Below are 72,089 nucleotides of genomic sequence, written 5' to 3'. Positions count from 1 at the left end.
AAGAAAAATGAAACCAAAAATGAATAATAGCGAACGTCAGAAGAGAAACCAAGTAATATGAAGATTAGAAAAATACCTATGGTGTCAAAATCGAACAGCTAACAACGAATTAATAGAAGGAGGAAACGTCGTAGATCTAACAGAGGTGGAAGGAGAACGCCTTAGAAGTAGCGAAAATCGTAGCAGTGAGAACCCTAACGTGAAAAAGAACGAAAATAACAGAGAGTGAAATAACAAAACGCGCAGTATGTTATAATTTTAATGTTTACTAAAGGGGACCTTAGAGGGCGCTTGTGGAAAAAAAGCACCCTCTAAAGGGGGCCTAAGAGGGCGCTTATGAAAGCGCTCTCTAAGGCTTTCCAAAAGCGCTTTATAAATTGGAAATGCACATGGACTTATAGAGCGCTTTTTTAAAAGCGCCCTCTAAGGGTAACCTTAGAGGGCGCTTTCTAAAAAGCGCCCTGTATTGTTGTCCCTCTATCTCCTCCTTATTTTTTCGCTTCACCTTAGAGGGCGCTTTATTACAAAAGCGCCCTCTAAAGTGCGCTGTCTATTCCAGTTGTTCGCTCCTTATTTTTTCGCTTCACTTTAGAGTGCGCTTTTGTAATAAAGCGCCCTCTAAGGTGCGCTGTCTATTCTAGTTTTTGGCGTAGTGGACGATTTCAAGTTGTTTTTATTTAGGAGTCTATTTTAAAAGTGTCTCCAAGAAAATGTGGGAACTTTCAACCAAAATGGAATTATTCCAAACACAATCAATAGGAACTTTTGAATTGACCTCCAAATTCTAGATAAACAAATGATAAACTTCGTTACCATAATACTCACCATCAATTTTAAGTCTCCATATCCATTTATTTGCCTTGATATTTGTAATACCCTTGAATTTTAATTTTCTCATATCCTTAAGATAAGGAATGAACATTGATGTTCTCTTTTAAGATTGGCTAAGGTTCATATCTTTTCAAAAAAAAAATCATGTTTAAGCTTAAATGGGCTGTTAAAGTATCACACTCTCACAAGATGGAGTTTTATCGTCAAGTAATTTTAACTAAAATAAAAAATCAATGTCTTGATTATATCCATAACATCATACATGCCAAGTAATAGAAAGAATGATTCAAAATCAACATACTTAGAATGCATATCTACTCTCATTTATATATGTAAGTTAGGAGGTTTACACTCAACTCACTTGGTTTAGGCTTTGTGTTTTGGGTCGACCATATATCCTCCTCTATCCGGACACACCTTGATAGATCTGACTATCATAAGAAAAGAGCCCCCCGGATTGCTCAAAGTTGGACATGTTCCTTTACTGAGCCACTCACCAGAAGGCGTAACATCCTAGATCCAACTCAAGTATTTACTAAACCTACTGGAATGTTCTCCTGACCATTGAACTTTCAATAATATGGAAGCATGATATTCATTCCTCCAACGCATCCAATGGTCCTCCACATTCCACATCGGGAATGTAGTGACGTAGTTATTTCTCTCCCATATATATATATATTATATATATATATATATATATATATATTATATATATATATATATTATATATATATATTATATATATATATATATATATATATATAGGATGGCACAATATCAAGTAATAAGTTTCAAACGCAATTTAAATATTTTTCTCATCATTCACATACTGACTTGAGCGCTAGAGTGATAACCTTGTTGTCGTACCCTAAATTTTGCCCGCATGTCTTTTATTTTATATTTAGAGCATCGAAAAAATTAAAATTGTAAGTTGGTTCAATAAGTAGTTGTGCATGGACTTCATGTGCAATCTCACGTGTTTGAACCACATTGTATCTCCTTTTATTTGCTATTTTTATTAAGAGGTCAAAAGTCAAATGTTGAATTTGTTCTACTTATTTTTGTTTTTTTAATTATTATTATTTTATTTTTTAATCACAAAAAACATTTTAAAAAATCCAAAACCGGATCAAATCAAGAAAAAACAAGCTTTCATTGCAAGAGATTCCAATTCCAATTCCAATTGATCTTTCCTATTTCATACAAACTTATACCCTAAGTTATAGAACTGAATCAAACTCAACCTAAAGCTTCCTAAAACATAACAAGATATTTAATGGCTAAACATATTTCTAACACTATAAAATCCTAAAAGATTTACATTAAAAGGACAACAATTGCACAAAGAAAAAGTAACTCACAAACCCTTCACCTATCCACGTGTCCACAATTTTTCACCTGTGTTTCCTCCGTTGGCACAGCAACCGCCGCCTCATCCTAGCCAGAAACCTCCACAGTTAGTTTCCTCTTTTTACTTCTTTATTCGATCTTGTTTTAATTTGTTGTTTGGTTCTCGATTTGTGTTTGAAATTGAGTGAGAGGAGAGTTTTATTTTTATTTTTGTTAGAAGAAAGAGAGAGAAAAGTTGAAGTAGATCTGATATCCTTTTCTCTTTCCTTGTTTTTTTTTTCATTTTATTATAATATTTATTTTATTTCATTTTAATAATAATGTGATGTGTCTAAGTGGCATTAATTGATTATAAGTTTAGGAAAAAGAAAATTTTACTAACATGGTGCAACATACGGGACGGTGACCCCCCCTCTCCCCCCCTCTTCTCCTTGTAAGAATAAAATTTGGTTCTGCATCTGACCTTTAGTTTTGATGATAAAAATACATTGTTTCTTAGAGAATAATTTTATATCTTAATGGTTTTATCTAGTGTGTAGCTTTTCCTAACAGGCTTTGATTCTGAAGATTTAACGTGTGAAGTCGTCATACTATGAACTCAACACACTTTGACTATAAAGAGATACAAAAGTGCCTTACAAGATGATATCAAGTTCTGGAATGCTCTTAGACAACGGTGATGATGAACATTTGTGCTAAAACTTCTGGCTGTGACTTTCATTGAAGAGCCTCTGAAGGTCTGTCAAGCCATAAAGATTATGCGCTCTTAAGTTCTAAAGACTCTGAAGACCAGGTTTTAAGGAACTGTGCCAAGACTCTAAAGACTAAGGTTCTATCAACCAGACTTTTGATCCTTCTAAACATGCTTCAATATCATTTATTCATAAGCCTCTGAAGATTAAAAGATAAGATCAAAAGGTTTTGCGTAAGGAAAATAACACACAATACAAGATCAAATAATGCTTTTATACACAGTACAAGTTCTATCAACCAGACTTTTGATCCTTCTAAACAAGGCTAAGGATTATACTATTGTACCATTTTGCCTCCCATTATGCAAGCCTTTATGCAAGGCTATAACTACATTTTGGTATTCCAATTCTACCCTCCAAGGAATCTTTTCATTGTCTATATAAAGGAGACTTGGAAGATTGGACATTACGTGACAATACACAACACTTTTGTTGAACTAAACATACTTGTGTATAGAGAAAAGAAACATACATAGAAGCAATCTTGTAAACACATCTCTTGTAAATCTCATTGATTGAGTTTGTATTTCTTGAGTGAGTAGGGTATATTCATAAGTACTTGAGAAGACACCGACGGGTAATCTTTGTGTGTCTGTAATCAGTTTGGTTATAGTGGATTAAGTCCTTGTTGATAAGGCAAAATCACCTTGGCGGGTGGACTGGAGGTAACTTTGTTAATAGTGAACCAAGATAAAAATAATTGTGTTCATTTATTCTTGTTCTTATTTTATCTTTAAGTATTTTGGGTACGAAAGGTTTTGATCTTGGAGACCCAATTCAAACACTCGTTTCTTGTGTTTCTTGCCACATTTATTTGGCATTAGAGCTTTGGTTCTGGTCATGATAAGATTATCAAACACTTAATCGTGTTAGATAAAGATCCTGTTTGTGAAACATAATGGTTGTTGTCCCACCTCCCATTAATCCTGTAAATCATAAAGATCGCTATAACGTTAAACCTCCTGTTTTTGATGGAGAAATATTTGATTACTGGAAAGGTAGAATAGAAAGCTTCTTTCTAGGTCATGAGATAGATCTATGGGATATGGTAGTTGATGGCTACATACACCCTTTAGATGCTAGTGGTAATAAATTTGAAAGAATAGTGATAACTAAACAAGAAAAGAAAGATTATAAAAACCATCACAAAGCTAGAACTATCTTGCTGAACGCCATTTCATACATAGTATAAAAAATCACTAACAGAGATACTACAAAGTCCATATTTGATTCTCTGAGGATGAATCACGAAGGAAACGTCCAAGTAAAATAAACCAAGGAACTTGCCTTGATTTAGAATAATGAAGTGTTCAAGATGGAAGACGATGAAATTATTGAGAACATGTTCTCTAGGTCTCAAACTCTTGTTGCAGGACTAAAGGTTCTGGACAAAGAGTATTATATTGTTGATCATGTGAAGAAGATCATAAGAAGTCTACCTAAAAGATGGAGACATATGGTAACTGCGTTGAAGTTATAAAAGAATATGAATAATACCTCTCTTGAAGAACTTGTTAGTTCGTTAAGAAGTCATGAAATTGAGCTTGAAGAAGATGAGGCCTAGAGAAAGAGAAAAATTGCTTCTCTGAAGTCTTTGGGAAAGTATGAAAATACTAAAGCTCTTCAAGCAGAATAAGATGAAGATTCTGAAGAGGAATAATAAGAAGAATATGAATTGTCTCTTCTTTCCAAACGTGTCAATCAAATTTGGATGAAAATATATGGCAAGTTTAGAGGCTCCATAGACTTATGAGGGAAGAAGAAAGGTCTGATGGCTACCTGGGATGATTCAGAATCCTCAAATGATTACTTTGAGGAAGAGCAAGCTAATGTGGCAATAATGGCATGCACAAAAGCTCCTGCTGAGAAGATTCAATCAGAATCTCAGTCACATTCTAAAGAGGTATTTGTTGAACTTTCTCGCTATGAACTTGAATCTAGTTTATCAGAAATTCTGGATTATCAGAAGCTTCTGAACAAATAAAAGGGCCTGAAAAAGATTCATGTATCTGAGTAAGAAGCATACTTTAATCTTAAGAAAGATTTCTCAAGTTTAAATAAAGATAACTTTATTTTGAAAAATGATAACTCTGTGCTCTAGAGCAAGAGTTCCAAACTTGAGAAGGAAAACCTTTCAGAAGCCTATACAGACTATGATGATGTTATAAAGAAATATGACAAGTCCTTCAAGAAATTTATTTCTAGAAGCCTAAATAGAAGTGTAATGGATTCAATGATTTATGGCGTAAGCAGAAACAAAACAAAAGGAGTTAGTTATGATTCTGATGAAGAATCTATTTCTGAAAAAGATGATAAACCAAAAACTCTTCATTACCATTTTGTCCTTTCTGGTAAACAAAATGGTGTTGTGCCTAAAGGTAAAACCTTTTCAAAACCTAAGGCTAAAGAAAAAGCTCATTCTCGTTTCAATTATGCATACATGTATGATTATCCTGCACATAAACTCAAGTTTGTTAAAAACTCTAGGAAGACTAACCAAAAAGGACCTAGGAAGTTATGGGTACCTAAGGATAAGATAATCTATGTTGTAGACATTCTTAGCATTGCACTTAAGATACCAATCATGGTACCCGGACTCTAGATGCTCGCGGCACATGACAGGAAGAAGGAATATGTTCCAAAGCTCGGAACTTAAGCCTGAAGGCGTCATTGGTTTCAGAGGTGATCAGAAAGGGAAGATCATTGGCTCATGAATAGTAGGTAACAGTTATATCCCTTACATTACTAATGTTTTATTAGTTGAAGGATTAATGCATAACCTTATATCCATAAGTCAATTAAGTGACAATGTTTATGACATTATTTTGAATCAAAAGTCCTGTAAAGTTGTCAGTCATAAGGATGGCCCAGTTCTTTTCAGTGGAAAGAGGAAGAACAACATTTATAAAATAATACTTTCTGATTTGAAAAACTAAAATGTAAAATGTCTTATGTCTACAAATAAAGAGCAATGGGTCTGGCATAGACGATTGAGCCATGTTAGCATGGGGAGGATTTCTCAGCTAAATAAGCTTAATTTAGTCAGAGGCCTTCCAAATCTGAAGTTCTCTTCAGATTCTCTTTGTGAAGCATGTCAAAAAGGAAAATGTTTTAAAACTTATTTCAAATCAAAAACATGTTGTTTCCACCTCCAAACCATTAGAACTTCTTTAGATTAACTTTTTTGGACCAATGAAAATTGCTTCTGTCAATGGTAAGAAGTATGGATCAATCATTGTTGATGACTATAGAAGATAGACACGGGTTAAGTTTCTAAGACCCAAGGACGGGTCATATTTTGTGTTTTCTACCTTCTGCTCTCAACTACAAAATGAGAAGGATCGCAGAATTGTTAAAGTCTGAAGTGATCATGGTGGAGAATTTGAAAACACAGATTTTGAAAAACTTTTTGATGCAAATGGCCTTTCCCATGATTTCTCATACCCTAGAAATCCACAACAAAATGGAGTTGTAGAGAGGAAGAATATGACTCTGCAAGAAATGGCCAGAACCATGATCAATGATACTAATCTAACCAAGCACTTCTTAGTAGAGGTAGTCAACACAATGTGTTATATTCAGAATAATGTCTCTATAAGACCTATTCTGGGTAAGACTCCCTATGAATTGTGGAAGAATCATAAGCCTAACATTTCATATTTTCATCCTTTTGGATGTTCTTGTTTTATGTTGAACACTAAGGATAATCTGAACAAGTTTGATTCTAAGGCACAAAAGTGCATCATGTTAGGATACTCTGAACATCAAAAGGATATGGAGTATATAACACTAAGACACAGATTGTTGAAGAATAAATCCATGTCAAATTCGATGACAAGTTTGACCCTGAAAATTCAAAGCTTGTTGAGAAGTTTGTAGTTTTAGAGATCACCTATTCGGGCTTTGAAGGTAAAACTTCATAAACAAAAGATGTTGAGGGAAAAACACTCTAAAGCTACTCAACTAGAAGCTGTTGAAGTTCATACTCCTGTGAAAATGCACAGACAAAGATCTTCACACTCTGAAGAATTAATTCTGGGAGATAAATATGAACCAGTCAGAACCAAATCCTCATTCAAATCTTCTAAAGAGACGTTTTTGGGTTTGGTGTCCTTGATAGAGCCTGCATTTGTTGATGAAGAGCTTCTAGACACAAAGTGGATTCTTTATATGCAAGAAGAACTCAATAAATTCTCCAGAAATGACATGTGGGATATTGTGCTAAGACCCAAAGGAACTCACGTTATTGGAACAAAGTGGGTATTCAGAAACAAGTTGAACGAACAAGGAGAGGTAGTAAGAAACAAGAACAAAGTGGTTGCACAAGGCTATAGTCAGCAAGAGGGGATTGACTATATTGAAACCTTTTCACCCGTTTCCAAGTTAGAGTCTATTCCTCTCTTAATTTCCTTTATTGTTAATCATAACATCATCTAGTATCAAATGGATGTTAAAAGTGAATTTTTGAATGGTTACACAACTGAAGAAGTGTATGTACACCAACCTCCTGGTTTTGAAAATCATAAAAACCCAAATTTTGTTTTCAAACTTAAGAAATTATTGTATGGTCTAAAACAAGCTCCTTGAGCATGATATAAAACACTGATGAATTTTCTTTTAGAAAATGATTTCACCAAAGGGAAGGTTGATACAAATTTGTTTTGTAAAACATTCAAAAATGATATCCTTGTTGTTCAAATATATGTAGATTATATCATATTTGATTCTGCTAATGCTACTTTATGCAAGGAATTTGCTAAGTCTATGTAAGCATAATTTGATATGAGCCTGGTGGGAGAACTCAAGTTTTTTCTGGGAGTTCAGATTAATCAAACTATAGAGGGAACATACATCCATCAGAGTAAATACACTAAAGAACTTATGAAGAAGTTTGACATGTCAGGATGCAAGATAGCAAAGACTCATATGCACTACATGTATCCTTGAGAAGGATGAGGTAAGTGCAAAGGTAGAGTAAAAGGTATACAGAGGTATGACTGGTTTTATCGTATACTTAATTTCTTATAGACCTAAGATTTTGTTTAATGTATGTTTATGTACTCACTTCCAATAAGATCCTAGAGAATCCCAGTTAACAATTGTTAAGAGGATCTTCAAGTATCTAACAGGTACTATTAACCTTGACTTGTGTTATAGAAATTCTAATGAGTACAAGCTAGTGGGTTATTATGATGCTGATTAGGCTGGAGGTAGACTTGATAGAAAAAGCACTTCTGGAAGTTATCAGTTTCCGGTAGACAACTTGATCTCATGGTCCAGCAAGAGACAATCAACCATAGCACTATCAACTACTGAAGCTAAATACATTGCAGCTTCTGGATGGAACACTCAGATGCTCTAGATGAAAAGTCAGCTAGAATATTTTTAGATATATGAGAGTAAAATTCGAATTCTCTGTGATAATACTTCTAGTATTTCTTTATCTAAGAATCCCATTTTGCATTCTAGAACTAAACATATTGAGATTAAACATCACTTAATATGTGACTATGTTCATAAGGGAATTTTAAACTTAAAATTTATTGATACAAACCATAAATGGGTTGATATCTTTACAAAACTCCTTGATGAAGATATACTTGTTTTCATTCTAAAGAATTTAAAAATGGATTTATGTCCAAAATGAAAAAGATGATTATCTCGGAATATTTAATTTCTCAAAATGGTTTAATGAGACTCTGAGATATTTTGACTATGGACATTTGAGTCTTCTGAGGTGAGAAGGTTTCATAAGTTCATAAGTATCCAATCATAACTTGTTTGGTTAAACGTTCTATCTTCTGGATACTTAATAGTTTTGTATTAATTAGCTGTCAATAAGTCTTGATTAGTGGAACAATTTTAAAGATAGTTGTCTTAGAAAACTGAACTATTTATGAACTACTTAATGACATATTGAGAGAATAAATTTCTTGGTATAGGTAAAATCTTCACGTTTTACCCTTTGTCATATTTTTTTGCACTATTCAAGATTTTACTCATGATTACAAAAGCCTTATATAAACCCACTTCACACACTTTCGCTACATTCACTTCCTACACTTTCTCTCTTTTAAGCCTAAAATTTCTCTACAACCCAAACCTTTGTTCTTCATCAACAATGGCTTCTTAAAAATGATCTACTAAACAAGAACAAGCAACAACAACTTGCTGCAACTGCTCAAATAATTCCTCGTGGTTCTTCATCTCCACAACAACAACAAACTCCTCATCTCCTTCAAAGCAGTTCTTCAAAATCTACTTCAGGATCATCTCAAGAAGTGTTCTCTAAAGAACCTTATGATAAACCTGAACTCAGATTAACTACTCCTACAAACAAATTAGAAGTACTTTGTGAACTTATGGTTGATTTTGAGAATTTGAAGGATAATGGCTTTGATTTTTTAGATGTTGTTAAGATTCAAGGTTGGGAAAAGTATTTTGATCGTCTTCAAGCTCCAGTTTTCTTTCATCTAGTTAGAGAATTTTGGAGTCATGCCAAGACCTCAGTTTTCTAGGTTACTTCTTTCTTTATGGGAAACAAGATTGTCATAACTGAGAAACTGATTGCCAAACTCATTGGACATGATGGGTCTGGAATAAGATGCAATCAGATGGTGGAACGAAAGTCTGATCTGATTGAAATTTCAAATGTGATTTTTACTTCTGGAGTTAACTCCAACAAGATCAAGGATATTCTACCTCATATGAGGATATGGGCCAAAATTCTTCTCGGATGTGTTCATCACAAAAAGTCAACAAATTCTTCAGACTACATCAATGGTGACCAGCAATATATTCTCTACTATATTGCTATAAAAAAGAAGGTGAACCTCTCTGCTCTTCTCTTTCAGTAATTAAGGGACATGGTGAAGGAAACCAGAGATGGTATCAAGAAGATGAGGAATTGGATTCCCCTTGGAAGGCCGATATCAGATATTATGATGAAGAGTAAGCTGATAGACTCTCTAATAGAAGCTCAGATGACCAAAGAGTTGAAACCCTAGATTGGAAGGATTTTTAATTCCAAAAATCTGAACAACATGGGCCTTATAACTAAACTGACTAGCAACCCTGCTGAAGTCCCCAAGGAATCCATATCCAACAGAAGGATCCCTTTACATGATTTACAATCTTCTCAAAGCCATATCCTATGAATGTTCTGATGGATTACTTTGCTAGCTGTCAACCAGGTTACCTAGACAAAGCTTCTGAAACTCCTTATAATAAGAGGAAGAGTTATATGAAGCATGATGATGGAAGGCATAAGAAGGTTAAGACTTCTAGTTCTACTAGGAGGACTCTGGACACTTCTGCTGAAGAATCCATAACTGTACCTTTGTTGGAACTGTCTCGAGTAAGTCTATTCCTTCTGAAACTCGTCTTCATTCTGTTGATAATAGTTCATCATTTCCATCTATCACTCTCATTTCACCTACCCCTAATCCAAATGTTTATGAACAAGTTCACTCTGTACCCGCACACACTTCTGAACAAGTTCACTCCGAAATAGTTCCTGTTGAACCACCTGTTTCTGCTCCCTAAACTATTAATCCAAATAATGCCTTTTCATTTCCCCCGCCTTATTAACCCCTCACATCCACTATCATACCTACACTAGAAAACCCTTATTCACTAATTCTATCTGAAAGCCAACAACCACAAAACACCATTCACCCTGAACCTCATGACTCTGACTATGACGATGTCATTATAGAATCTTATTATAATGATTTGATTCTGAGTCAGATGTTGAGATGATTTCCATCCCTGATAGAACACCTCAATTCTATTCTGACTAAACCCCTTTTCAAACCAACATCCATCCCACACTATTGAATGAATTGTTATTGCAGTTTGAAAGTGAGATTGTTGCCAGATTAAACATTCTCACTGAAGTTTGTACTTCTAATGCAAACCTCTGTAAAGTGTGTACTCTGCATAGAAACTTCAGAAGACGATGTGACTCCAGCTCTACGGAGTTGGAATTTATATGCTTGAAGGATACTCAAAGGAACTTCCATGCCAGATTCTCTGGTATTGTTGAACCTTTGCTTCGGAAGGTTCCTCCAACACTTCTCCTCCCTGCACCAGAAGTGATTCCTCCTCCTCCTCCTCAGGAAAATTTGTAAGAACAACTGACTCTTGCTGCTTCTGAGAATACTTTTTAGATTGGCAGTGTTTTTAGAGTAGCGAAGACTTTGGTTTCTAAAGAATTCATTCTGAAGACCTTAAAAGAGCTCAAGGCTAAGAATATTATGGTCAAATAAAGGTTGGACAAGCAGGATAAGATGTTCAAGGCTCAAGCTAGAACAAACACCAAGATTGAAGGGATGCTTCAAGCTATCTTATCAAGATTGCCTCCCCCTTCTTAAACCCTTGTTTTTTAAACAATTGTTGCTTTCTTAGTCTCTAAGTGTTTTATCGTTTCTATTTATGTACTTCATGGTTATTTAAATGAAATGAGATTATGTTTGGTTTTACTTTGTCTTTTTTCTTTCTTTTTGATTAATGACAAATGGGGAAAATAATGATTGATTTTGATATACCTATTTCTGACTCTGACACCCAAACATGTCTTTAATATTCCTATTAATTTCTGACTCTCGTAACTTTTCTAGGAACTTTGAATAAGTTCATCATGTTTCAAGTTAACCAAGTTTTTCAGGAGTTAAGACATCAACCAAGTTGAAGGCTTTAACCAAGATGATTTGAGTTCAAGTTAATCAAGCATATACAAGCCGTAAACTCAATTCAAGTTAACCAAGCATATAAAAGTTATGAACTCAATTCAAATCAACCATGTGTATACAAGCTCTGAACCAGACATATACAAGGCTGATAACCAAACTTTGGTATACAAGCTCTGATAATTTCCAGGAGTATATAAGTTATGACAAATCAAGCTCTGATACAAGGTTGATAACCAGTCTTTCTGATACTCAAGGCAAAGTCAAATTCTAAAATACTTATGTAACCAGGCTTCTGCATTTTGGGAAGTTACTTTTGTAACCAGGCTTCTACTATATGGGAAGTTACTTTTGTAACTAGGCTTCTGCATTCAGAGAAGTTATTTTGTCATGCTAATTGAGATATTTTTATATTCTTAAGATTATTTTAAGTCTTCAATTTAGGGGGATCTTGCAAACTTAACTCTGAAATTTTAAGCTGAAAAATAATTTTAATAGTATAAAATTCAGGGGGAGCTTACAAACCTCACTCTGATGTTTTTATGTGATTTAACCAAGTAAAATTTGTTCATCAAAATACATGGTTTTTTCATTATCAAAAAGGGGGAGATTGTAAGAATAAGATTTGGTTCTGCATTTGGCCTTTAGTTTTGATGATAACAATATATTATTTCTTAGATAACAATTTTGTATCCTAATGGTTTTGTCTAGTGTGTAGATTTTTCTAACAAGTTTTGATTCTGAAGATCTGCGTGTGGCGTCATCAGACTCTGGATTCAACACACTTTGACTCTGAAGATATACCAAAATGCCTTACAAGATGATGTCAAGTTCTGGAATGCTCTTAGACAACGGTTTTGATGAAAGTTTGTGCTAAAGCTTCTGACTGTGACTTTGACTGAAAAGCCTCAGAAGGTTTGTCAAGCCTTCAAGATTTTGCACTCTCAAGTTCTGAACACTCTGAAGACCAAGTTCTAAAGACTCTGAAGACCAGGTTCAGAGGAACTGTATCAAGACTCTGAAAACCAAGGTTCTAAAGGTTATCTCAACCAGACTCTTGATCCTTCTAAACATGTTTCAACATCCTTTATTCAGAAGCCTCTGAAGATTAGAAAATAATATCAAAAGGTTTTGCATAAGTAAAATAGTACCTAGTACAAGATCAAATATTCCTTCCACTACGCTGATTTTATGGGCTAAGGACTGTATTATTGTACCATTTTGCCTGCCGTCATGTAAGGTTACAACTGCTTTTTGGTATTCCAATTCTACTCTTCATTAGATCTTTTCGTTGTCTATATAAAGGAGACTTGGAAGATTGGACAAGTTGCTAGATTATGTGACAATACATAATGTTTTTGCTGAACTGAACATAATTGTGTATAGAGAAAATAAACACACATAGAGCTTTTATTCTTTATTGTGTGATAAATTCATTGTACCTAAACTTGTGTTATTGTGCTTTCTTAGAAGCAATCGTGTAAACACGTCTCTTGTAAATCTCATTGATTGAGTTTGTATTCCTTGAGTGACTTGAGTATAGTTAGAAATACTCGAGGAGACATTGACATGTAGTCCTTGTTGTGTCTGTAATCAGTTTGGTTATAGTGGATTAAGTACTTGTTGATAAAGCAAAATCACCTTGGCGGGTGGACTGGAGGTAGCTTTGTTAACAACGAAACAGGATAAAAATAATTGTTTTCATTATTTTGGTTATTGTTTTAGGTACAAATTTTTTTGATCTTGGAAACCCAATTCAAACCTCCATTTATTTTGTTTATTGCTACCTTCAATTGGCATAAGAGCTCTGATTCTAGTCTTGATAAGATTATCAAATACTTAATAGTGTCAGATAAAGATTCAGTTTGTGAAACACAATGACTGTTATCCCACCTCCAGTTTCTCCTGTATATAGAGATCACTATAACGCTAAACCTCCTATTTTTTATGGAGAAATATATGATTACTAATATAAAGCTTCTTTCTAGGTCATGGCTTAGATCTATGGGATATGTTAGTTGATGTCTACATACATCGTATTGATGCTAGTGGTAACAAAATAGAAAAAAGAGTGATAACAGAACAACAAAAGAAAAATTATAAAAATCATCACAAAACTAGAACTATCTTGCTGAACATCATTTCATATTTTGTGACTAAAATGCACATTTTAATATAATTTCCATTTTTTGTGTAATGCACTTGTATTTTAATGGATTTCACTTTTTCAACGAAGTTTAACTTTGAATTCTTTGACTTGTATTTGTAACTTGCAATTCAAGTAACACATGATCTCCTACATTTTCCCTCCATTTTGATTTTGAATTTGAATTTACTTTGAATAGAGTTCTCCTTAACATACGTCATTGGAAAATAACTATGATCAAGTACCAATTAGAGACCAATATGACTAGGACAACACAAAGTCAGCCTCACATGGTTGACTTTGATAAAAAGGTCAACTTTGCATGTAGGTTTTCAATTTTCCTTTTCTCCCAACTGTACCAAAAGCATGTAGTCATTGAACTTAGTAGTGGTCAAATGTGAGAGTCAAAGTGACTTGGCCAAAAAGTTAACCTTTCATGGTTGACCTTGATCAAAAGTCAACTTGCAAGTCAAATGTCTTGTAGCTCTTGTTTCTTCCTTATTCCAAACTTCATGTGATGACTTAATGGAATTATCAAAGCAACTTGTTCCACAAGTATGCAATACAAACCATAATCCATGATTTTTATCTGATCACTAATAATAAGACCTTAATCAAAAGAATTCTCATATCAAACAATTAATAGTCCAAGTATGAGACATCAAGTTAAATAGTCAAATTCATCATCAAGTGAACCTTTAGACCTAATAATGTTACATGTATATGCAAATGGAAAATGGATGATCTTAACTAAAATGGATGATTGAGGTAAATGTACGTAGATGAATCAAAAGTCATAAATCAGTTAAGATATGGAAGAGTGTGATTGACAATATAAGGAAAAGATTGGCTATTTGGAAAGGTAAAAGCATGTATGTGGACAGGAGAGTTGTGATGATTAATTCGGTTATGAATGCAATGCCCATCTATACTTTGTCTTTTTACAGAGCTCCACTTATAGTCATTAGGGAAATTGTTGTAAAAATTCAAAATAACTTTCTGTGGGTGGAAGTGATCTTAAAAAGTCCATTCATTGGGTAAGTTGGAAGTCTGTTTCTTTGCCAAAAGAGAAGGGTGGCTTAGGCATCAAGGATATCAAGACTTTCAATAAGTCCCTCAAATGGAGAATTCTTCAAGAAAGTGATGGTATTTGGATGGAAATTCTTAAGCATAGGTATTCCAATCCAAGACTGTAATAGAGGAAGGAAAACCCATTCAATTTGGTGGAGAGATATACTTTCTTTGGGTTTCAACTCAGTTCAGCTTAAAGATCGGTTTGTAGGAAACATTAAGTGCAAACTTGGAGAAGGGTTTATACTCTTTTTTAATATGATATCTTGCTTATAAAAAAAAAACTTCAATATAACACTTTTCCTTGAATGTCAACGAGGGAGCCACATGCAATTGAATCCCTTGCAATTTTAACATTTAAACATGTTATCTTCTTTTATTACTATGATTCCATATACATATACACAATATGTGAAAGATAAGAATGATAGAATACAACCGGAAGAAAATAGACACAAACAGTGAAAGAGATCAGAATGATAGAATTATAAGAAAAGATACACAAACTGTTTCAATATAAATTCCAAACAGAAGGAATGCAGAAAACAATCAACACAGCATCGAATATGTATAAATCTACATACTGCAGTTCTAAACTTATGACTCTATGTCTAACTAAATGTTAAAACTAAGTATGTAAATGCAATTAAGACATTTTGTGTAATCATTCAAAAGCCCATTTATTTTCCTCACGAAGTTCCTCCTCTTCTTCTTCAGTGAAATCATTGGCAATGTTGAACATCTTGCGAATTTCCTCGGGTGTCTTACCAACCATCATGGCCGCAATAGCCTTGCTTGTAAGATCTAACAGACTCTTGATGTCCAAATAGTTTGCAGCCAATATGAGTTCAAACAGTGTCACTTGATTAACCTTCACGAATTCCGCATCCCAATTCTTGAGATTATCCTCAACAACATGCTTTTCTTGAGAATTTCCAGCCTCAACAGCATGCTTTTCTTGAGAATTTCCAGCCTCAACAGCACGCTTTTCTTGAGAATTTGCAGCCTCAACAACACGCTTTTCTTGAGAATTTGCAGCCTCAACATGCTTCTTGCAGTACTCGATGACCTTTGCTAAAGTCTTGCTGGTTACATTTGGAAGAGGGATTCCGGTAGCATCAGCGCAATTATCTTCAATCATATGCTTTATCGTTTGTGATTCCAACGCCACCGCTTCGTCGATTTCAAAGATATCACCATCACAACTCTTGAGGTTGATCTTCTTTGTTGATGCCATCATTCAATTCAACTTTGATTCTTGAATACTATTCTTCAAAACTATAAACCCTAACCCTGCAACATATAAACTACGCAACTCCTCGACACTATTTATAAGCAATTAGGAATGGACTCAAGCGTAGCCAACACGTTTTATTTATGGATTTTATTTTATTTAAAATATTTAAAAGATTTGTTACCTTTTTCTATTTAAAAGATTTGTTACTTTTTTTATTTAAAAGATTTAAAAGATTTGTCATCCATATAAAAGCGTATATAATGGATATTGGTTTTTGACTTTTTTCTGTTATAAAAAACTATAAGTAGAAAAAAATAGTTTTTATTCTATTTAATTATTTTGTTTTAAAAAATACTTCTCTTTCTAGTAAAATTAAATGCAAATTATATTTAATTTATTATCTCTCATTTGCTTCGTGACTAATTATATTGTTTTTAGATTTTGTCATGAAATTTTTTATAATTAAAACACAACAAAAAAGACATTAAATTAATTATAATATATAGTCTTTTTTTAAGAAGTATAGTTCTTCTTAACTTATATATTGCAACATAGAAAGTTGTAGGGACAATAATGAGTAGTATTTAGACAAAGTGTTATACTAATTCTTTCCATATTCGTGATTTGAAAAAAAAATCTTCATACGAGTTCATAATACTCATTTGGATATCAATGTTTGTACTCATCATCTTATTCGGTGGGTCCTTAAGTACTCATATTCATTTTTATTACCTTTATTTTTAATATAAATAAATTGATCAATTAATGTTAATTTTTTGTATTTATGATTGACAGTAATTTTGATAAAATTAACTTAGCTGCAACATGTTGAACACGATATCCTACCGTGTGGGTTCGACATCTTGTCTGAAACAGATATTACTCTTGGTAACGTTTGATTGATTAACTGATTACAGAATATTCTAGGAATATTAAGTAATCCCATATGGCGTTCAAGAGTGAGGAATCGAAGATTCTAATTAATTTTAAACTTATTTTGTTTTGTAAATATTGAGACATTTTAGGAAACTTTTGATTGTTAACCTAACGTTGTGCAGCTGTTTCCCTGTGTGTATAAGGCCCAAATCCAATTCAATCTATGACCATATATAGAATGGCTCAAACCTAATTGAAGCACGGAAAAATAGAAGGTGTTAGTCTGGTGTTAGGGTTTGAGTGTTCTTTCTATTTGTGAGCCTCTCTAATATCATCTTGATATATGGGTAGGATTGTGTCAATTGATTGTAAGGGTTGCCAAACACTCATAAGCTTTTAAGAATTGAGTGACTGTGTGTCTGTGAAGTGTGACCTCAGAATCTTTGTAATTGTTTGAATTTTCACTGTTGTGATTGAAAAGTAAGTGAGAAGGGTCTCACACCTAGGAGTGTCTTAGGTAGAAGTTAAGTACGGGTAGTGATTAGGGTGTAGACTGTAAATTGGAGATAGTTTATAGAAGGTCTACAAACTGATACTATTTAGTGGATTTTCACCCTGGCTTGGTAGCCCCCAAATGTAGGTATTATTGTACACCGAACTGGACTAACAATTTTGCGTGTTCTATTATTTTATGTTCCCATATATGTAAGTTATCTTGTTATTGCGTGTTGATCAGATATCAGTGTCTCGACATCTCTTAGGACATTTGATATCTGCATATCAGAATTTCAATTGGTATCAGAGCATGCATCCTGCTCTGTGTTTGGGTGAGATTCAGGGAAGATACTTTCTGGTATAATGGACAAGGAAGGAGGATTTGTGAACATACCATCCATTCTTGAAGGAACCAATTATGACTACTAGGAAGCTCGTATGGTGGCTTTTATCAAATCCATGGACAGTAAGGCTTGGAAATTTATGATCAAGGGATGGGATCCACCAATGAATAGAGATAAAGATGGTAAGATTACTAATATGCTGAAGGCTGAGGAAGATTGGGATGATGAATATGATAAATTATCTCAGGGAAAATCTAAAGCATTGAATACCATATTCAATGGAATGGACAAGAACACCTCCAGACTAATAAACAATTGTACTATTGCTAAAGATGCTTGGGAGATCTTGAAGACTGCTCATGAAGGAACCTTTAAGGCGAAGATATCAAGACTTCAACTTCTTACCAAATATGTAAGTTATCTTGTTATTGCGTGTTGATCAGATATCAGTGTCTCGACATCTCTTAGGACATTTGATATCTGCATATCAGAATTTCAATTGGTATCAGAGCATGCATCCTGCTCTGTGTTTGGGTGAGATTCAGGGAAGATACTTTCTGGTATAATGGACAAGGAAGGAGGATTTGTGAACATACCATCCATTCTTGAAGGAACCAACTATGACTACTAGGAAGCTCGTATGGTGGCTTTTATCAAATCCATGGACAGTAAGGCTTGGAAATTTATGATCAAGGGATGGGATCCACCAATGAATAGAGATAAAGATGGTAAGATTACTAATATGCTGAAGGCTGAGGAAGATTGGGATGATGAATATGATAAATTATCTCAGGGAAAATCTAAAGCATTGAATACCATATTCAATGGAATGGACAAGAACACCTCCAGACTAATAAACAATTGTACTATTGCTAAAGATGCTTGGGAGATCTTGAAGACTGCTCATGAAGGAACCTTTAAGGCGAAGATATCAAGACTTCAACTTCTTACCACCAAGTTTTAGAACTTAATAATGAAGGAGGATCGGAGAATTCATGACTTTCACACGAATATTATTGAGATAACCAATGCCTTAAGTGCCCTAGGGGAGAAGATGTCAAAAGCTAAGTTGGTCAGAAAAATCCTCAGGTCTCTTCCAAAGTGATTTAACATGAAGGTAACTGCCATTGAAGAAGCTCAAGATATATACAACAATAAAGTTGATGAACTGATGGGATCTCTTCAGACCTTTGAGATAGGGATCAGTGAAAAATCTGAAAAGAAGAAAAACATAGCCTTTGTTTCCAATATTGAATACTTTGAAGATGAATGTGACCGGGATACTTTTTCCATATTTTATGGCCTTAAAATGAATGTTCCACTACTACGAATAACGCTTTTAACATCGCACGCAAAAGAGATGTAACCTCAGCTACCGAGGCGACGTAACAAAGGATGGCATGAAAATATGTCACTTAACACACCGGTTAATGAAAAACTGAGGGGTAAAGTTATATGATCATGTTCGAACCCCAACATTTGCATTTTTATTATTTACAAAAATAATGCCTCATACCTCTCGGTTTATCCACAAACCGAGGGGTAAGATAGATTATTTTTTAAAATTAAAACTCGTTACATTGTTTACACAGAATATTAATAAAATAATTTATTTACAAACTATAATGTTTATCCAGAATATTACAATGTTTACACAGAATATTAAAATAAAATTAATTAGTCCATGAAAATCATATATTAGAACTTTGAATGATATTTGGGCAAGATCAAATGTTGGGTGTCATTATATTCTTAATGGTTTTATCTTGCATGCATTTGTTTCTGATATAAAACAAAAAAAACATTGATAAAAAAGGTTAGATAAGTAAATGATTTTGGATCAAATAAATAGTTAAGAACACACCTTAAACTCAAATAATATTTTGCTCTTGCATCCATCTTAGCGGTCTTTTCATGGAAAATAATCTTGCAGTGTTTCATGATGCTTCACTTGCTTCTTCATATTCAGAAATATGCCTTTATAATGGAAGTTTTTTATGCTTCACGCGGATCACTAATGGTAGTGTCTCGAGCATTGATCTCTCATTAAATGAACGACATATCTTTGATCAACATAATCACTAATAGTTTTTTATGTTCAATTTAGGTAAAACACTTTAACCCTCATTTTATTAGAAAATCGAGGTAAATAACCTTTGATTTTTTTACATTTCATTGTTTATAAATAAAAAATATAATAAAAAAGAAAGGTTCATGGGTTGTTGGTTCCTGATTTTTCCCATCGGTTATATGAAAAAACTAAGGTAATATGTTATTTTTATATTTAAAACAAATAGCAATGTTATCACACCTTGGAATCATATCATTAGAATAGTAATGATCATCTCTATTCAAAATATAACATATCTTTTGGATTTTCAAGGAGGCGTTTGAGCTTCTTTGATTGTTTCACTTCCTCTTTTCCAATTTATTTATACACTATTCATGTCTCATTTCCATATCTTTGTGTCTTCAAACCTAGTTTAAAAGTCTTATCTTTTTATTCAAAAAATGTCTAAAAAAACCTCCAACTGAGATTAAAATCTTTTCTTCGTTATTAATGATTTTTTTTTTGATTTCGATGAGTTGAAAGATCAAGGCTTTGATCTAATGAAAATTATTTCCAAACATAAGCTGAAAGGTTATTTTAACATGCTTCATGGACCCATCTATACTAATCTCGTCATAGAGTTCTCGTTAAATTCCTCTGTTAGGAAATATGGTGAGGATGTCAAGTCAATACAATCCAATGTATATTGCTTTCCTATCACCATTACTTCTTCACTTATTGCTCAGGCAATAAAGTGTGAAGAGAAAGATAGTTGTGTTAAACAATATAGATTCAACAATGTCTTCTCAAACCACATTCTCCTAATTTATGTCAACTACAATAACCTTACCAGTCATGCTACTCTCATCCCAATTACAAAAGTTTGGCATCAACTTCTAGTGTAAAATTTATGTCCAAGAGAGAAACAATTAGAAATGCTTACTTCATATGAAAAACATCTTTTGTACTTTCTTATCCATACAATCAAAATTAATTTCCTCTTACTATTTTTAACTTCTTAATGGAAATGGTTGTGACCTCTCGTGAAGAAATAATTTTCCTCATATCATATGAAAGAGTTTTTTCTGAATTTTTCTCTCAGTTAGGGATAACTAAAGGGTAAAAGGAGCAAGATTAACGGTTGAAGTTGAGCGGAGTCAGAAGCTTGAATATCTGAAATAGTTATATGTTGTCCTATTTTTTTATTATTTGTTGTCCTGCTTCTCTGATTATCAATGACATTTTTCCTTTCCTTTTCAATCGTATTATTGCGTAACTTTTTTATTGATAACAAAGATTTTGAGCTTTTCTAATTAACTTAGAAAAATAAATAAAATTAACAAATAAAAAATGGAATCTAGAAAGGTAATTAAACCATTGAAAAAAACATAAAAATAAAGTAATTGGGATTCGAAGCGTCCATGATATTTATACTCCTTGGGTTTTTACAAAAGACTGAGGTAATATGTTATATTAAAAATAAAATCACGCTACTTATAGATGTATTCCCTCGGTTTTATGCATAACCGAGGTAAAAGGTTATTACCATGACGCTACCAGGAAACTATACTCTCGATTTTTAGTATTTTGAGGTGAAAGCTTCGTCATAAAAAGTGTTATATATAGTAGTGTTCCTAAGTCAAAGATTTCTTCTCCCCTACCACTAAGAGGAGTAAAATGAATATAATTTTGTCTTGTAGAGGTATCAAACAAACTCTTACTTTAGAGAAGTACTTGGATTTATCTATGTTGCATGGTCATCTTCAATACAAAGACTTTGAGTTTCTAGAGGAGAAAATCAGCCAAAGATTAGCATCATGGCAACATAAATTGTTAAACAGGGCTTATTGTTTGACTCTGGTAAGGTATGTCTTGAACTCCATCCCAAATTATTATATGAAAGTGGCTTGGTTACCTCAGCCAACTTGTGAGTTTATTGATAGGATGACTAGGAATTTTTTTGGAGAAAGGTAATTCTAACCCAGGTGTCCATTTTATTGGCTAGAATAAAACCACTAAGCCTAAAAAGTTGGGTGGTCTTGGGATTTGGAAATCAAGAGAAGTTAATAGGTATATGTTGGGTAAGCTAGTTTGGGGTCTCCTCCAGGATTATGATTCCCTATGGCTTCAAGTTTTGAAGCATAAGTACATCAGCAAGGAAATGTTCCTTAATATGAAAATGAAACTAAGATCAGTTACCTGGAATGCAATTATGAACACTCTCTTTTCTCTTAAATATGGCTTTTAATTTTGATTAGGGGATAGAACTTCTCTTCATGTTTTTCAAATTGGCCCGGGGTCAAGAAATTAGCGGAGTAGGTTCTCTATGTGGATATCCATGACTTGGAAATGCGAGTGAATGATATTTACTTGGATCGGAATTAGAATATCAATTCATTATATACTAATATTTCTAAGTTGTTTGTGACTTCCTAAAAGCATTTTCTATTTGTTTGAATTCTATGGTGCCTGATCAGTTAATATGGAAAGTTAATTTTGATGGTACCTATACTGCTCATGATGGTTATTACTAGCTTAACAAACTTGAATTTGTTCAGAATACAACAAATAATAACTCTTCGAAATGGGTGTTGTATATTTCTGCTCTAGAGAAGGTGAAATTCTTCCTTTGTATGCCTTTACATAAGTCCATTACTACAAGATTGATGTTGTGTCATTGTAGTAAGTTACAAACTATTAGCTATCCTAGATGCAATCAGGACACTCAGGCGACTCTATACTGCCTGAGTGACTGTGAGTTTGCTACTCACATTTGGAAATCTATTGACTTTTTAGATCCCTTATTCTTCTAAAGGGATAATTTATATGATTGGATTAGACATGGCATTGATGGTACTATATCTTTTTAGTTGCTTGTTGGTGGTTGTGGCACACTAGAAACAAACTATATCTTGCGAATTGAGTGGTATCTTTCTATACTTTGAAACTCATCATTCTAAATTATGCTAATCTGTTAGGTAAATGTTTTCTGAAGCATAATTTGTCACATCTAACAAGAAAGATTATGTGGAATGTCCACAAAAGTAGTAATATAATTTTGAATGTTGATGGCAACAACCTCGGCAATCCCGATGTCTCGGGTTTTGGTGGATCGGTTTGAAATGTTGATGGTATTTGGGTTCATAGTTTTTGCAAATAATATTGCTTAGGATGAGGAATACTTGTGTTGACTATCTAATAATACTTGATACTCTTAGGGAGGAAAATATTTGTGCGGACTATCTAGCAAAATATGAGGCTGATAATGATGCAGTATATTGATACTTTGCAGAACCTCCTATTAGAATCATCATTCTTGTGCTAGCTAATGCTATTGAGACTTTATTTTCTATATAATTTTATGTTATTTTTTTCTTTTCCTTTTCCCATTTGTACCAATAAAAAACTTATTTTTTATTTAACTTATTTTTTTTCCATTTTTAAATAATCTTTTATAAATAATCAATAATTTAATTTTTTTTATTACATCTTATTGATTTCTAACCTAATTCAAATTTAAAATATAAATTTTTACTCTTAAAACAAGATATAATTAACTTTAGAATAAATTTATCATATCTTGATGTGTTGTCAAATACTAGATAGAGATAAAATATAATGTAAATATAGTATAATTATATATCATATTTCTTACCCCACCAAACATTCCCAAAAATATCTATTCTTACGATAAAATTATTAATTTAAAAATTAAATTTTTTAAAGTATGAAGCCTTAAGATCTTCTCACCTTAATTCTTTTAAATATTTTTTAAAACAATGATAAAATTTAATTTTCTTCATAAATTATAAAATAGAATTATTTAATTAGTTTTTTTATAAATAAAATCAGACATATAAATACACACTAAAATTAATAGTATATTTTCTAACAAAAATTTACCTCGATTAATTAATCAACCGAGGTAAAATATATTTAGGGATGACAATGGGTAGGGTTTGCATAGGGTACTATAGTACCGTCCCCGTACCCGCAGTTGGAAAAATTCTTGTACCCGAGTTCATACTTGCTTGGGTACCAATATTGGCATCCATGCTCGTACCCTATGGGTGGGTATGTAAGTGCTCATACCCGTACCCGTTACCCATATTTCTAATAAAAATAAATATGTCAAATATAAAATTTCATATTATTTTAAGTTTTTAACAACATTAAAAAGTTTTTAAAAAAATTTACAGTTGAATTATGAAATAAATGATCACTTATATTAAACATGTAGTAATTTAAAATTGATATATTTTTAAAAATTGACACATATTTATTTTTATATAATAATATAAATTAAAATATATAAATGTATATTATGCGGGTATTGGGCGGGTTGGGAACTAAGGTGTCCATCCCCGCACAAATCCCCCCTTATTTAAGTGGATAATTACCCGAGCTCATGCTCATACCCATGTATGCTGGTTTTTACCCTACCTATTATGGGTATTTTTGTGGGTACCCATTGAAGATGGGTCAAATTGTCATCCCTAAACATATTCCATAAAGCGCCTCTTACTTAATTTTAATTTTAATCAAAAAATATATCGCATATTCCTTTGGTTGTCATAAAAATCGAGGGAAAAAAATCTCTCGATGACAAGTTTTGATTTCCAACACCACTAATTTCTTATTTTATTTATAATTTTAATGACACATTTCTTTTTTACTGTTAAATTAAAAATAAGTAATCTTTCCCCCATTTACTTAGTAAAATCGTGGGAAAATGTTACCCCAATTATATATATAAAGTATCACGTTCTTTCACTCTTGTCCTAAACCTACTCATCTTCCAACCTTCAAACTTCATTTTCCATTTATGAATCCATATTTCTCCCCTAAACCAAACTTTATTTAGTGTTGTTCTTGATGCTGTTGATTTTTCTTAGGGATGGCAATTATGTCATTATAAAATTATATTGTGCATTTTGATATAAGTATTCGATTGTTTCATAACTCAACTATTAAAAACTCAAATTTCTTGTTCATGTTATTAAAAATATAAAATGATATGATATTTTTTAATTTATTGATTTCTTTTTACAAGAACTGGGGGTATAAAATTTGGTACACATGCGGGTATGGGTTCGGGTATGAGGATTTTTTTAAACCGCGGGTATGGGGATGGATACTCTAGTACCCTATCCATTGTCATCTCTTTTTTCTGTTGTTGTTGTTCTTGGTTGTTGTTTAGTGTTTTTACAGTTGTTGTTTCTTGAGGGGGAAAGTTCCTCAGGGACATGCTCTGAATCATAGTAACTTATGTTTATGATTTTATTTCTTTTAAAATGGCACCCTTACTTTATTCTATTTTTTAGTTAAAAAGTATATCATATATACCTTAATTGTACTAACTAACCGAGAGGGAAAATCCCATATATCCCCTTGGTTCTACTTCACAACCGAGGAGAAAACTCCCAGAAACATTATTCTCCAAAACAGAACGTTAGCTCTCGTTCACTTTTGTATTTCTCATAACCTTAATGGGACCTAGAAAACAAATAACCTTCTTCATATTATCCACCGAATGAACGAAACACCATCTTCCATAAATTTGAAAACACCATTCTTCATCTTTTCAACTAAACCAAACAAAACTCCATATTCCAAGTCGAACGAAGTGAGGAAATAAGAAAGGGAACTCAAGGAAGGAAACTCAAATAAGGAAATTCAAAGACTGTGTTCTTTGAGTCTTGTGCCTTTGAGCTTACTGTTTCTTGGAAACCATGTTGTCACAGTCTAGCTATGACCATCTTGAAAACTGTGATTCATATGTTTATCAATCATCAGTATCTGTATTTATTATCTTTTTGTTGAGGACAAAAGGGGAAGAAAATTTATGGGAGTATTTAAGCAGGTTTAAAGTATTTTTTTATGCTTTTAATTAATCCTGAACCCTAATTATTCAATTATTTTGATATTTCTTCTTCTGAATATTTATCTATCAAAATAAGGTTAAATTAACTTGGATATAACTTATGGGGGGCTTACAAAACTCAACCTTTTGACTATTAGACTCATGGGGAGTTTACAAACCTCGGACTCTGATGTTGTCAAGTTAGTTAAACTGACAAACCATTATTCTTAAATACATTTGTTTGTCATCATCAAAAAGGGAGAGATTGTTGGAACAAGATTGTTCATATCCCTTAGGTTTGTATGATAACAATGTACTTAAAGAAAAAATAGTTATACTAACATGTGTTCCAGTGTGCAGGATCGCAAGCATAAAATTTATCCTGATTGAAAGCATATGTGAAGAATTAATATAAGTCTGATTCTAATTGATTAGAATCTGATGACTCTTAGCGTGTTCATTAGCCTCTGGAGGATCAGAGTCTGGTCATATGTTCTTGCATTTGGTGACAACTCAGACTCTGATTGTTTGAAAAGCCTATGATTTGTACATTGTACCAAAGCAGACTAGTCTTGTCAAAGCCCCAGATTTATGGACAGAGTCAACTAGAGTTTCACTTTGCAAGGCTCAAGGAATGGTGATGTGACCTCTTTAGTCTGTTCTACCTTTTGATAGATACCTAATTATTTGAAAGGTGTTGTGAACAAAGCCATTATTCGATGGACAATGTTTCTAACTAGATACATTCTCCAACGTCTCTCTTGGCATGCTTCTTCACTAAGTTTTCTCTCTTATGTTCAAACCCTCCAACGACTCTTTCTCTACCTTTATAAATGAAAGTTGAAGATTTGAAGGAAGGGACACAAAAACGCAATACAATATCTTGAGCATAAAAGCTTTTATTTTAAACTGTTATTGCATAAGATCTTAAGATTTCTTATCTTTGTATATCTTAAAAATATTAAGAGGTTAAGAACCTTTATGGTTGTTGTACAACTACTATACTTCTGATTATGCATCTAAGTATAGTGATTACCATTTCTACTAAATTATTTGTTTAAAGTAGAGGAGGTCTCTTGTCTGCGTGCTTGAGCAAGGAAGTTTTTTGTCTGTGTACTTAAGCAAGGAAATCTATTTCTAGGTTAATTGAGCAGAAGTCTCTTGCAAGGTTGTTTGAGAAAAAGTCTCTTTCTATGTTGATTGAGCATTTAAGTCTCTTGCAAGTGTGTTTGAGCAATTTGTAACTTATTTGGTTACAGTGAAAAGCTTTTGTTGAGGCAAGGGGACTGGAGAAACCAAAATAATCTTTGTGTGCTGCAAGAATTTACTTCTGAGCATCTTTATTTTCTCTGTTATATTTATTTCTGATATCAGGCTCTGAGCTTTGTTCAGAAGTGAATTGAGTTTTTGGCATACACAATTCATCCCCCCCCCCCACCTTGTCTGCGTGCTTGAGCAAGGAAGTCTCTTGTCTGTGTACTTGAGCAAGGAAGTCTATTTCTAGGTTAATTGAGCAGAAGTCTCTTGCAAGGTTGTTTGAGAAAAAGTCTCTTTCTATGATGATTGAGCATTTAAGTCTCTTGCAAGTGTGTTTGAGCAATTTGTAACTTATTTGGTTACAGTGAAAAGCTCTTGTTGAGGCAAGGGGACTGGAGGAACCAAAATAATCTTTGTGTGCTGCAAGAATTTACTTCTGAGCATCTTTATTTTCTCTGTTATATTTATTTCTGATATCAGGCTCTGAGTTTTGTTCAGAAGTGAATTGAGTTTTTGGCATACACAATTCATCCCCCCCCCCCCCCCCACACCTTGTCTGCGTGCTTGAGCAAGGAAGTCTCTTGTCTGTGTACTTGAGCAAGGAAGTCTATTTCTAGGTTAATTGAGCAGAAGTCTCTTGCAAGGTTGTTTGAGAAAAAGTCTCTTTCTATGTTGATTGAGCATTGAAGTCTCTTGTAAGTGTGTTTGAGCAATTTGTAACTTGTTTGGTTATAGTGAAAAGCTCTTGTTGAGGCAATGGGACTGGACTACTCTCAGTCGATGAGAGGAACCAGAAAAATCTTTGTGTGCTGCAAGAATTTACTTCTGAGCATCTTTATTTCCGTTGTTATATCTATTTCTTATATCAGACTCTGAGCTTTGTTCAAAAGTGAATCGAGTTTTTGGCATACACAATTAATCCCCCCCTCCCCCTCCCTCTTGTGTATTTTTCTCACCTTTAAAAAATTCTACCAGAGAAAGAAAAGATGCCAAAGTCTATGATAAAACTTCATTATCCTCAAAGACATTTAGGAAAGTGTTTGAAAATGTTGAATAAATTGCATATCAACATTCCATTTGAAAAAGCAGTGGAACATGCATTAATCATGCAAAATTCATTAAGAATATCATCAATAAATATAGCAAAGTAAAGTAAGAAACGGTTATATTGTTTAAGAAGTGCATTGTCATCTTACAAAGGAAAATACACATAAAGCATAGAGATCATTTTAGTGTCACCATCACTTGTACAATTGGAAATAGAACATTCAAGAAATGTCTCATTGAGCTTGGTGCCAATTTAAAATGTAATGTACGACAAAGTAGTTAAGCTAATATTTACATTATGTAATGGTGATTCTATCAATACATCTTTGAGTTGAACTTTTCATAAATCAAATATAATTCTTTCATCAATTTTCTCTAACCCAACATATACAGTAGAATTTATGATTGCAGCTCAACTGGATCCAACCAAAAGTTTCAATACCAATTGGTTGAAAAAATTGGAAAAGAACAAATAAAAGAACACAGACACAACACAGACATAACGTGGAAATTCCAAAATCGAAGAAAAAATCACGGTCGTTGTTAAATAAAAACTAGAGAATAACACTAGGAAAATTGATACCATATATAATTTACTTTTAACCACCCTCAGACCCCAGTACATTCATATCCTACAAAATAAATATTTAACTACATTTCACAATATTTTAACACAAGAGTATAAGAGAATAAAAAAGTTCAATACAAATATAAAGTATTTTTGACTGGTGCATCTCATAACAATGAATTTGAATCTAAACGATGTAGAACTTTTTCATCAAATATACTCCCTCCGGTCTCATATGTAAGCAAAAAAAAAAAAAAGCTCACCCTTTAAGAAAGTGGCTATATATTCATTTAAGTAATGGAAAATATACATTTTTTCCATATTTACCCTTATTTATTAATTTAGAAATAAATTAATATTTTTATTATAATCATTTAATGGTTAGTCAATTTTTATTAATACCATTTAATGGTTAGTCATTTAGTGGTTATATATTCCACTTACTCTTACTAAAATTTCCCGTAGAAATTTGTCCCGCCTAAAAACAACACTTCTTAGTCCATTTACTGTATTCTCCACCCGCCTAAATTTCCATGGTCCCGCCCTGTAGAAATTTAACATTTTCATAGTGAGTTCTATAAATACTAACATTTTCATAGTGAGTTCTATAAATACCTAAATCAAAAGATGGAAACTCATTAGCTAAATGATGTGGGTTTGCCATTTTTAGAGTATAAAAAAAAAAAGGAAGAACAAGACTCATGGAGTTTTGTACAAGATGATACTGCACCATTTATAATAGGATATGACTTTTCAAAAGCCAATGATAACAAATGCAAGTTTCAGAATAAATGCTCTTTTGGAAGTGTAAAAAGTGGAGTTATTATAGGAATAAACATGAATATTGAAAAACTAAATTTGAGGGTAAAATTGGAATGGTATATTTAATTGTAACCATTGTAATTAATTTTTGCTTATATTTGAGACTCCAAATTTTTTTTTTGTCGCTTACATATGAGACCGGAGGGAGTATTTTCAACCAACAACAGTGATGCGTAACATTTATCCTGATATGCTCTCAATGAAGATAATAATTGATGAAAGCGTTTATGAGTTCATACAAGCAATAAATCGAGGGTCTGCTCACATGTATGATCATTCAATTCATTTACTTGCGAAATGTTTACATTTTATGTTAATGTGACATCATAGTGTCTCTACCATACACCCCATAATACGAAGGAGCATGTAAGAAAAAAATGCATGTGTCATTAGTACAAAAGCTTGAAGATAACATCATCAACCCCAGTAATCCATTTTTCGTGTTCTGATAGATATATTATCGTCTAGGACTTGATAAAACTTATATAGGCCTCAAGATTCTATCATTACGGTAGTCACAAGAAGTTGAGCCCCTTTAGAGCCATTTCAGTATAAAACAAGTCACCAGAATTGCATTTGCAATTGCAACATTCAAGAATGGAGGGCATATACGTAGAAAGTTTAAATAATTTGTACACTATAGTGGACAAATCTTGTTTTAATATTAATTTTTCAAGTTTTATAAGCAAATTTGGATGTAAATATTGCAACACTTCAGTTTATATAATTCTTACACTATTTTCGTTGGAGAAATATTTGGGTTGAAACCAAAACAATTTATAACCATGAAGAGTCAAATATATGAGTGCTTGAAGAAAATAGTGGCCATGAAAGCAGTATCTAAATTAAACCTGATCAAAGGATAAGCTATGTTTAAATTTATTTATAACAAATGCATTGGTTTTGAGGCTGGAACGGTGATCTCATCCAAACTTGTTGATAGTAAAATTTGAAGAGAATTATTACATGGAAACAACATGCAATCCTACAAAATAGATTGCAATCATAAGAAGCTAGTGTCTATGAAATAATTTCATTTGTTTAACTTATACATGTTTTCTCCTTTGAAAAAATGTTTGACTAAATCCTAGATAGTAAAATGAAGATATAAGGGCCCTTATTTTCCACAATTTCAACTGCATTTGGTCCATGTAATTGATTGAGCTCATGATGACTCTAAACTTTTGACGAACTTTTTAGTCTGCAAGAGAAGAAAGAAATAAGTGAGAAAAGAAACACAAATGAATAGCTAAAGATTGTGGAGTACTTTTTCTGTTACAGTATATACGTACTGTGATAGTTATTAGAATATTACATAATTTGCATTTGAATAGGCTAATTTCTGTTTCTGTTTTGTCTTTTATGAGTTGGCTCGTGTCTATATTATGAGCAAAGATTCAATAAATGAATCATCTATCATTATCAGAAATACTATTTTCTCTCTAAAACTCTAATTCTCTCTACACTTATTTTCTCTTTACAACAGACTTTGTTCTAAACTGCTAGAGTCTCTACTCATGAGAACTGGATTTTTTTGGAATCACCCGGCAGTTTAATGACGGTACAATCCGGTCTCTCACTTAAAGCATTTCTCCCTTATAGACCTCGTGCTTGAGGGGTTGTGTATAATCTAGTCTCTCAGTTAAAATACTTCGCCCTTGGTGGCCTCGAGCTTGAGAGACTGTGTACATGTCCGATCCCTTATAGACCTCGTGCTTGAGGGGTTGTGTATAATCTAGTCTCTCAGTTAAAATACTTCGCCCTTGGTGGCCTCGAGCTTGAGAGACTGTGTACATGTCCGATCCCTTATAGACCTCGTGCTTGAGGGGTTGTGTATAATCTAGTCTCTCAGTTAAAATACTTCGCCCTTGGTGGCCTCGAGCTTGAGAGACTGTGTACATGTCCGATCCCTTATAGACCTCGTGCTTGAGGGGTTGTGTATAATCTAGTCTCTCAGTTAAAATACTTCGCCCTTGGTGGCCTCGAGCTTGAGAGACTGTGTACATGTCCGATCCCTTATAGACCTCGTGCTTGAGGGGTTGTGTATAATCTAGTCTCTCAGTTAAAATACTTCGCCCTTGGTGGCCTCGAGCTTGAGAGACTGTGTACATGTCCGATCCCTTTAGGGCCGGGTCGTGACGTTCAGGTTACAGCCCGCTCCGAATCTTAGCTAGCCTGGTAGAGGGAACCGGATTGGGTCGGGTTAATGGGTCAGGCCAATCTTTCTGGCCCAAGTTTGACAAGGCGGGGGTAATCAAATTTGACGATACGAGGTATTCGGATATGGTATTTATGGCTAATTGGCAACATTGTGGTCAAAGATCTCACATTAAAACATAATTTCAATTATCATTAAGAGGTCACCGCAAGCCGGAGCAATCGCCTTAATGACTTATTGGACTTTAACTACTAATTGGACCAAAGCGACTATACAAAAAGAATGGCAGCAAGGAAAAAGAGAGATAAATCTTATACGACTGAGCTTCACTGGTTCGATCGACCCCAATGAAGTAGCAATGTTGTATTTTTTACTGAGAACAGTAACTAACTTCCTTTTCTAACTAACTTCTATTTTTGACTTACTAAAAGTTGTTACAAATATTAATTCCTCTTAACTAATGGGCGACTAACATATTTCTATACCAAGATACCTTCAGGTTGCAAACTCAAGTGTTTTTCTTATTGATGCCAACATGGACAAAGAAAATGGGACTATGTGGTAAGTGAATCATCTTTAAAAGAGTCCGTAAGAGAGAGGTTCATTTTGTTTGGGAATTTTGAGTTGAGTTCCTCGAAGCGGCACGAGCTAAGTTTCAAACATGTTAATGTATGCATTTCCATGACAACGGTTCCTTCTAAGTGATTTTATCTGACTGTCATCAATATCCTATCGTGGCTGTTCTACAGACGAGTTCATGTCTTCCAGTTCTATTCTACTCAAATGGCACCTCTGACCTTAGGCATGGTGTTTGCAAGTGTTCATCTTTGAGGACAAGGGGGTTCTTGAAGGGGAGGGTAATGATAATGCTATTACTACTCTATCTCTAAATATAGGACCTCTTTGAATAAATCATGGAAATTAAGAAAGTTGATTACTGTATTAAACTTGTTGACAATTAATAGTATTGCTTTACAACCTCATCTCTGCTCCTTGTTAAGTGTCGTTCTTTTTACTTTTTACACATAGCAAGACAATTAATAATTGTTGTTACTTTTTAAATAATGATTATTTTTTTTGTCTATAATACTCTTAACTTTTTAGTAATTTATTTAACTTTTTTTACTCTAATATATGACTAGGGCTAATTTTGACAATACTACAATCAATACTACATAGAACTTTGAAATGACAATTAAAAAAGAAGGAACAAATTTATTTTTAAAAGTTAACACTTAAAAAGGAACGGAGGGAGTAGTATTTATTACAGATTTCATAAAACATGTAACATAGTTAAGGGTGTCGTGGTAAAGAAAATTTTTTAAAGAGGTCCTATGAAAAAAGGGTCTTATATCTAAGGAAAAATGCAATACATAACTTGCATTTTATTAGTTTAATTTCCATTTAAGCTTTTCCTTTTATGAGTTGACAGTTTCAAGATGTTAGAATGAATCTTCCATGATTATCATAATACTATCTTCTCTCTAAAACACTAATTTTCTCTCTACATATTTTCTCTTTGCAGCAGACTTTATTTTAAACTATTAAGTCTCTGCTCATGAGAACTGGATTTTTTCAGAATCATAGCTAGAAAGAATCCAATTTCCCGTTTCATTTTCTCAAAACAAACAGACCCCAAATGCATTTTTCGGAGTATATAGTATGCCATTGTCACATAAACGAAAAAAAATAACAACGAAAGGTAGTAGAGTTTTCATATTCTACCTGTTCTAGGGTTAGAAACATGATCACGTTCCAAGATCCTAGTCGTCCAAAATTTGGGATGAACCCTTTATAAAATGCCAAGGGTCCCTGAGAAACATCAGATCACACAGCCAATCAGTTATGATAAAAGACAACCCTTTCACATTGTAGCCCTTGTTTGACTCAATTTAAAAGTAAATGACAGAAAAATATATGAAAATGTCTACCTTCTCATTCGAGTAAACTAACCCATAAGAAAAATAGAAGGTGACATGTTCAGCTAACTAAGCTTGTGTATCATAACCACCATGGTTTTAAATTGACATTTCAGTTTCAGTTGCAGTTGTAGTTACACAGCAAACCTTTATACTACGATAAAATGCATGGAAAAGGTGGTTGGCATGGCCGTAATTGCATTTGCAATGCCGTTGCAGAGAGTTCTAAAATTGTTATATTGCAGCCGCAATTACGGTTATAGATCACAATTAGATATGATAAAGTAGTCAAAAGAATTTTATGCACCAATCTCAGCAGGAAAGGGCTCAGAATTAATGGTTGTGCCTAAAGCAAAAATGGCGGTAAATGTTTTTAACAAAATTATAATGAAAGAAAACATACATCATTCTTTAAGGTTTTGACAAAACAATCAAGGGTGCTTTTGTAGCTAGAATCTCCCATCATTCTCGACTTGACCTGCATATTCACCAAAAGGAGGATAGAACAAGATATTAGTGGAGTGGTAAGAACTCACAAGCAAGAAGCTCACTTCATCTCTTGCACTTGTTGAGCTAAAGGTTAAAAGGAGCCAGAGGTACAGGGTTCAAGTTCTGACAAGGGTGTAAATATATACTAACAATTTGCCATTCAAAAAAAAACTTCATCTCTTGCAACCAATATGAAAAATCAAACAAAAAAAAATCTAAACACATCGACGCTATTACCCTAATGAACCATAAGTCCATAACAAGATCAGCTTTTGTCAAAGACAAATTTTAATTTTTAATAACTTATTAAAGCTAACTGATTCTACCATTGTGTAATCATTCTAGGATTCTTATCTTATCATGGTTGATCATGGAAGAAAATGGAACACAATTTATATCAATTTGTAAAACAATTATACGTTGAAGCAATAGGAAATATAAAAAGCCAAATCTATAATGCATGTTTAGCAATCCCTTTAAAATTACCACATCAACTGGGGAGCCGATACAAACGGCGAAAAACCCTGCCCCAAGGCCAGCAAAGAGATGAGTCACAACATTGTCGGTGAATCCTGGAATTTTCAAAATCGTCTGCACAAATAAAATACAGTTATTCAAAAATTTACAATGTAATCAAGAAAAAGAAGGGTTTGCTACGCAAATCACAATGCATGTTACCAATAACTTTTAAATTACCTGCTTCACTTGATCATAGCTAGCTAGTTCAGCAGCGTTGATAATACCATTTCTTGCTATGTTGGGGCCAAGCCCTGTCCAAAGAGCTCTAACTCCTTCCTAAGTATTAGAAGCAGATTTTTAAACCAAAAAAAATTAGAAACTAAAACAAATAAAATGCATATTTCTCCTTCATAAAGCATGTTAGGTTAAAAGTATAGACCTGTCTCGCGATTGACGAATAAGCATTTAAAGATCCAGAGTAGCGCCTGGGAACTCCAGGAGGTAATTTTCCTTCTGCTTGAAGTCTGACTTTGACAAGATCAGTTGGATTCGCCACTGTAATTGCCACGGCACCTGACAAAACAAATTAACTTGTATGCAATGAGTATCCAGATAGAGATAACACAAATGTCTATTGGAAAAAACTAAGTGTCTGTTTACTGTCTATAAACATTTTTCAGTTTTCATTTCATTCACTGTGTTCATTTAGAATTGCTAACGAGAAGATAGAAGACTCATGTAGAGAATAATTGTAATAGAGAGAAGATGAAATGCAAGCTAGGAAGAATGAATTTTTATAAACAATGTTTTGGCATATTCAAAATTTCTAAAAATGGTAGACCAGTTTTAAAAATATGTAGGAAAATATTTGATCAAACAGGCCCTGAACAATCCAAATATTTTAAAATAAATTCATATCATAGCACATAAACAAATTATTCCCCCAACATCATTATTAATATTGAGCTTTACCAGTCGTAAATGCAGCTAGGATTTTCTTTGACAGAGGAACATCACCAACATGGTCACTTCCCGTATAGAAAGTCTTAACCTGTTAAAACCCCGGGCTATTCACAGCATCAGATAAATAATCAAACAATACAGATGAGCGAAAATAAGTGAACAAGTTTCTGCAACCAGACTTATATCTTACAGGCTCGTATAACCCAATTCTTAATCCTCCATACAAACACTGACGATGTAGTCCTGGCACAATGCCCTTCCAGAGCGCTGAAAGACCTTCTTCCCTGGCAATGGTTCCAACCGTTCCCAGCAATCCCTTGTATTTAGGTAAGGAGGATAGATCACCAGCTACAGCTTGTTTTTGAAGCTGAAGCCTAACTTTGGCAGTGTCCAAAGGTATGGTACAGACCTATTTCAATTATAAGAACTTCTGAGCAAGACTTTCAAAATATAGCTACAATTAGGTATTTATTTAAAGCAGTATGAGAACTAACAGATGAATCAGACATTAGAAACACAACAAGTAATTAGTAGTAAATATATGTAAGCGGAATCAATCTCCACTAATAGCCAAATAGGAACAAAATCCACATATTTATGGAACAGTTTCGCTAACCAAAACCTTCCACATCGTAGAAGATGTTCCCGTAGGAGATGAATTGAAAAAGTAATCGATTCCGTAGAAAATGTTTAAAAATAGATTGGAAAGGAACTGAATTCAATGATTGTAATGAAGGAAACTTAAGGAAGTGGAGTCCCATTCTGTTCCTTTGATAATCCTCCAAACAAAGGGAATGATATCATTCTCCCAATCACTCCCCTTTCTTTCCATTTTCCATCACTTCCAACTCACTCCCTTCCATTCTATTCACCAAAAAATATCCAAGAGTTTTTCATCAATGCACATCATTACAACATCCAAATCAAGCATTTTTTTGTCCAAGCAATCTAATTCCAACATTTACAAACAACCAAGGACGAGGCGGGAAAAGAAAACTCTTGATCCATCCAACTTAATACTCAAAAACATGAACAGCCCGAATTGTAAAGCACATGCCTTTCATCATACCCGTGCACTCAAAAGTCAAAACTGAGTGACTGGTCAATAGAGTAATGTGTTCGGTTTGGGATCAAATGTATGAACTAAACAAACCTTACAAAACAAACCTTCTTCACATAAAAACAAGGAAAATGCTAGTGTCTATGAAAGTATATTCACAAAATAATAATAACTAATCCTATCCATCAATTTTCAGTACAAGGGTCACAACTAGCATGTTTTTAGCCAAATGCCAAGATATTATTTTATTTACACATAGTTAATTTGTGTGTTTCTTATAAAAAAGATACCAAACTATGAAGCACGGACAGACCGTGTCGCGGTGTCCGACACTTGTGTAACACTCGTACAACACGTGTCGGCAAAGTCAGACAAGTGTATCCAAAAAAATTGTTTCTTCTTTTACTTCGAGATTCTTTGAATCGGTGTCCGACACCCGTATGATACTCATTACAATACCGTCGGAAATTCAGACAAGTGTTTCAAAAAAACATTGATTTATTCTTTACTTCAACACACCTTATACATTTTTTGGACAAATTTCATACACATGTAAAAGAATTTAACATGTACTTAAGCAATGTTATAAATGAAGAACTGAAGTCATTAATTTTGATTAGAATACTTTTAACTCTTTTAACAATAAATAGATAAATGAAGGTCAAATAATATCATATATGTAGCGGTGTAGCGGTTCCTATGTTTTTGAGAGTATCGCTGTCGGAGTATCCGTATCCGTGTCCGTGTCGTATCCCCGTGTCCATATCGGAATCCGTTCTTCATGTATACCAAATAGCATTACTCTAAACAATAACACACATAAAGCCTTTTGAATCAAGATCCATTCATTCTCCCCCAAACAGTCAACTAAATTCCGCAAAAATATTCACTTGATCCTCCAATTTTCTGGTGATTCAATACCAAATAAGCACATTTAACTAGTAGTTTAGTTCCATTGAATCAAAGTACAAGTCAGATCCATTACAACCAGAAGCGCATTAAAGCAATGTAAATAACAATGGATCTTAGAATTCTACAGGGGATCATTATAGAAAGCATTTATTTCAGTGAGAGGAGTGAGAAGAAATGGGAATAATTACCTCAGCGAAACATGCGGAGAAAGCGCTGCTGGCAAAGGTTCCAGCAAATGAGAGGTCAGATTTGGACTTGGAATCAGCAACCATGGCAATGATTCAGAGAAAGAAGAAGAAGAAGGTTGCGTTGGGTTTGGGAAAAGATGATTTGGGTTGTTCCTTTTTGTTTTGGTTTGATCACTTTTGAAATAAGCGCTTAGAAAGAGTAATGTATTTGGAAATTGGGGTTTTTTTAATCGGTCAATTGTTGTTTTGGAAAAAAAAATTATGCGGCTAATGGGAGCCGTCCAAATGCAACTTTTGCACGTATTTTATTCCATTATCACTCCCTCCCCCTCGTGTTAGTACTTTTTTTTTTTAGCAAACTTACATTTTTAGTACTAATTTTGATGGAAGATAAATTAAGGGAATTTATTATATAGGATGGACAAATACTATATAAAAAATTTTAAATATCTTTTTAATTTTAAAAATATATTTTGGACGTATTTTGTCTTAAGTCAAAACGTTAATTGATCTGGATATTCATTTCTGAAATATTTCAAAACATACCTCATACATTTCTCTCTAAAAAGCTCACTTTATATATTTATTGTTTCGAGGATGCATCTTCGTAAACACTCAAAACATTGCAAGTTAAGTTAGTTTTATGGTTACTCCGATAAAAATGATGATTTATAAATGTTAAGATCTATGTTATGTAATGAGCATTAAACCATACAATCGAAATGCAAAAAATAATATATATAAATCCAGATAGTCAAAATAAGTCATCAGCTGATACATAATATAGTCGGAATAAGTCAAAATAAAATACAATCGATAATAAATTCAAAGTACAAATACTATAAACTACTGTATATGTCGTATTATAGCTCATCAGGCTCCTCAACCTCCTCTGCCCCACGTCCTCTGACGTTGTCTCTGATAGATCAATGTCTTTCGTGCCTTCCTGGTTTCTAGAACCTTCCTCATCTCAGAACCATCAGAAAAGATACATGTCAATGTATGTCTGCGCAATCTCCACATGATGATGACATCTAGGCAAAACTTCACGAGCATGATCTAGTTGTGTTTGCTCATCCTCTAGTATCTCCTGATGAGTTGACCTCAGTTGATCTCCTAGAGAAACCTACATCATATACGAATGTGACACTCTGAAGAACCATCTAATGTACTCGTCGACATAGCTCCAGTCGTTCTCAATTATGGTACTCCATATCTCTTCCAATACCAGATGACTAAGATAATCATCAAACACGATATTCATATCTCTATGTGTCATAGAAAGAGGAGTAAAGACAGCAGGGTGTCTGAGAATAGTCTGAGTGTAGCCGAACTGTCGCATGATGCGTTCAGGCAGATGAGAAAATGTGAGACATGAACCGCAAGTCAACCATCCCGAGTATAACATTATGTCGTCAAATGGCTGCGTCTCACGATGATCAACATAGTTGTTAAAGTGCATATCCTCTAGAACCAAGCGGTCAAGATACACTCGAAACGACTATATCGTCTGGTTCCTTATAAGCGGGGCAAATGTAGAGGCACACGACATATCCTCAGTATAAGTCAGTACACACGACCAGCTGGAGATGCGCATGAAGTGTTGAAGGATCCAAGCTTGAAAAGTGTTGGAATACACGACTCATCAGTAAGGGTGTTGCAAAAATTTAATGAAAATGACACAAAACACTACAAGACCAATAAATATTACCGTCAGTAGTGTGATGTTGCTTGTCACCTGCTTCATCTTCCACCTACAGCTCTCTAATAACTTAGAGTACAAGTATATCAAACAAACAACCCCCCATTTGTACTCATGGATCCGCTCGAAGTCCTCGAAGTACCGTAGATAAACGACATCCATATAAGTGGCACTCTTGTCCATAAAAATGGCAGTGCCAACCAAATATAACAGGTGGACTCGCACATCATATGCTTTATACAGGTTCATCTGCTCGTCAACACCTCTAGCATGCTCTGCTCTAAGGAGCTCATATGTATATACCTTTTTTATAAATTCAAACCTAACATCAGTCCCTCTGGGTTTTTCCATCTCCCTCATGGCATTCTCTAGGTCAACAATCATAGAGTCTACTATCAACTCGAGTGCCTCATCTTTGTTAATCCTTCCATGATCTAGAAGTTCCCCCCTAATCGGAAGATGCAGCAAACACGACACATCGTCGAGTGTGATGGACATCTCATCAATTGGTATATGAAATGAGGACATCTAAGTGTGTCATCTCTCCACAGAGGTTTCTTACGGTGAAAAATAAGGAACGACTGAGATTGGATGGATCAGAGGAGACATTTCTACTGGTAGGGTTAGTTTTCTAAAAGGTCACCGAGAACAATAGCGACGGCAGCGGACGGCGGAGAAAATGAGGTGGTGATTGGAGAATTTTGAAAACTAATGCCGGAATGAGTCACGATAATGCATGGAAGGCAAACCGGAGTTATGACACGGTTTGCCAAAAATTTCTCACTGGAAGACAGTGGGTCAACCGGGTAAAGTACGGTTAAGGGTTGTCTCTCAGTAGGCTTTGGATACCATGTTGAAATACAAGAGACTAAGAGACATTTGAATAAACCGTGTGTTTTGAAAAACACTACAGAGACTTTATTATATGGAGATAAATTACAACTAACTACGTGATATAGTTGATGTGGGACTATTCTATATACAAATATTTTTAACACTATATATTTACAAATATCAACAATGCAAAGTGTACTCATTATTGCACTAACAAACAATTGGCTCATTCAACAGATAGATGTTAACAATGTCTTTTTAAATGGCATCTTGGAGAAAAAAGTTTATATGCAACAATCTACTGGTTTTGAATCCACTAACATAACTTTAGTTTACAAACTTAACAAGGGGTTATATTGCCTTAAACAAGCACCTAAGGCTTGGTTTGAACAACACAGATATGCATTAATACAATATGGTTATACGGTCAACAAATGTGATCCTAACTTGTATATGCTTAAATATGGTTCCCTTCATGTCATGATTTTAGTGTTTATTGATGATATAATTATCACAGGGAGTTCTCTATCACATATTCAACAACTTATCTCTAAACTCAACATTGAATTTTCCTTGAAACAACTTGGAACACTTGATTATTTTCTAGGCATTGAGGTCTATGTCTAATGGATCTGTATTGCTTTCTCAATCCAAGTATATTAGAGACCTCCTTTCAACGGTCAATAGCTTATCAACGGTTAACGATTAATGGCTTGGTAAACGATTTTACTTGTTGGATCAACTCGGAAGAGGCTCGGATAGTATGTGGATTGAGTTGGGAAGTCTGGCCTATTCGGGTTTTAGGACATTATAAATATGGTTTTATGGTTCTGTCACTTTTGTTAGTAAGAGAGAATGAAAGATGGGATAATCCTTGTGAGAGAAACTAGAGAGACAATGGTAGAAGTTTTTAGAGTTCTTCGTTCTTGGAACTTAGGAGACCATTGGATTTGTGTTATTCATATATTGAGAGTTTGAGAGACGGAGAAACAGTTAAATCGAAAATAAAGTTTCTTTTTAAAAACTTGGAACGCTATTTTATTATAACTCCTTCATAATCTCTTGTAACAACTTTCGAAATACAGTGAATTAAAGAATTCCTCTATCTTCAATAATAGATTGATTTGGTCGAATTGGATAAACAAATTTTAAATATTCATCTTTTATTTTTTTTCTTACTTGTTTGAATTTTCTAACACCCTTTTGTGTGTATATCAATTTTGCTTGAAGTTATTTAATTCGATTGCATTTGTTCTATTTATCATACACCAAAAAGATATTGATATAGTTGATAATTTCAATTTCACAATAAAATTTACATGATCAACATTGTTTTGTCATTAACTATAGCCCTCTTTCATAATCCTCCCACTTTTTGCATAAATAAATGTTCTTTATCTTGTGAGTACATAGATTTTCACAAATAATAGTTGACTTGTAGTTCCTTCTTAAAATAATGTATGAAAAAGCAACTGTAGTGGTTGAAGAAAGCCTACTCCCACAATGCTTGGAAAGAATGGAACATAAGTGGAACAAAAACAATCACTTTCCAAATGAAATTCTTTGCATGTGGTAAATAACATAACCCTCTTTGTTTGTGTAATCTTGCTAATTTTACTAGTTTCTAAGTATATCTCTTCTTGGTTTCACTATACAATATAACTCCTATGATAGTAAGTACATATCCAAGCATTCCTATCATTGAAATAGGATTTTGAAATATCAAAATTGAGATCACCACAGCAACTGCCCCCTTTGCATTTCCTAATACCTGAAAACATTTTCACAAAATATAATCACTTTGTAAGAACTTTCTATCTTTTTAATCAACATTTTAAAAACCATAATCTAAATAGGTCAATTTTAATCATATTGAAAATCATATGATATTGAGACATACCTGAAGGGTGAGTGCACTTGTATATTTGGTCACCAAAAAATTAGTGAGGTTCACAAAATATGCAAGAGATGAACTCAAAAGAAGATACCAAATGATTCTGAAATCCTCTCCAGCAAGCTCTATTGTGATCCGAATCACGTTTCCCTCCATCAACAATGTTGCAGGAAGTAACACCAACATTGCTATAGGTGCCATATAGAGTAGCAGGTTCATTGAATTCAACTTTTCTCTGCAAAACATCAAAATTATTTCAAGTTAGTTTACAATGGAGGTAGATAATTGCAAGACTAATTAGCATTTATAGCATGTAACACTGACACTTCTGAACGAAAATAATTCGGTGTTCGCGCAGATAAATGAAACGATACTATCAAACAATGAAGAGTTAGTTAGAGCAAATATAGGAGTAGTTAGAAAGTTGGTTACACTTAGCTTTCAAGGTTGTTAGTTAGTTAACTTGTAACACAAGCTACTATCTAATATGTGTGTAACATGATAGTTATAGTGCTCCTCCATCCTCTTGTATATAATGTGATGCTTAATGAATGAATACACAAGAGAAATGGTTCAACTGTTTTCTGTTTTCGGATGAATTTTAGTATGAACCTCATGATTGATAATAGACACCAGACACATAGGATCAAATTCAATTAATTTCTTTTCTCAAATTATTAGTGGCGTCGGCGTAACACTTACGTGTCTGACATTCATGTCATTGTTTAAATTATGCAGTTATGCAATTCAGACAACCTAAACAAAATTGAACGACTCTTATTCTAAATTTGTTTAAATTTGATTGAAAATAACTAATAACATAAGTCGTTAAATCTTAATCAAACCATCTGAAATGCACCCGTGTAATTTCTCGATTGTAGAGAACGTAAATCCAAAAAAATCATTACCCTTCCGAGGACAACAAAATAGATTGAAGCACTGATTTAAATGCTCTTGCAGCAGTTGATGCAACACAGATTATAAATCCAAATAGATGAAAACTTGGTTCACTCTGCACCAAAAATATTATATATGCATAGATCAGAAATGTCGCTGTAGCACTAACACCTCTGAAACAGGTATCGAAACATGCAATAAAAGAAAAATAAAAGAAAAATATTGAAGATGAAAAATTATTTACCCCACTAGCAATGATGACACCAGCCACAACAGGCAAAAGGGTACAATAAGTAACCCAAGCTTCTCTTTTTCTACTCACAGCATAAGCAAAAACGGCAGTGAAAAAAGGTGTCGTAGCTCCAATAGCCTGATTAAACGACACTGGAATATAATTAAGCGACACGTTCCCACAAACCACAGAGAAACAAAAAACAACACTTAATCCACAGATTTTGAGCAACTGATTCTTGGATTGAACACTTTGCAAAGGTACAATATCCAAAACCGAAATTCCAACGTAGCTGAAAACAGAACACAACATCATGTGACACATGGTGAGAAAAACAGGGTACTTGTAACCATAGTTGGTTAACAAGTACTTGTTCATAAGAAGAACCCCAATATTTGAAGTGTACCAAGAAATCACTACCATGATTGTTGGCCATGGGATTGAGTTTTTCATCACCTGGGTCATGTTGGATTAGATCAAAATTCAATCTTTTTATAAATAAAAAAATAAAAAAATCCTTTTTTTATTTTGGTGTTCTTCAAGGAAATGGAGAAAAAGAGAAGCTTTGTAGGAAGATGAATAAATTGTTGATTCTAAATGCATGTAATCAATCTGATTCAATGGTGATTTGTGGGTTTGAACTCATTTTCAGAGCATGGAAATGGAAAGTGAAACTCAAACATTTGGTGTGGGTGAATGAAAGTTTGTGTGGTAAGGTTTGAAAATGATTTGGATGAGACACTTCGTCTGATTTTATTCTAATGGAAGAAAAAAAAGAGATTAGGATTAAATTTTCACTGAAAAATAGGAAGATTAATTGTTTTTCTTAAAGTAGCAATAATCACTATACATTTGTAAGGTTTAGGATTCTAACTCTAGTAAAATTGTTCGGTCTATCAATATTTAATATTTGTCCATTCAACTAGAATTAGTTGTTGTATTAATTCTGCTGATGTACAAGAGACTAAGACACCCAAACTAATAAAATTAATAAGAATGATTTCAATAAACAAAATTAGGATTAAATTTATTTTTTAACCGATATTCTGTTTGTTGTCTTTTACATGATTAGTATTTCTTATAGTGTAAGGTTTAGTCCAAAGGAAAGATGCATGATAATGTGTGGACTTTATTGAGGTTTTATGCTAAGATAGATAACTTTCAAAACTATTTTAAATCAAATATTAAAATGTATTTTGACAATTAATAAGTTTTCAAAAAAAATTATTTGACACTTTTGATTTCTTAATACAAAACACTTAATCTTTTATAAATAGTATAAACATTATTGCATATTGGAATGAGAATAGATCAAGTCATATTAGTCTTTAGAATATTTCAATCTGATTTATAATAAGTTTTGAAGTTTGACCTATTAAAGACCCAATTAGAAGTGTCAAAATAGATTTGTTCTATTCTATTCTATTGAATATATATGTTTTGTCCCGTACTTTTTTTACGGGGCGAGCCAACGTTTTAGGTTTGCACACTTTAGTATGTCTGTCCTACTCCGTCTCGTTTTTTTAGGACTTTTGAATGCGGATTTTAACATAAATTTTTATAATTTTTAGACTAAAAATATACAGTTTCTGCGAGTCTCTAACCCACCCTTATTTTTTTTCCGGACTGAACAAAGTTTTAAGCTTACGTCATGTTCGCCTCGTCCCACCCTATTTCTTTTCCGAGTTTTTCCATAATGATTTTAAAAGGGGTGGGCATGCCTGTTAGTCACCCTTAATCTCAATAGGCCGATCTGACATATTATCATCCCTACCTGCATAGTAATATTGTGTCTTCTAGATCAATATATGTAACTTTTAAGAGAATTAAATTTATCATAAAAATATAGCGATATTAATTTTCACGAAATGTTCATATATGATAATTTACCAAGTTTCATAAGTGATAGATATATTGTCAATCTTAAGTGCAAAATTATGAGAGAAATTTTATAAGTGATATATTGTCAATCTTAAGTGCAAAAATATGAGAGGAAGATTAAAATTATTTAAAATTTAAAATAAAAATAATTAATTTTATCTAGTTTTCTATAATAAATAACTAAAAATATTATTACATTCAAATTTTAAGATGATAAATAAGAAATAATATGTAAATAATAAAGAACATAATTAATATTTTTGCTGATTTAATACTTTAATTTTATATTTTAAATTCAAAATTACATTTTAAAATTTCTAAAAAATTTTAACTATTTTTTTTTATCTCCTTCACTTTTATTTAAATATAATACTTTAGTCTCCGCCAAAGGGGACTAATAGCATTTCTTATCAAATGTGGTGATTTAAAATGAATAAAATTTACATAGATTAAATAATTCAAAGTTATTAATTATGAACTAAAAATATATTTAAGTTAATTTCAATTTAAAACAATTTTACTTAGCTACTCAATAGATCTCTTCCTATTGGGGAAAGTTTTCCCGAAAAGGTTCTCCACCAAACTCTTTTTTAAAGAAAAATCAAAATTGATGAAATGTCACCCTATTATATTCAATATAATGTAAACTTCAATAATTTAGGAGTTTATTTTTTATTTTTTAAATTAAGAGTTAAATTTGTTTTTGAATTACTATTATGTTTTTGATAAAATTGAACCGGTGTTATTTGAACTTTGATTTATATCTAATATCGCATTTTCATTTATCTAATTTTTTATATTTTTTTGTCATGCTTAATATCTACCTCTATCTTTTATAAAACTAAAACAACTTCATTAAACTTAAATACATTATAAGGATAATATAAATTACACATACATTAAATACGTTGATAATTTCTTTAATATAGAAACTCATTAGTAGTTAATTTCATTTATAATGAAAGGTACACCACATTAGGATAGATAATTAAGGGTTACCTACGGATGGGGCCACCATAATGGTGTTTATGTTATGGGTCGATTAAACCGAACCAATTTGTTAGAGATGTTTATGAGTATGGATCGATTAAGCCAAATTAATCTATTGAGATTGAACAAACCGAACTAAAATACTCGTTCAAAACAAACTAATCAATTAATCATCCAAATTCATTTATTTATAGATATATTTGACTCAACCTAAGTAATTTTGATTCGATTATTGATATAAATTTTTAACTCATGGATATGGTAGTTCAATTTGTTGATGTGAATTGGTGTTTTTTTATATTGATATATTGATGAACTTTATTAGATGTCATATCATATGTTACATCTAATTTAAATGTTGAAAATATGTGAAATTCTATTGAATTGTGTTATAATATTTTTATAATTGAAGAAATATTTTTATTTATTTATACATAATCTGCACATTCAATTCAACTCAATTCATAATATATCAAATTGGTTCATTTTGATTTTGTAAGAGAAGTGATGGGAGAGATGATGAACTCAATTATTAAACCAATAGATTGGATAACATGTTATATTTTTTATTTTTTTTTAAAATGGAATGGAATTAATGAATGCGAGTACAAGAATTACTCGAATCCTTACAAACGAACAAATAAGAACTATAACCTCTTCAGACAGTTAACAGAAGAATTAAATCAATCATAGTAATTACACGATTTTTGCAATCTCGAACCAACCCCAAGAAAGCACCTTGATAGAACTAATGAGATCATTCACCGAAAACCCCTTATCTCTAAAGATAACATCATTTCTAACTAACCAAATATGTCAAACAACAGTTGCCCAAATAACAATCCTTGCATTATTCCCCACTTCCATCCTTAAACCACTAACAAAAACTGAGAAAAAAACTACTAGGTTTGAATCAATGATTAACTCAAAACCCAACCACCTAACAATACCTCTCCAAACATTGATCGAATAAGCACAAGAGAAGAATAAGTAACTTGATAGTTTTTCAAAATAGCCACAGATCACGCACAAAGAATCAGACAAAATTCAATCCATACCTCTTTTAATCAGCTGCCCTTCGTAGCCAAACGATCCAAAAACAATCTCTAAATAAAAATATGAATCTTTGGCTGGAGCTTAGCTCTCCACAACACTGGCAGAGCCTTGGAAAGAAACTCACTAACAACACCATCCACATCTACCTGCACCAACAAATTGTAACCAGAACTAACATTATACCGATTAGAATCAGAAGCTAACCAAAGAAAAGCGTCATGCTTATCAACGATGGGGCTCCGATTTTATAATGCTAGATACAACTTTAGTTTCTTCTGAATATGCTCTGAACTAGCAACAAGAACCAGGAAATTAAGATCCCACTTCCATCCTAACTCATCCCCAAAACCTGTTTCAGTAACACTCAACTTTGGGAGAGACAAAAGAGCATACAAACACGGGAAAACCTCCTTTAAAGCTAACTCTCCCAACCACCTACTGCTCCAAAAAGGTAAGTCTGAACCAGTACCTAAGGGACTATCCAAATTAGAAACACAAGGATCCACAAATGTACGATTAACTAAGCATAAAGACATTAAATCTCTCCACCAAATAGAGTCCGCTTTCATTCCCTTAGAACCATCGAAACAACAAACTTCCAAGGTCAGACTAGATGCGGAGTATCATATTAGGTCAAATTCAGTCCAACACGACTAGACAATGCAACGAGGCGGCCCGAAGACGAGTTTTTACCTTTTTTTCCTTTTTATTTATTTATAAAAAGGCCAATATATTAGAAAAAGAAACAAATACAAAGAGGGGAACAAGTTAGCCCCAAGATTAAGAGAATTTAAAGAACGGTAATCATAACCTATTTTTTACAAAATCATTTTGAATTCCGAGAGGAATGGAATAAAAAAGTGAGCGTGTTGGTGTCGAGCGCAGAGTTCGCCAAAAAGTCGACACAAGTGTTACCTTCTCTATAGATGTGAGTTATGGCTGAATTAGAAAAGTGACAAGGATGAATACAAAAGTTCTAACGGCTTCTAAACTTCCAAGGGACCAAATTACGGTTGGAAAAAGCTTTGGCCACCAAACTAGAATCAGTCTCAAGCCAAAGCTTAGTCCAACCCCTATTGATTGTGATTTTCATATCTTTGATAGCTGCTCCAAATTCAACATGAAGAGGAGAAACACAGTTGAGTCATTCTGCAAAGGCCAGAACAAAGTTACCAAGATGATTACGAAAGATGCCACCACCATCAGCAACAGTAGATTCTTGAGCAAAAGCTCCATCAGTATTACATTTGATCCAGCCAGTAGAAAAGGGGGCAAAGGACTTTTGTAATGCAAGGAGCTTTTGGAGGCTTAATGACTACATTGAAGGCTTTAATGATAGTGAAATCTTGCATATTAATGAAAGAAGCATTGGAAGTGTTGTTGCCCGATAACATAACCTTCTGAATAACCCACTTTTTTGAGTTCCCAACATTAGCTTTATTTTTCCCATGTTTCATATCGTTACGAGCATGCCAAATCTCTGCCAAAGTGTTCATGACAGCCACACCAAAAACAGTTGTGGCTTGAGGCGAGGAAACATTGTCACAGAGGTGCAACCAGACTACAACAAAGGAATGAAAGGTGGATAAATCCAATCTACCCCTTAACTAGTTCCAAATGTCCATGGTGAAACCACAATTGAAAAATAAATTATTAATGGTTTCAGTAGCAAAACAGCAAAGAAGACATCTGAAAGCTAAGGAAAAACCACGCACCATTAAAAAATCATTAGTGGGGAGCTTTTGATGAAGAATTCTCCAGGTCAGCATAGCAAGACGAGTCGGGATATTGGGATTCCAAAGAGCTTTACACCACTTGACCTTTGGGGACGAAACTGATTTAAAAAGGTAAGCCTCTTTTAAGTCCAGTAAGCCATTATCATTCTTGCACCAAAACAGAAAATCAAAAGAATTCGCTGGGCAATAAACGAAGTTCTCGATTAATGGGTGGAGAAAGGGCAACCAATCAAACCAATTTTTAGGGATATGCCAAGAACCCTGCTAAAAAATATCCGCAACCAGCATATCGGGTCGATTCCTTTTTGAATTAGAAAATGCGGATCAGTGTGAAGGATGAAAGGATCCCTAACCCAATAATCATGCCAAAATTTGATTTGTTGACCAGTTCTAATGGACCAACAAGAGTTACGAAATAAATTAGGAACCTCCACTTTGATACTAGTCCAAATGGTGGACGAGATGTGATGTTTAGTGAAACCATAAGGTCTGGATATTCGTTTTTTAAGGAGAATAGTCCATCTTTCATTCTAGTTTACGAGATCCCAAAGAAGTTTGATTTTTCTAATGTTGATACTACCAGTTAAATAAAGGTTTCTCATTCCAAACTCAAACGAGGATAAATAATTGAATCCAAAATTCGACCCAAACGGATTCAGATATCTCTATTGCACCTCACCCTTAAATCTGAATTCCTTTTTAAAATTGAAATAGTCCATTTTCAAAAACCCATAATATATCATGCACTCTAACAAACCTTATAAAAAATAAATGAAAACAATCTTAAAATTTTCCAACTTATATTTTAAATATTTTAAATGATAAATAACAAACCAAATATCAACATATTAATCAAAAAATTAATATTTTAAATGATCAAAATCAAATAATATTAGAAATTATTGACAAGTTGGATTTGAGATGAATATTAATGTGCCAATTACTAGTCTCATATTTATATTTTAAAATTAAAAAAAATTAAGTTCAACTCAAACATAGCATCTATTGAATTCGGAATAGATTCAAATGTGTATAAATATGATGTATAGAGTTAATCCATATCATTGTCAAGGTTTATATGCAATTCACTCTTAATTAAATATGAAATTTTTTTAATAGTAAAAAAATGATGACATGTGAGTTAGATTAAATAGAAATTAATATTAATTTTAAATGAAACAATGTTATATTTAATATCTAATACGTTTTGAATTATAAAAGAACTTTTGCATAAGGGGAAGGTTAGAATCATTAATAGCTTATCAATTTGTCTTTTTTGAGTGAAATTTCATTTATTAGACCATTAAAAAAACTTTGTAAAAAAAAAGAAGGTAAAAGGGACATTTTGGCTAAAACTTGTAGTTCCAATTAGATAGTGACAAATAAATTGCAGGCCTATAGTTAATTACAAGGACATTTGCTTAATGTTCTAGTGTGGGGTCATGCTCATGCAAACCATAATTTGAAGATTTTTCATGTAGAGTTTAAGGGCTTGTTTTAAATTTTTTTAAAATAATTTTTATAGTGTTAATATATTTTAGTATAAAAAAATTTACAAAGAAATTTTTTTATAAAAATTTAGTTTGAATAATTATTCTTAAAATATTATTTTAGGTATTTTATCATTTTATTAAAAAAATATATTAAAATTTTAAAAAAAATATTTAATTTTAAAATTATTTTAAATAATTTTTTATAAAAATAATTTTTAAAATAATTTTTTTAAAAAAATATATGATTTTGACTGTGATTTGATCTTCAATAATGTAAATTTATATTATAGAATGTTAAAATTATTTTTTTAATTAAAAAATAAATATAATTTTTTATAATATTTTAAAAAATATTTTTGTAGAATCTATTTTCAAAAAATAAAAAGTCGCTAAAATAAATTGGACATAAATACTTTAGCTTAATCTAATTCTAAAGTTTTCTTTTTGATGACAAAACTAATTCTAAGTTAAAAAAACAATATAATCATTTAGAAACTTTCAAGTCTAGTGTATTCGATTAACAATAAGATAAAGATGAAAAATGTGTCACAATCTAGTCATTTGTCATTGTGAACATCGATTACTACTTGAAAAATCAGTCAAGCTAGGATGTATTCATTGGATCTAACAAAGAGGATTAATAAACTTCTATAATTATGTTTTTAGAAATATTTATATACAAAATTTTAAGAAGAATCATAAATAAAAATAAACACATTAAAAATAATTATGTTTTTAGAAATATTAATATACAAAATAATATTTTAAGAATATTCATACAAAAATAAATACATTAAATAAAAGGGACGTAGATGAGATATCCATAATTGTAGGTGTCAATTTTTATAGGCTTTCAAAATCAAAAGGTCCTCAATATTAAAAATCTCTCACTTGAATAAGCTTTAAAAAGAAATTCTCCAAATTAGCTAGTCTATAAATCTTTATTTTTTTCTCTAAAATAAATATTTTAAAAAATCCCTATAAAATGGCCTTGATCGCACATTACATGCTGTTAAGCCTAAAAACAATATATCATTAGCTAAAAAAAAATAATGAAAATCTTCCCTTTCTTTCCCATTCCTCTTAAAAATCAATTTATAAAAAATTTGATCTAAGTTCATTGGAAAATTTTAAACGGAGCGATGAGATATGAATGGTTCATTAAAGGTTGATTTGAATTATCTAGAGACAGTTCAAATGAAAGATGCTTTACAGTGATATGTAGATAAAGACTATGTTGAAAATATGAACATTAAAAAATATTTATCAACTTTTGTGTTTATATTGTTTGGAGCAATTATAAGTTGAAAAATAAATAAATAATTGGTAGTTGCTTTAACTATTATTCAATTGGAGTATATTTCCGTAGTTGAAGGGCTTAAGAATTCCATATGATTAAGAGGGATGATTTGGGGAAGTTTGGAATAACTCAAGTATACGTGAAGATAGATTGTGATAATCAAAATGGAATTCATTTAGATAATCTTTAAGTGTATCGTGAAAGAACAAAGCATGTCGACATCTATTATCCCTTCACTAAAGACATGATAAATTCAAAGAAGACTCTATTTGAGAAGGTTGTTTGAAAGACAATTTGAAGGTTGTATTCATGTCATTACATAGGTCAAGATTCAAGCATCGCTTGAATTCAATAAATTTTGTCAAAAAATGATTCAAGCTTGGAGAGTATAATAAGATGGTTGATGGGTTAGCTGAAACCACTATCATTTTTTGAATTAATATGGAGATTTGTGGAGTGTGTCTCTAAAAAACTCAAGAAAGTCAAGAATTATTACAACTCAAACCTACTACAAGTGTGAAGCATTAGGTTGGAACATGGAGCATTTTCGTACTATTTTTAAGCTTTTTGAATCCTTCTCAAACACAAGGAATTTGAGGGGAAAAGCAAGGTGTATCGGCGCGGATGCAAGAAGTTATCGGAAAAACAATTTTCTATTTGTTTATTCTCATCTTTTATCTTGTTCTTATTATTGCAATTTTGTTTGCATTAGTGATAATTAATTTTGCTTCAGAGTGTTTAGTTTAATTGTTTTGTTATTTGTCTCACTAGTCATATTTCTTAGTGTGTTTGATCGGTTGAACATGTGACTCCATACAATTGAGGATATAATTGTGGAGGTTTGAAAAATGATAGTTTGAAACAAAATTATCTTCTAAAACATAGTTTGAAAACATTTGATAACATTTGAATATGCAACATAAATTTAAGGTAAAGAAAATGTGCAGAAAGTAAAAGAGTTAATGGAAGAGAGATAACACCCGGGATTTATAGAGGTTTGGTTTTAAAGAAGTGTCACACTCATGTCCCCAAGAACTGATCTTAAGAGTATTCAATCATGCTTGAGAGCTTTTAAAAGATTAAGCCCACGAACCTCCTTATACAAGGAAAATGAAGTTTCAGATTAACTTCCAATCAAACAAAGAATTGAGGAATGAAACGGTTAATCTTCACACTAAGACAACAAATAGAGCTTTGAACGGTTAGTCTTTAATCCAAATTGAGATTTTGCACAAGCTGATCTCAAACCAAGTTAGAGTTTTGACTTTACTTTCCTCCGAACTAAACCGAAGTTTTATACGGACTAATCTCAAATCTACTAAGCTTTTATATATATGCTGAACTCAGAAATCGAGTGAGATGTTATATCAAGATAATCTCAAACCAATAGAGCTTTTAATCGAGCTGAGCTCAAGAACAATTGTGAATATTTTCTCTGGTTATTCTTCACTAACCCAAAAGGAGATATTTTCTTCAAATGCAAAGCTTACGAACCAGACAAAGACTTATATTAAATCTCTCAAATAGCCTTTGTACCTGTTTATCTCTACACCAGAGCAAATACTTCCTAAGAAAGAATAATTTACTCAAGAAAAAACAAACTCTTGGTAAATTTACAATAAATCTCTTACCTAGAATAATTTTCACACTAAGCTCAAAAACACTAAATATTATGACTAAAATATAGTGTTACAATATTTATACATGCTAACACATAGCTCCTCATGATCTTCACATTCACAACACTTAGAATTTTCATTTCAACCATATCAGATACTTTGTACTAGTATAGTTCAGATTATACAATCTGAACATGTTCAAAATAATTTGAACGTGTTCAAAATACATGTTCAGAACCTGAAATTTGAATAATGTTATTTGAAAATTGTTTTTACTGAAGCAAATTTTTTAAAGTTGTTTACATTATTTCTAATACTAATGCTTCTCATAATTCTCCTCCTGGTCTTAAAATTGAACTTGTGGATTCTCTTGTAAATGCAAAAACTAGTATTGTATTGATTGTCGCTTACATTTCACAATTGATAGAAAATTACGCAAATGAGTTGTTGACATTAATTCAAGATGAAGCAGAAAAACTTATCAAACATATTTATGATTCATGTCATGAATTTAAATAGTTTCTCATGGGTCAAAAATCAGAAATACAACATCTGATAGAATGTTTTGTTAAGATAAGTTTGTGTATAGTTATAAATTGGTTACTGAAACTGAAACTATCAAAATATATTTTATGGCTCGAACCCTGAACTTTCGATTTCGATGTTTTAATCTTTGGAGTTATCTGGACAAATCTTTATCATTTCCTAACTTCCTTTGAAAAATCTAATCCTAGAGGAACGCCCTAAAATGGGAATGCAGCAAGTTTACTCGGTTAAGTGTACAAAGGCTTTCTGGCAAGAGATGATACAGAAAAGGAATACATAGATCAAATCATGTCTATGTAGTTGAAGGCCATTAAGCATAAACCAAGATTACTCTGCTTCTCTCAGCTAACTTGATGAGTTCTAAAAGAAAAACATGGGAAGCCCACCATTGCGGCACCAGAGGCCGCAATGGTGTGTTTATATGGCGGGTTTTTTCACCTTCTACCATTGATAACATTAGGATAGAACTCTGGACATTAAAATCGTAACCCCAATTGGAGGCACTCCTACCTAAATGCCAATATGATAGAGCTTTAAATTAAGCATCCAGATTCAACCAACACACACTTATCCTAAAAACTCGACAAGGGCGTCGTCACTAAACACTAGCAAGAATCAAAATTCTTCCTCGAAGAAAACGATAATTGTCAGATCTCTATCACATCACATCCATGCACAACACTAAGGAGATGGTATATAAATACTTACATGTAACTATTTCAGATCCCTAGTGAGAAAAACAGACTCAGAAAAACATGTGACCGGATAGATAACAATGCAATGTTCATTCCATAGTATCACAGAGAGAAAAAAACAAAGAATACCGAAATAATAAAATGTTGCAGTTAAAAAGCTCAAAAGTAAGAGAACCAAATCGATAGTCATTTTGTCTATCAAATAGAACGCTATAAAGTAATGCAATCCGTACATACTAGAATCGTTTTATCTATCATTTAGTTTCTTACTTAAAACATAACACTATAACAGCCAAGAAAAACGCTGCATACTGTAATCTGACGAGCTTGACATTCATTGAGATATCATTGGTAAACGAATATTGGATTGACTTGTGTGAAAAAATGATAATATCATATAAATCGGATACCTGTGCAACATACACTTTAAAGGCAGTACGGAAATTTTGCTACGTGAATATATTTTCAATTTCCCTCCCTTGATTTATTATCTTCGATATCAGTAATGTTGGTCTCAGAATTGCCTTGCATTTCAAGCAACTTTAGTTGTTCCTCCTCGTTTTCTTGTGCAGTTACCTGATTTACATCTTTCGGTTTACTTGTTGATTGCTGATACAGAACCCCGCCTAGCATACAGACCAAAAGACCCACTGTACCGACCCATGTTGAGTGCTTATCCCATATCACCAAATTAATCATAACAGTCAACAACTTGTTCACTATACCAAGAACGGTAAATCCAGTTGCAGAAATAGCCCTGCGGCACGAAAATCCAAAGAAAGAGATTGCAAGACCGAACAAGCACGACAGTGCAACAGGCAAAACCACCGAAAACGAGTGCCAATCAGACTCATCACTGATCTCATGTTTTATCTTCTTCAACTCACCCATTATCAACAACTCCAACGGAAAAAGCATAAGAGCCTCAATATTATTGTACAACACAAGACCCCAAGTGTTCAACTCAATCGTCGTAACCACATGCTTTATGTAAACAAAATCTATCGTCATACTAACCAAATACGCCACCGCCCACATATAAGCCGCAAACGTAAACTGATAATCAGTCGCAACATAAAGCACACTTCCCGCGAATATCGTACCCAACGAAGCCCATGTTTTCAAAGACGGCCACGGCCGATGCAAAAACATTGACTCCCCTACCGCAACGAAAATCGGAACAGCCGATCGGAACACAATGAAAGTATCCACATTGGCATGCAACAACAACTCACTGTTGGTAAAAAGAGACAGATAGAAAATCACAGCAGCCGGTAAAAACCGCCACATCGTCATCAGATCAAGCTTGTCGTGTTCGACAAGCTTAAGCCATCCACAGAGAAATACCCCGGCAGCACTAGTGAAGTACTGTAAAGCGGTAAGAGCTCCCGGGTAAGGGAATTTCATGACAGCCCATTTGTTGATAATTGACAGTAAAGACGCAGATAAACAGTAACCAGCAGCAACACCATAGATTGAAACTTGATGAACAATTGAACTATACCAATTTCCAACAACACCATCATTCTCATTCATCACATTCACATTCACATTAACCCCTTTTTGAAAATTCAAGTTATTACTAGTAGGATTATTATCTTTTGACATCTGAACAAAAAGCAAAAACTACTCACTGTTAACATCAATCTACATAATCTAAAAAACAGATCTTGAAAATTGAATTTGTGAGTGTAGTGTGAACTAAAGCATGGTGAAACGACAAGGGTTAGTGCGTTTTGGGTAGTGTAGAAGAAATAGAGAGAAGAGAAAGGAAGTAACTAACCAGAGAAATGGAAATTGAAGAGAGCGTTGTGAAGTGAAAGCGAAATTCTTCGTTGTTTCTAAATCATTTTGTTGATTTTTGATTCGTTATTGGGTTTTGTTATTCTGTGTTTGGGTTCCTTACCGTGTCCTCCAGGTTGTTATTAGAAAAAGTTGTGGGGTAATTTAGAGGATACATTTGACTTTTAAATTTAAGTTTTTTTTATAAGCTAAATTTAAGTTATTGTTACATGTGAATCTCGTTTACTTTTTATTAAATACATATTTTTTTATAATATTATTAAAGAAATACTTCCTCCGTTTCTTTTTAAGTGTCATTTTCTTGATAAATTTTTGTTTCTTTTTAATTGTCACTTACAGAATTCAAGGTAATATTAAATGCACTTTTGTCAAAATTACCCCTATACAATTATTATAGAGAGAAAAAGTAAAATGAATGTAGGATATTATTAAGGATATTATAGGTAAAATGAGAATTATTGTTTAAAAAGTAACAATAATGATTAGTTTTCTTGGTATGGGTAAAAAGTTAAAAAATGACACTTAAAAAGGAACTGAAGGAGTATATAATTAATTGGTTAATTATAATTGTTAATCAAAATCTGATCAATTATTAAAACAATATACCTACTATTTAATATTTTAAGATTAGATTGGAATATAGAAGAGTAATTATATTTGTAAAATTGTATAAGAGTTTATTGATAATTCTATAATAATTAATATTTTGATTTTCTATTTTCCAGAAAAGTAATACGTGCAAAAGCAATTATATATGTATGTGGTAGGAGATGACAATAATATGTAGCATTTAGAAACTAAAATAAGTAATAATAAGAATGAACAAAATAATTAAAAATAATAATTGTAATATTAATAACTTAAAATAGACAAATGCAAAAAATTAAAGAATATAAGCGTTTTCGAAAAATAATTCGGGAAAATAAAACGGATAATTTGAACAGAAGAGCTTCCAAATAAAAATAAGAGCTTCCAAGTACAAATATATGAATTCTGAATTTGTAAAGTAACGATGTACCAATTGTCCGGTGTGAACAATTAATGTGGGTGACATGGCAAGTGAGAGGGTCATGGCGAGCGCTATGCCCCTGTGGCGAACGCTGTCTCTTGAAGTGCTTCATGCTTATGTGCTCTTTTCTCCACTTTTGGGTCAATTTTGTTTCACTTTATCTCATGCCAACTTCAAATGGAGAATCTCTCCAACACAATCAAAATACAAATATAACACTACGTATAAACATGAAATGCATACGAATCGAGTCAGAAAATACTATAAGTTTCATGGTTATCATCTATAAAAAAAATCAATTTGTGATATATAATATATTATTTTTGCTAAATTACAATTTTGGTCCTATAATTTTGTCTGATTCACGAAATTAGTCCTCCTATTTTAAATTCAAACAATTTTAGTCTTTCTGTTTTAAATTCAAACAGCTTTAGTCTTGCTATCACGTTTTTCATAAAAAAAATCGATGAGATATTCATTTATTTACTTATATGTTTATGGTTTAATGACCTTTTTAGTTTCGTATCATAACCTCTTACTTCATTTTAGTCTCTTGACTTAAAAAATATTCATATTTGTCTCTTAACTCTTCAAAACGTATCATGTTATTCATTTTTGTCAAATTAGCGACCAAATTTTGAATTTTTCCATCATCAATTAGACGAAAAGGACTAACATGATACGTTTTGAAGAGTTAAAAGATCAATATGATTTTTTTTAAGTTAAAGGACTAAAATGAACTTCCATGTTAAGATACATGACTAAACCGAGTATTAAGCTTATTTTTATTTATAAAATTCAACAATATTTATAAATGATTTGTCATGTTTAACAAGTGATTTGTTATTTTAAAAATGAAAACATCGTTAATTTTAAGTGTAAAAACATAAGAAGGGATCAAAACTATTTAAATTTAAAGCAGGGGATCAAAACTGTCTAAATTAAAATTGAAGAATCAATTTGGTGAATTAGGTAAGGGGATCAAAATTGTAATTAGACCAATATTTTTTTTTATAATGTAAGTTTTTTTAAGTTTAGAATATTACTGCTCCATCTCCATTTGTTTTTGAAAAAGTTTATTTTTTTAGATTCATAATATAAATAATGTATCTGTTTTATATATTGTCCAAGTATATTAGTTATTCAAAGTATCTAAAAGTAATTTGTATTTTATATATATATATATATATATATATATATATATATATATATATATATATATATATATATATATATATATATATATATATATATATATATATATATATATATATATATATATATATATTAAATTGTTAATTAATACGGTCAAGCTTTTTCTCACTCTATCATGTCTTTGAAAATTTGAAGGGATTAATTTGTAAAATTTGAGGAAATGAATTTGAAATTTTCATAAAATATGAGGACCATCTTGCAAATTTTAAAAAATGTATAATAAACAATTTAACATTTGCATTATATAAAATGGAGGAACAATTTCAAATTTTTTACTTTTTAGTGTCATTTGAAATTTCATGAATTTAACTTGAATAAAATATTTTATAAATTTACATCATTTTAATAATTTTCTATATTTTTTATCCAAACAATGAATTTTGATAAGTCATTTTAGAGTGTGTTTGGATGAGGTAATTGAGAATTAATTGAAATCCATTATTTTTAAATTCTTTTATTCGAATGGAGTATTAAAACAGTTCATTGTTAAATTTTGAGGGCCGTGTTCATAAATTTAAAAAAAATGGACTAAATTTAAAATATGAAAAATAGGGACCAATATACAATTTTTGAAAAATTGAAGGACTAATTTATAAGTTTTGAAAATTTTTAAGGATTTATTTACAATTTAAAAAAAATTGAGAATGAATTTGAAATTTTCATAAAATATGAGGACCACCTTATAAAATTTGAAAAATTTGATAATAAACCATTTAACATTTGCATTTGCATTATATAAAGTGAGTGAGCAATTTCAAATTTTTTACATTTTGATGTCATTTGAAATTCTTTAAATTTAATTTGAATAATTATTTTAATAAATTTATATGATTTTAACAATTCTTCATATTTTATATACAATCGTGAGTATCAAGATTCGAACCTTAATGATGACATCTAACCTAACAATATCAAGTTGAGTTAGAACTTATAGATAAAAAATATTGATCACTATTATAAGCAATAAAAAAAACATTTTAGATTCATTGAATAAATGGTGTATCTGATCATTATTATACATCAGATACATCAATTATTTAATGAATCAAAAATATTTAATGAATCAAAAACCATTTTTACAATATAGACCAGAGGTGTAGTTTTTAAATATCAAAAATCAACACTCACTCAAAAAAAATGCTAAATTTTTATTTCTCTACATTTTAAACAGTTGATAAAGAAAATCTAAAAGAACAAAATAAGAAAGAAAATTAAATGAATTTTGATAAGTCATTTTAGAGTATGTTTGGATGAGGTAATTGAGAATTAATTGAAATCTATTATTTTTAAATTATTTTGTTTGGATGGAGTATTAAAATAATTCATTGTTAGATTTTGAGGGTCATGTTCATAAATTTAAAAAAACAAATTGGACTAAATTTAAAATATGAAAAATAGGGACCAATATACAATTTTTGAAAAATTGAAGGACTAATTTATAAAATTTGAAAATTATTGAGGATTTATTCACAATTTTTAAAAAATTTGAGAATGAATTTAAAATTTTCATAAAATATAAGGACCGCCATGCAAAATTTAAAAAATTGATAATAAACCATTTAACATTTGCATTATATAAAGTGAGTGAGTAATTTCAAATTTTTTACACTTTGATGTCAATTGAAATTTTTTAAATTTAATTTGAATAAAAAACTTTATAAATTTATATTATTTTAACAATTCTCCATATTTTTTTATACAATCGTGAGTATCAAAATTCGAACCTTAATGATGACGTCTAACCTAACAATATCAACTTCTATATAAAATTTGAACTTACGGATAAAAAATATTGATCACTATTATAAGCAACAAAAATAACATTTTAGATTCATTGAATAAATAATGTATCTGATCATTATTATACATCAATTATTTGATAAATAAAAAAACATTTTTGCTGTTTATAACATTTACAATAGGTATAGATTTTAAATACCAAAAATAACCCTCATTCAAAAAAGTGCTAAATTTGTATTTCTCTACATTTTAAACAGTTGATAAAGTAAAACTAAAAGAACAAAATACGAAAGAAAATAAAACTAAAGAAAAGAAAAATAAATAGAAAATGAGATTATTATTTAGCTAGTGTTTGGTTACACTTTTTTTAAAAATCTTTAAAGCTTGGCTTCTACATCAACATCAAGATGATTCTTTTGATCTGATTCTTTCGGTTTACTTGTTGATCGCTGATACAAAACCCCACCTACCATACAAATCAAAAGACCTAATGTACCAACCCACGTCGAGTGCTTATCCCATATAACCAAATTCACCATAACTGTCAACAACTTGTTCACTATACCAACAACAGTAAACCCAGTTGCAGAGATAGCCCTCCGGCACGAAAATCCAAAGAAAGAGATCGCAACACCGAACAAACACGACAGCGCCACCGGCAAAATCACCTCGAAAGACTTCCAATCAGACTCATCATTCATCTCATGTTGTATCTTCTTGAACTCGTCCATTATGAACAACTCCAATGGAAAAAGCATAAGAGCTTCAATGTTGTTGTACAACACGAGACCCCAAGTGTTCAATTCGATGGTGTTAATCACATGCTTTATGTAAACGAAATCTATCGTCATGCTAACCAAATACGCCACCGCCCACGTATAAGCCGCCAACGTAAACTGATAATCGGTTGCAACGTAAAGCAGACTTCCGGCGAAAATTGTACCCAAGGAAGCCCATGTTTTCAAAGACGGCCATGGCCGATGCAAAAACATGGACTCCCCGACTGCGACGAAGATCGGAACGGCCGATCGGAAGACAATGAAAGTGTCTACATTGGCATGTAAAAGCAGTTCACTGTTTGTAAAAAGAGATAGGTAAAATATCACAGCGGCGGGTAAAAACCGCCACATTGTGATCAGATTAAGCTTGTCGTGTTCGACAAGCTTAAGCCAACCACAGAGTAAAACTCCGGCAGCACTGGTGAAGTACTGCAAAGCGGTGAGGGCTCCCGGATAAGGGAATTTCATGACAGCCCATTTGTTGATGATTGACAGTAAAGATGCAGATAAACAGTAGCCAGCAGCAACACCATAGACTGAAATTTGATGAGCAATTGAAGTGTACCAATTTTCAATAACACCATCATTCTCATTCATGTTCAATTTCTTCATTTTTTTATTTTTCTTGGGTTTTGTTTATTCTGCCTTCAAGTTGTGATTAAAAAAAGTTGTGAGGATGATTATAAAAATACATATAACTTGTAAATTTAAGTTACCATATAAACCTTAATTACTTTTTAATAAATGTATAACTTTTTTTAATAATTTTATTCAATGAATAAATTGGTCTTCTTTAAAATAATATAGTATATTTATTTAATAGATATAAAAGTTATTTATTTATTAAAGAATATTAAATATAATTTTTTTGTTTTTGTAATTTTTGGATGGATGGAATAACTCAATTGTACGTGTGAATTGAGTTAAATAAGTGTAAATTGATGGAAGGTTTAAATTCTGGCCATATTATTTATTTATATTTATGTATTAATGAAAATAAATTGTTATTAAAAAAATTTAAAATTTTATTTTTTAATTTTTTAATTTTAATTAGAAATTATGATTAAGAATTCACTTTTAAACATGTAATATTTTTAAATTCTTAAAAGAGGAATTATGATCCTTGAATAGATTAACTTTTGTAGATGTACAAAAAAGGATATTTAATATGCATTTAAAATGGATATTTTTAAGATTATTATCTAGTTCTTACTAAAGATTATTTTAACCTTTATTTTTTAATTATAGTTTTGATACTCATATTTTATCCGATTTACATATTTAACGTTATATTTTGAATTGAAATGTATTATTATTTTCTCAAAATAAATTTAAAGATTAATAAATATTTAATAAAATATTATTCTTGGACATTTTTTAATTTTATAAAAATGTATAAATTAGTTTATTGTTTGTCGGTCAAATTTATGTGTAAGAAATATCTAAAATATAATTTGTTCCTATTAAAAAAGTTTGGTTTATAAATTCATTAAATAAAGAATATATATATAATTCCTTTTTTATTTGATAAACTGTCTATATTGAAAACAATATATATATATATATATATATATATATTATATTATATATAATATATATATATATTATATATATATATATATAAATATTTTTAATATAGACAATTTATTAAATAAAAAAGGAAAAGGAAAAAGGATGAGAGGACGTAAACTTTAACACATAAAGAAATTAACAAAAACGAAAGTTGGACATATCGAACCTATTTCTAAAAAAATTTCAAAGCACAAATAGAAAGTGAATAATCTATCTGCACATGCATTTTTATGTCTATAATCGAGAGATATCTTAAATTTAAAGAAGCGTATTGTATGTAAAATATTTTTCCATTTAACTGAAAGATGCCAATTGACAATATTCAAATTTAAAAAATGCATGAGTGGCCATCATCAAGTTAGTTTTAAGCCAAAGATTTCACTCATTCTTCTTGTTAGCATATTCGATAGCAGATATAATTTCATGTAATTCAACTTGAAAGGAGGTGCAAATTCCAATCTTAGCTGATAAAGCTCCTAAGAATTTTTCTAACTTATCCCTAAATATGCCACCACAAGTTAATATTACATGATTTCCTTTTGAAACTCCATTTGTGTTGCACATAATCTAATTATGACTAGGAAAACACCAACTAACTTGTATAATTCTAAGTGCGGAAGGTGGTCAATATTTGATGTTAAAGCATTTAATAATTGTAAATTCGTGAATTAAAGAATACATGTGCCTCTTGAAGGAAGTAGATATCATATATATCAATTGTTTAACATGAATAATGTCTCTATCAAAGTCAATATTATTATTTTGAAACCTGATATCATTTTTTATGTGTCAAGTTTTCAAAAAAAAATTATTATGATGAGAGTCATGATTAGATTCTGAATTTGAGAACTCCAATTTCTACCAACAAGTTTGAATAAGCTTTCGCAACTAGTTCTATCAATGTTCATACCAAACAATTGCTCCATCCAATGCCAGAAAAGTAAGGTGTACACGGATCTAAGAAATAAATGGTGTGTAGTTTCCAATCATGATTGTAGAGAGACCATCTTGAAACTATATGTGTTCCCTTTCGAATCAAACTGTCTTTTGTTCCATGTAAGAATTCCAAATGAATTTTGTCCAAGAAGACTCAATGTGATCCCTTCTAATACAATTGTAAGCATCTTTAAAAGAATTGAATTAGCCTTATCAGTTTATATAAATTGAATATCCATTGGTAATACTGTGAAACCTTATTTTGCAGGTGATATACTTTTAACAATGACATAAACTTTTAATAATGACAACTAATGTCTTATGATAAGTCAAACATGAACGATTAAGCTGATAAAGATGCAAACCCTATCATTAGAATTTGATGGACTTGACTATCCGACGATGGCAAATAAAATAGAATGTAATCTAAAGCCTCATCCCAAGCTAATCAAGCAAGTGGCTATACAAGAAAAGTATCTGGCGAGTCTTGAAGTACTTAGGATCCTCCAAATTTAGTAGCGAGTGAAACTTTTGTAAAAACATAAGGGCTTTATCTTAAAAGTGCATGGATAAAGTACACACACACACACATACGACAAATGTTTCTACCAAAGAAAATACCTTCAAAAATATCTTGAAGTCGTTCCAGATGAATTAGGAACTGTCAAATTAGCTATAGGAATAGTTTTTCCTTATCTAATTGATTGGTACACTTGTCTAATCGATTAGCTCATTTCAAAATTGAGCCACTGGCGATTTCGAAGTCTTGTATCAATTGGTTGGAGGTCAACCATCATTTTCTTGTATAAGGGGCTCGTGGGTATTTCCTACTAAAAGCTTTCAAAGTTTATTGGATACTCTCAAAATCAATTCTTGGGGTGAGGAGTAAGTTGTTTTACTATTTGACTAAACCTCTATATATCATGGTGTTCATTTCTTTCCCTTAACTCTTTTAATTTTCGTATTTTATTTTCTGCCTTTTATTTTTTTCGCTGCTAAGTTTTTCAAAAAAGTTTTTAAAATCTGATTTGATTTCTAAAAATTTATCAAAACCACATTGCTTATTAATAGTCAACAACTTCCAACAAAAAGATAAACAACCAACTTTATTTATTGTCTTAATATTTCTCATACTAAGACCTATTTTAGATAAATGTGAACAAGTAACCTTCCAAGATATAATAATCAAGTTTCTATTGCCTATGCTATCTGTCAGCACAAAATTTCTAATGCAAGAATCTAATTTGTTAAGAAAATTTGTTGGCCACTCATGGATTCTAGTACTTTAGAGAATCGTGTTTTTTATGACTGACTAGATCAATTGAACTCTACTCATCATAGAAAGAAGGTGTTCATTCTAAGTAGGTAGCTTGGCCAATACTCTATCTGATGTAATTTGGATATAATGAGTTCTATACTTGCCTTTGAATATAGGAACTCAAAAATAGTTAAATGTTGGTTGTCCCTTAATGAATCCAAGTATATCTGCAATGTGCCTCAATCTAGATCCAGAAGTACCTCCACTATAAAGCTTATATTTAGTGGGAATTAAGAGAGTTTAAAGTACATGAAAAAAAAGTTGGAGAAAAAGGTAGAAGAGCAAAAACTAGGGTTTGGATGAGGGAAACTATAAAAGTTACTTGATTCCTCTTCATTGCTAGAAATCTAAGGTAAGGGGGGGGGGAGAGAAAGAGAGAAATAACATTCAATCTAGGTGTATTGCATGATCGGATGGAGATGAGAAGTCCTTAATCTCATTAGGGTTCTAGGTTTTTGTTTGATGATGTGTTATATGATGAAATTTTGGAGAAGAAAAATTGGTTGACTGGTGTTTATATGTGTTGTTTTACTTGAATCCATATTTGAATGATCATGATTATGTATGTATGAGGTTATGTCATTGATGAAGATATGAAAGCTTGATTTGTTCATGATTGATGATGAATTTTATTTTAAAATTATTGATTAAATTGTTATGAATTATGGTGAAACAAGTGATTTATATGTTAATAATTATGCTAGTATGGTTCATTGTTAAAAATTATTTTTGGGTCTGTTAAATTTGTGGGAAATAATTTGGAATGATGTATGAGGGTTTTGAGATGAGAGGGATGAAGATCGTAAGAGATAAACTAGAATTTTTAATAAAAATTGCAGTTTCAATCTATTGCACCAGAATTGCAATCGATTGCATGCTTTAAAAAAATGAAACATTAACCAGTGCAATTGATTGCAAGGGGATTGCAATCGATTGTAATGCCTGGAAGTGTGATTTTTTCAAAGTCAATAGCGAAACATGATATTGTGCAATCAATTGCACTAGATTGCAATCGATTGCACCGAGCCAAATAGTGAAAAATTATTCTTTTGTTTTTATTGTGTTGTCCGACGATTTTTTGTCGTATTTTTTGATTCGTAAGTCCAAATGACACGCCATTTAAAGTGTTAGAAAGCTAACGCGCATAGATATCTCATGGTAGTTCTTGGTTAAATGTTTGAGTTGTAGTGAATTACTTATTATAGGTATGTTTGTGATGACTCATGGAGAGAACTTGCACCTTTGTAGCATATCTCTGCCCCAGTCTATTGGGTATTTACATGGGTTTCCCTTATCATAAGTCATGAAGCAGTCTTGTAATAGGACGATCTCGATCTGAATTACCTCAGTATCTTGAAATTGTATGCCCCTGATTAACCGTCTCTTTGAGCATTTAATTTCTTGTGCTCTTGAGGTGGCCTATCCCAATACGAGACTTGAAGTAATTTTCCCTTGGTTGGCTGATCTTTGAGGGAATGCCCCATGACTAAATGATCTTGGAGTAATGCCCCTGATAGGACCATATGTTATAGCTCATCATTACAACCTTCTTGATGCTAGGTGCTAATTTGCGGATTAAAATTGTTTACTCAAAAATGGTAATTTTAATATGACACTCATGCAAGTTTTGAGATCAAAATCACTATTTAAAGTGTGAAATACGATGTGGGAATTTGATATAAATACAAATGTTCTTAGCGAATCTCTAAGAGTCAGGTTTTTGCAACCTCTTTGTAGTATGCCTTCAGAATACCTTTGCTTCAATTAGTTCTTTTGAAGGTTGTAACGTGGCCTGATTTATGGTTTGGGAAATAAAGGATATAAGGCTCAAAATTTGATTTTAGCCCACCCTATTCTACTTGATGTTCTCAAGTCATACGTTCAACTAACTCAGCATGTGCATTCAGTTTCCGAAAGAACTTTTGGTGATTTTTTTTAATCAATGAGGTTTTTCTTTCATTCTCTTGAGTGGCAGAAACTCTTTTTATTAGTAGTCAAAGCGTTTTCCTGTTGATTTTTTTTGTTGATGATTTTTTTTGATTATTTTGTTATCCCTAATTTTTGCCTAAGTCATTTCATCATTATTTTTTGTTTTTGACTTAGCGGACTTTTCTTCTTCTTCTTTTTTTCCTCTTTTGTTTTTGTTTTTGAAAGATCGTGACTACCGTGATATTGGTTATTGGGAGACAACCATTGTGAACTTTTGGATTTTCAACCTCTTCGACATCGGATAATGCATTAGATGTGATTGATCCCTTGATGGGATGTTCCCTTTTTTGGAATTTGAGTGCATAACCGAATTAACTAACGACTATCCTGCCCCTGGTTAAGATTAAAAGGGTTTTTTCATATAGAAAGAAACACCAACTTCTATGCTCAAGGGGGTTGACGAGGAATTATCTTTCTTATATCTCCGGTGTTTAGGAGGTGAAATAATGTCTTACATCATCAACAAAGTTTTATTCGAAAGCATATTGTCAGCAATTTTGGGTATTTATTCTTCGTCATTCTCAATTTGATCTTTGCTTAAGTGAAGTGGAGAAGTGTTGGTATCATCTTTTCGTTTTTTATGGAAAAAAAAAAGAAAACAATGAATTAAGCATGGAGTGAATATGAATTGATTGACTCAAAAATGCGTGCTCATTTCATTAATATCACCATTGTGAGTAACAATGTTAAAAGCAAACAATAATTTACAAAAAGAAAATGCAAATAAAAAAGTTAAATATGGCCTAATGATGATCATTCTTGGTGATGGTGAGGGAGTGACAAAAAGAGAGAATTGTGAGGAAAAAATGGTGGAAAAGTGTTTTTTTAGCCTCCTCAAATTGTGGAAAATAGCATGTTTATATAGGTTTTGTGCTTGAATGAGAACTCTTGGATTGTGATCCAAGTAAGAGATTTATCAATGGATGGAAATTAATTTAAGCTTTAGTTGCGGATCACTACTTTCAATCCTTGGATTGATTTTTATAAATGACTAGGATTGAATAGAGATTTGGTTGAAAATGGATGTTGGAATTTGTGTTAGATTGGTAGTTATGATAGTTAAGGATTAATTGTGTGATTGAATGGTTATGAATGCATAAGTAGTTAGATATAAATGATACTTGGTTTTTGCAAAAGTACCAAATTGGAATGTAAGATAGAATGTCATTGGTGATTATGCATGCAACTTGGAATTTTTGAATGTTTTTGCCTTTGATTTTTTTGCGATTTTGTCCTCAATTTTTGGTGAATCATCCAATGACTTTAAGTGTTTTTGAGAAGTGATTTTGTGTTTAATAGTATACTTTTGAATGGTGTAAACTTATGAGTCAAATTCTGACTTTTTGGGCATGAATCAATGTTGGAAAGTGTTGAAAAAATAAGTATTGAATTTAAAGAATAGTGCAGAATTTTTTTGAGTTTTCCATAGCATTTTGATGATTTTAATCCATGATATGAATGTCTAACTTGGTGTACCTTCTTTCTTGTAGAAAAGTGATCATTGTGGTGGAAAAATGAGCTTGAGGGGACACTAGAGAATGAAGAAAAAGCCATGAGAATGGAGTTTGATGGAGAATGAAATCTTGAGTTTTTGAAAATTAGCATTTGTAACATAATCATGGAATAATTGATTTTTGATGAATGGTTCCTTTGGTCAAATATTTGTAGAATAAGTCTAGGAAAATTAAGGAGTCAAAATAGAGTCGATGGTCAATAGTTGATCAAAAAGTCAACTGTTGACTAAAAGTCAACTATACTAAAATTTGTAGTTTTTTCTTGTAATTGATCCCTTTCCTTGTAATAAAGCGTGTGATGCTTGTAATGTATTTCAACTACTCATGAATGAAGATATTCCCTTTCTTTCCAAAAAGTCAACAAAAGTCAAATCATGGTCAAAGAAAAAATAATAAGGAAATAGTCAACAATGATTAATGTTCATAACGATTCAAAGTGAATAACATTCAATCAATGAAGAAAAGTCAATAATAATTTAAAGCCAATGGTCAACACGTGGAAAAAGTCAACAGTAATGGTAAAAATCAACATCGGTCAAAGAATGGTTAACAATATTGAAATGATTAAAGTGAAGCAATAGTTAATTATAAGTCACAAACCAAAAAAATATAAAGATTAACGGGGAACCTTTAAACTATTAAGTAAAATGAAATGTAAGGTGGACTAGATAAAACTTTTTATGGTGTATCAAATGAATTTAGTCTGAGCAAGAAAAGAAGAAAAAAAAGAAAAAATAAAAATGGAAAAGGAGTGGAGCAAAATCGGGGTATGAAAACATGCATTCATTATGTTGTTGTTGATGAAAGAGGTAAGTTGAAATCCGAGTAGGGTGGATTTGTGACTTGTCCTAAATCCAAGCAGGGTGGATTCGGGGTTCAAGCAGGGTAAACCTGGTTCCTGAGTAAATCAATTCATGATGATATGATACCACCTCCAAAAGGTACCACATGCATATGAGTCTAGTTGATGATATGAGTAAATCAATTGTGTCTGTTGATGGATTGGGTGTGAGAATGATGTTGGGTGATTGTTGTGAATGTGTAGATGTTTGAATTCTACCTTGCAGTTTATACCATTAATTTATTGATGTAAATTCTCACGAATTTGATTTTATGTTGTCCATAATGAACATCTTACAGATACTTGAGAGTAGAGTTATTGTTGTGAGTGGGAAATAGCTTTTGGAGTTATTTTTATTAGTTTTCACTTTTATTATTAGTCGTCATGCGCTGATTCTGTAACACTGGGGCGAACGGTGTTTTCTTTTATTATGTTGGATGTTGAATTACATGTTTGGTTGAGATTTAATAACTGTTATGGAGTTATTTTGAAGTTAACATGTTTTATTACCATGATTTATATGATTCTGCTGCAAAGATACCCTAAGTGAAGGTGAGCATGCGATGACATGTGTATTTGAACGTTTTACCTTAATTGATAAGTGTTATGGAACATGTGTTGTTTTATAATGAATGACATCCTAAACGTGAGTATTGTGATTAATACTTGAATTATTTTGTAATTTGACGCGTAGGAAATTTAGGGTGTTACATAGGTACATTATGCCATTCATTATGAATAACCTTTAGGTGCTCACAAAACTTCTTTTACTCCCTTCTTAGCATACCATATCATTCATGCGTGATTTTCATTCAAAACATACTTTTAACTTAGTAAATTTTCAAGCTTTTGAATGGAACAATCAATTGTCAAAATGCTACAATCGATTGTCATGAGGCCTTTGGATTCTATGCATTACGTGAAACATATAGCAATAATCCATTGTTGCCTTGACATAATGAATTGAGGGATCAAAATTTCAAACCCCACAAACGATTGTTGAGTCCCCGACAATTGATTGGCATGTGTAAATTCTTCAAATTTTTGAATGTTGAAATAGAAACAATCGATTGCCACCATAGACTAATCGATTGTTCCCTGTAGCCTCTTGAAAAAATTCCGAAAATGTCATACTTCTTCATTACATATGGTCATTATACCTTTCCAAAACATTGCAAATACTCATGATCATATTTTCAAACATTGTCACTAATTTCTAGAGGCATCTTGTGATTTATAAATAAAATAATTTTTCATATTTCAAAACACCTCTTTCATCAAATATTTTCAAACAATTTAGTTGTGCAATTCAGTTGTGCATTTCCAAAAACTCTTAGAAACATTAATGCATAAATTTTATTCATTAGAGAAAAGTTTCTTGATCACTTAGAGTTTATGATTATTGAATTGTTATAATGAAATAGAAGACAAAACTTGGAATTTTGTGTATTATCAAAATTCACATGTACTCAAATTAATATGTATTAAATTATCTGTAAATAGTGTATTGTGTCTTGTTTTCTAAGTTTATTGAAACAAGAAGGTTAGGAGAAAGTAGTGTTCTTTCTCAATATTGTAAAATCCGAAAGTGGTGTGCTTTCTTGATTTTGTTAGAAAATTGAAAAGAGTCTTAATGTGAGGCTGTAAAATTCCGAACATAGTGAAATCCTTCATGGCGTGTAGAGGGACTAGACTACCGTTGTTTGTAAAGGGGAACCAGGATATATCTTGTATCAATTTTCTTTACTGCACTTTATTTTTCCTGCTTTATTGTTCATATGTCCATCATAACTTCCCGGAAAAATAAAAGAACCACGACATCTGCAAAATAACCAAAAAAAAGTTTTAAAATCTAATTAAACCCCCCTCTTAAGTTGCACTTTATACTTACAATATCTTTTAGTGAAAATAAACCCTTATAGTAAGAGTTAAGCAAAACACCCACCTGACCATTATCATCAATCCAAACACCTTCGTCGTCTCTTATCATAAAATTGTTATTACACCTTCTACGAGTAACAATTTTTAAATGGTAATACTTGGTATTCTGATCACCGTCTCTGAGTCATTTTTACCTAGATTGTTGAAACCACGAAAGCTCTCCATGCTTTAAAATTCCACGCAAATCTTTTTGAAGCTTTTCTTCAAATATCCTAAGACTCCCCAAAATTATTATTAGCATGAATATGTCATTGAATACCATCTAATCTTCTTAACATTTTTTTCTTCTTTCTCAGCATATAATCAAAAGTAGAAAATTTCTAGATTTTCAATTATCTTTTCATCGTATCCAAGTAATTCACCATGTTAATATTATTATTCCAGTTTTCTGTTAGCATGGTGTTGATCTATGTGCTTGAAGGTATAAGGTTGATAATCACGTAAAAGATCCTCTTTGAAGTTTTGATGACGACAATAGTTGTTGAAGTTGATGGGAATAGATTTCAACTCTCTGATGATGGTAACCTAATTAGAGAATGCTCTCAAGCCTCGTCAATAAAAGAGACTAAATATTAAAGTGCTTATATGATCGATGTATCTGGAAAAGAATCTTAAACCTTAGAGTATTGAAAGATACGAAGTTTGAAAGTTTGTCAGGTTGTGTTTGTCTGAGTGACTAGAGTTTTGTAAACATAAGGAAATAGCTCTTAAGTTCTATGGCAACTCACACACTCATTTAAAAGTATTTTTCAAACCTTTTTATATCTTAAAAATGTTTTTAAGAGATAGTCAGGTGATAAAGAAATTGTCCTCTATCTTCCAAAAGATTTTATGAACTACCCAATCAATTGGGGACTTTTTCCAATTGATTGGAAAAACTTTTTTGAACTATCCAATCGATTGGAGCATTAAGCCAATCGATTGTAGAACTCCTAAACAATTAGTCAAACGATTAGGACAATCTATAAGAGCAAGATGCTAATCGATTGACTCAAGATGCTAATCAA

At 32.1% G+C, this 72,089-nt stretch overlaps 5 protein-coding genes across 5 annotated transcripts; all 5 read right to left on the bottom strand.

The window, feature by feature from the left end:
- Positions 1 to 15,305: 15,305 nt before the first annotated feature.
- Positions 15,306 to 16,185, bottom strand: LOC127106638 (SKP1-like protein 1A). The gene has a single exon (XM_051043938.1). The coding sequence runs from the start codon at positions 16,081 to 16,083 to the stop codon at positions 15,508 to 15,510; it is 576 nt and encodes a 191-aa protein (XP_050899895.1). The 5' UTR covers positions 16,084 to 16,185; the 3' UTR covers positions 15,306 to 15,507.
- Positions 16,186 to 30,259: 14,074 nt separating this feature from the next.
- Positions 30,260 to 37,791, bottom strand: LOC127101586 (mitochondrial uncoupling protein 1). The gene is made up of 9 exons (XM_051039040.1): positions 37,551 to 37,791; positions 35,581 to 35,799; positions 35,400 to 35,478; positions 34,867 to 35,000; positions 34,665 to 34,763; positions 34,455 to 34,559; positions 33,883 to 33,957; positions 33,286 to 33,372; positions 30,260 to 30,603 (listed from the first exon to the last, which is right to left on the bottom strand). The coding sequence occupies exons 1-9, from the start codon at positions 37,632 to 37,634 to the stop codon at positions 30,568 to 30,570; spliced, it is 918 nt and encodes a 305-aa protein (XP_050894997.1). The 5' UTR covers positions 37,635 to 37,791; the 3' UTR covers positions 30,260 to 30,567.
- Positions 37,792 to 41,363: 3,572 nt separating this feature from the next.
- Positions 41,364 to 43,893, bottom strand: LOC127106308 (probable sugar phosphate/phosphate translocator At3g11320). The gene is made up of 4 exons (XM_051043620.1): positions 43,122 to 43,893; positions 42,889 to 42,992; positions 41,987 to 42,215; positions 41,364 to 41,857 (listed from the first exon to the last, which is right to left on the bottom strand). The coding sequence occupies exons 1-4, from the start codon at positions 43,572 to 43,574 to the stop codon at positions 41,711 to 41,713; spliced, it is 933 nt and encodes a 310-aa protein (XP_050899577.1). The 5' UTR covers positions 43,575 to 43,893; the 3' UTR covers positions 41,364 to 41,710.
- A 10,698-nt stretch (positions 43,894 to 54,591) lies between these two features.
- Positions 54,592 to 56,376, bottom strand: LOC127105209 (GDP-mannose transporter GONST3). The gene is made up of 2 exons (XM_051042372.1): positions 56,209 to 56,376; positions 54,592 to 56,033 (listed from the first exon to the last, which is right to left on the bottom strand). The coding sequence occupies exon 2, from the start codon at positions 56,031 to 56,033 to the stop codon at positions 54,891 to 54,893; it is 1,143 nt and encodes a 380-aa protein (XP_050898329.1). The 5' UTR covers positions 56,209 to 56,376; the 3' UTR covers positions 54,592 to 54,890.
- A 4,125-nt stretch (positions 56,377 to 60,501) lies between these two features.
- Positions 60,502 to 61,633, bottom strand: LOC127105014 (GDP-mannose transporter GONST3). Its single transcript, XM_051042167.1, has one exon. The coding sequence runs from the start codon at positions 61,581 to 61,583 to the stop codon at positions 60,570 to 60,572; it is 1,014 nt and encodes a 337-aa protein (XP_050898124.1). The 5' UTR covers positions 61,584 to 61,633; the 3' UTR covers positions 60,502 to 60,569.
- Between the last annotated feature and the right edge of the window lie 10,456 nt (positions 61,634 to 72,089).

The sequence above is a fragment of the Lathyrus oleraceus genome, chromosome 7 (genome assembly GCF_024323335.1).
Source record: "Lathyrus oleraceus cultivar Zhongwan6 chromosome 7, CAAS_Psat_ZW6_1.0, whole genome shotgun sequence".
Classification (NCBI taxonomy): Eukaryota; Viridiplantae; Streptophyta; class Magnoliopsida; order Fabales; family Fabaceae; genus Lathyrus; species Lathyrus oleraceus.
Note: the sequence above shows the minus strand (reverse complement) of the source record. Positions and strands in the feature narration are given on the sequence as shown.

What these genes read in the sequence shown, in the direction of transcription:
- LOC127106638 (XM_051043938.1), bottom strand. Translation starts at nt 16,083, where the DNA reads ATGATGGCATCAACAAAGAAGATCAACCTCAAGAGTTGTGATGGTGAT.
- LOC127101586 (XM_051039040.1), bottom strand. Translation starts at nt 37,634, where the DNA reads ATGGTTGCTGATTCCAAGTCCAAATCTGACCTCTCATTTGCTGGAACC. An exon ending in GAATTGGGTTATACGAGCCT is followed by an intron (nt 35,479 to 35,580) that starts GTAAGATATAAG and finishes GGGTTTTAACAG; the next exon opens with GTTAAGACTTTCTATACGGG. An exon ending in CCTAGCTGCATTTACGACTG is followed by an intron (nt 35,001 to 35,399) that starts GTAAAGCTCAAT and finishes TTGTTTTGTCAG; the next exon opens with GTGCCGTGGCAATTACAGTG.
- LOC127106308 (XM_051043620.1), bottom strand. Translation starts at nt 43,574, where the DNA reads ATGACCCAGGTGATGAAAAACTCAATCCCATGGCCAACAATCATGGTA. An exon ending in GTGTCATCATTGCTAGTGGG is followed by an intron (nt 42,993 to 43,121) that starts GTAAATAATTTT and finishes TTTTTGGTGCAG; the next exon opens with AGTGAACCAAGTTTTCATCT. An exon ending in ATTTTGTTGTCCTCGGAAGG is followed by an intron (nt 42,216 to 42,888) that starts GTAATGATTTTT and finishes GATGTTTTGCAG; the next exon opens with AGAAAAGTTGAATTCAATGA.
- LOC127105209 (XM_051042372.1), bottom strand. Translation starts at nt 56,033, where the DNA reads ATGTCAAAAGATAATAATCCTACTAGTAATAACTTGAATTTTCAAAAA.
- LOC127105014 (XM_051042167.1), bottom strand. Translation starts at nt 61,583, where the DNA reads ATGAAGAAATTGAACATGAATGAGAATGATGGTGTTATTGAAAATTGG.